The sequence below is a fragment of the Quercus robur genome, chromosome 2, assembly GCF_932294415.1.
Source record: "Quercus robur chromosome 2, dhQueRobu3.1, whole genome shotgun sequence".
In the NCBI taxonomy this organism is placed as follows: Eukaryota; Viridiplantae; Streptophyta; class Magnoliopsida; order Fagales; family Fagaceae; genus Quercus; species Quercus robur.
This window is the reverse complement of record NC_065535.1, coordinates 48,872,905-48,944,993: the sequence shown is the minus strand read 5'-3', so window position 1 is coordinate 48,944,993 and position 72,089 is coordinate 48,872,905. Positions and strand designations below refer to the sequence as shown.

Genomic DNA, 72,089 nt, shown 5'->3' with positions numbered 1-72,089 from the left:
TAGGAAGATTCACTAGGTGAAGTGGTCGGAACTTTGTAAGCCCAAGACACAAGGAGGTATGGGGTTCAAAGATTTGTCTCTATTCAATGATGTGCCCTTGGCCAATCAAACTTGGCGCTTGCTCCATGACAAGTCATCTTTATTCTACCATGTGTTCAAGGCAAAATTCTTCCCTAATACCTTGGTTATGGAGGCCAAAATTCCAGCCAACTCCTTGTATGCTTGGAAGAGTATTATGAAGGGTAGGAACGTGATCAAACGAGGAGCAAAATGGAGGATTGGGTTAGGTAGGTCTATCCATATTTGGGGTGAGAATTGGCTGCCTAACTCATGTCATCCCAAGGTCTTATCACCACGGGTTGAAGGGAAGGGAGTGAGTTTGGTGGCTAATTTGATCGATCCGGACGTTAAGGAGTGGAAGGCGAATGTCATTGATAAATTGTTCTATGACTTTGAAGCAGCCCTTATCAAAAATATGCCTCTCTACAGATCCATACAAGATGACGTCCTAATTTGGCCTTTTAACCCCAATGGAGTCTATTCTGCCAAATTCGGATACAGGTATCTATATGAGTAGCAGCAACATGGCCTGCCTAAGCCTTCAGACAATTCGGTGCTCATGCCTCTTTGGAAGAAAATTTGGGGGCTTCAAGTTCCAAATAAAGTCAAGCACCTGGCTTGGAAAGCTTATAAGGATTCATTGCCAACCAAGACTAATCTGATCCGTAGAAAGGTCATTACTGAGGGCTGCTGTGACATTTGTAAATTGCACCAGGAGGATACGGTTCATGCCTTGTTCTTCTGCCCAGCTTTGCAACCCGTTTGGAGGTCTCGAGCTCAATGGAATCACAGCACGCTTCAAGCGTGCTCCTCTTTCACTGATATTTTTTGAGCTTATTTTTGCAAGTAATTGGGAGCCCAAACTTTTTGCTGCTGTGCTATGGACACTATGGAATAAGAGGAATAATTTGCGCTTGGGCAAGCCTACATTCTCACTCAGTCAGGTGGTTGATTTTGCTCAAGATCGAATCCTAGAGAGAGCTTCTTTTAGCGTTGGTTTTCAACAACCCCGACCCCATCAGGTAGTAGCTTGGCAGGCACCGGTTCAAGATGCTCTAAAGTCAACTTCGATGGCGCAATTTTTACAGAAGAGGGACTTGCTGGCTTAGGAGTTGTGATCCGTAACGACCATGGACTGATCATGGCTTCTCTTACTCAGTAAATACCTTTACCCAGTTCAGTTATAGAGGTGGAATTCTTGGCATGGAAAGCATTAGAGCTTACACTTGAACTTGGCTTCAACAACATCACTCTTAAAGGGGACTGAAGTTTTGATCAAATCTTTAGCGAAAGGCTGCAATTCTCTGGTTCACTGTGGTCATTTAATTGCAGACAATAATATTCTCATGGCTCGGTTTTCATCGCTTAGCTTATCTCATATTAGGAGACATTGTAATAGTTTGGTACATGCCTTATATGGGGGTTTTTCCCGCGCACACTCAGCTCATTGTCCACTTTAGGGAGCCAAGCCCGCACGGATTTGTCCTTGTCCCCGAGTGTGGAAGTTCAAGATTTTCACCTCAGGCCAAGGGCTTTGCCTTGTAGCCATTTTGGCTTGACAACTTTGTCCCACATCGGTTAGAGAAGCGCCCTACGCATGTCTTATAAGCCCTTGGAGCAAGGCATGGTGTACCACTCGTCACACATGTGTGGCCCAACAAACTTGTAGGAACATGGTTTTACAGGGCTCAAACCCAAATAATATTGGGCCATATGCAAAAATAAGCCTATTACAGGCTGACCCGCTTTAAGACTAGGCCTTCCTAAAAGAACCAAATCTCAAACCACTGATCAGATAGAATGTCACCTTAGATCCAAGGATAAACTTATTGTGGACTACATCCAAAGTCAAGATCTATGCTGAGCTGATAGAGACAAAAAAACCTTTCGAGGAAGAATTCTAGAAGGTATGAGATTGTTCGAGGAAGCTTGCTAAAGCTTCCTAATGAATCTACAGTCACCTCCGCATTAATGAAGGTCACTTGCCTAGTACAGTCACATTTAATGGTAAATGACTAGCCTAAACAGTGCAAAAAGCCCCAAAAGTCTCCATTCATGATGAAAATGAGGAAGGAAGAGTCTAATGGGACAGAAAGTTGTCTAGATATGCAGAGATAGCACATCCGGGAGAAGCCAGTAGGGCAAATATAAGGGAGGATAAGGGCAAAACAAAGTGGACAAAGAAAAAACCACCAAGAGAGAAAGAAAAGATTGTAGAAAAAGAGAGAGAACTCTTAGAATACCTGAGGAGGTTTGTTCTTGAGGAAAATTTTGTACCACTATTCTTAAGCTTAAATAACATTCCTTTTTATGTGGTTTTTATGTAAATATTTGCTGTTCTTTTTCTAGTTTCTCATTGTGTATTGTTATTAACCCATAATACAAATTAGTTGTGACCCTAACTAAGGTTCTTTGTTTGGTTTTGGTCTGCAAAATCTACAATAATAAAAATTTAAATTTATATAAACTTTATCTTTAGTAATTTTTTTTAGAATTTTCCACTTTTTTATTTCTTTATGTTAAACTTGCCCTTGTCATATTAGTACTAACATGGATGAATTATAATTCTCTTTTAGTCCCCCTAAAATATAGTGGCCTCTAGAATACACAAATAAAAATAATATAAAAATTACACTTCCTTCATAGTTTTCCCCTTTTGAAAATTAAATTAGTAATTCGGTTTTGTAATTCTTGGAGGTTTGTCAACTATGAATTGTGTCAATATTGTATATTAACTTTTAAAATCAACTTGCCAAGAGCTTTGTAACTGAATTGGCACCTCTCTATGCACTAAGTGCTTGGGAGTGTAGGAGGAAAATGGTTCGAGTTATGAGGTTAGCAACATATTATAACTATTTCAAAAAAAAAAAATTCAAAATCAACTTGTGGGGGGACAAGGATCGAAAGCCGTTAATAAAGAAAATAAGGGCATTTCTAAGGAGGGGAACTTCACAGAAAGGACTTATTCAACTAATAAGGAGATCGGGATGTTGCCATTGGCGAAGATGCCAAGGGCTCCTACTTAACCTTGGAAGGCTGAGAATCAGGAATGAAGGGAGCATGATGCAATCCCTAGGGGAAAAATGGTAACTTGGTATTAAACAAGGAAGAGAAGAAAAAGAAAGGACAAGACAATCATCCCCTCTGCATTAAATGCACTGCAACCACTTAGCTGGCCGCATTAATGAGGAAATGACTATTGTTAGGAATGATTTTGCAGTGTTATGCTTATATTGTATGCTTGTCTTGTATAGTTGTAGTGTTGTAGTGTAATTGTGGTGTCATGAGTTGTATACAAGTTAGTTAGTGGCAGGGCAGTTAGAAGTTAGTTAGAGAATCAGTTGGTGAGTTTTATTGATAGCTAGAGAGCTGAAGGGTTATGCAAGAAGATGTATAAGAGGTGTGTGGCTGTTGTAAAGGAATCAACTAAGAAGTATGTTGTTAATCTTAATCCCAAATTCCTTCTCTCTCCGTTTCTCTTCTCTATCTTCTTGGAGGACCAGCTAACCTCAAATATTGCTAGACACCATTGTTCTTCAATTTCACCCTTAACAATTGGTATCAGAGCCTTGTTCTTGTGTTACCATGACTGAAACATGAGCTGCTGCCATAAATATGGTGAATGAGGCTATTGCTTCTCTTCGTACCACTTCTGATCATCACAACAAGGATATTCAAGAAATCCAAAAGATTCAAGGAATTCACACTAGAACCTTGAATGAAATGAATTAGAATCTTAATGCCATTTTACAGAAGTTAAATTCTCAAGATGGAAATCAACACTTACCTCAGAGAACCATACCAGCAAATCAAAGTTCTTCAACATTATCACTGGTGAAACTTGTGAAACTAGATTTTCCACGTTTCTCAAGTGATGATCCTGCTAGTTGGGTTTACAAAGCCAATCAGTACTTTGGGTATTATCAAACTCCAATTGTAGAGAAACTATTAATTGCTTCCTTCCATATGGAGTTATAGGCCCTAATCTAGTTCCAAGAAGTAGAGGAGGCTGTAGTGTTTTCTGATTGGGAGTCCTTAGTACAAGCTTTACACGTGAGGTTTGGATCAATTGCTTATGATGATCCTATGGAGGTGCTAACAAGGTTGAGGCAGACATCCACAGTTTCTATGTACAAGGCAGAGTTTGAAGCTGTGTCCAATAGAATCAAGTAGGGGTGTTCACTAAACCGCATAAACCACACAAACCGGAAAAAGCCCACCAAAACCGCCCGCAAAATGGCATAACTGCATCACACCGCAAGTAATAGTGCACCGTACCATACCACACCGCATGGTGCAATGTGGTTTGTGGTTTTATAATACGAAAATCGCACAAACTGCAGCGCACCGCATCCTCTCTATATATTAATATTTTTATTTATTTTTAATATTAAATATATTATTATTAGTTTAATAACCCTAGTTTTCAAAAAAATAAAAAAAGTTTAATAACCCTAGCAAGTGTTGACTAGAAAAGCCAACCCAAAATAAAGAGAAATTAGTTCAATAATTAAAAACTTGGCCCAAAAAAAGGGAAAAATTAGTTTTGGCTTGAGTAGGAAAAGCCCAAAATTTGAAAAATATACCGACTTCAAACAACATCTTATACATAGTATCACATATGTAACCGTAAAAATAAGGTGCGGTGCAGTTATGGTTTTGGCTAAACTCTAAACCGCACCACACCGCACCATACCACACATGTGACCGCAAAAACAAGGTGTAGTTCAGTTATGGTTTTAGCCAAACCGTACCACAAAGTGCGGTGCTAAAAATGGCCTAAAACCGCACCGCACCGCACCACGAACACCCCTAGAATCAACGGTCTTTCTCCTTTGCACAAGCTAAGCTGCTTCCTAAGTGGTCTGAAAGATGAAATAAGGTTACCAGTGAGGATGCTCAATCCTCAATCTTTGAATGCAGCCTTTGGATTGGCCAAGATTCAGGAGGAATATGTGCTGAGTTGCAAAAGAAGTGCCAAGTACCAGCAAGAATCAGGTAAGACTTCTATCTTGGGTTTTCCTAAAGGTAATGCAGTGGTAGAATCTAAACCTAGGATACCTATTAAAAGAATAACCCCTACACAGATGGATGAAAGGAGGAAGAGGGGTCTTTGTTACAAATGTGATGAGAAGCAGGGGCTTGGACATAAATGTAAGAATGCTAAATTGTTTCTTTTAGAGGAATTGAATTGGCTCATGGGTTGCAATCTGGGGTGCAGATTACTGAGTTGGAAGAAGAGGTGGATAGTGATGTTGTTAATAAAATGGTTGGGAGCACTCAGTCTAATCAAGAGGAGGAGGTTGAGATTACTTTGTATGCTCTCATAGGAACCCCTACACCTGGTACTATGAGGGTTAAGGGTAAAATTAATGGGATTAGGTTAGTAATATTGATAAATATAGGTAGTACTCATAATTTTATTGATGCATCATTGGTTAATAGTCTACAGTTAAGAGTAGATGTTTCAAAAGTTTTGGAAGTCAAAGTGGCTAATGGTTCTATTGTGAAGACTCAAGGATTCTGTAGTAGTGTGCCAGTGAATGTTCAAGGAGTGGAGTTTTGCATCCAATTTCATGTTCTAGCTTTAGGAGGTTGTGATGCAGTATTGGGAACTCTGTGGCTAAGTAATTTGGGAGAGATACAATGGAACTTTAAGCTCTTAACCATGTGTTTTTGCCATGGGAACCAGTAAGTCTTGTTGCAAGGCTTGAATCCATCTTTAGGGTCCTCTCTTATGGATTGTAAGCAATTTTTTAAGGCCCTAGTGAAGAAGGGTTTGTTGCTACAGATTGTTGGTATAGAAGCAAATGCATTAGATGCTAAGATTCCAGTTGAGGTGGATTCATTGTTGCAGGAGTTTTGGCATGTCTTTGAGACTCCTATAGGGTTGCCTCCTCTTAGGGGTCACGAGCATCCTATTGTTCTTAAGGAGGGTGCTCAACCTGTCTGCCAAAGACCTTATAGGTATCCTTTTTACCAAAAGAATGAGATTGAGAAGATTGTAAAGGAGTTGCTGTTAGTGGGGTCAATCAAGAACAATAGCAGTCCTTTTGCCTCTCTTGTTCTATTGGTAAGAAAAGATGATGGTTCATGGAGAATGTGTATTGATTATAGAGCATTAATCAAAATCACTGTCAAGGACAAATTCCCAATTCCAATCATTGATGAATTGTTGGATGAATTGAATGGAGCTGCTATTTTTTCCAAGCTTGACTTGAGGTCTGGGTATCATCAAATCAGAATGAAGGAAGAAGACATTCGTAAGACAGCTTTTAGAACACATGAGGGCCATTATGAGTTCTTGGTGATGCCCTTTGGTTTAACTAATGCTCCATCAACCTTCCAATCCTTGATGAACCAGGTATTCAAGCTTTTCCTTAGATAGTTTGTACAAGTTTTCTTTGATGACATATTGGTCTATAGCAAGTCTTTGTCTGATCATGTCAACCACCTTAGAAGTGTTTTAGAGATTTTGGCTACTAACAAATTATATGCCAAAAGATTTAAATATATGTTTGCTTGTAAAGAAGTAGAGTATTTGCGGCATGTTATCATTGCTGAAGGTGTACATACTGATCCTAAGAAGGTTCCTGCCATGCAGTAGTGGCCTATTCCTAAGGATATTAAATCCTTTCACTGGTTATTACCATGGTTTTGAAACTTGGACTGTTCAATGAACTGTCAAATGGAGAAGTTCAAGGCTTTTGAGATTGGACCAAGGTTGAGCCGATGTCGGACCGTAATGACGTCATAATTAATTTAATAATTATTTAAAATAAAAATAAACATACTAAATTGGTAAAAAATATAAAAATGACTATAATAGTTCAAATAAATATAAAGATTTATCTTTCAAATGTTTTTATTTTTATTATATACATACATATATATATATATATATATATATATATCATAGCTTTCATAAAGAAAATAAGAAATATTAAATTCTAGGCAAACATAAATAATTTTTGTTACAGTTTAATATTATACTCTTTTTATAGGAGCTTGTCTAAATTATCTTAAATCATTACCACGCCCATTTGAAAACCCAATAATTTGTCATGCCCAAGCCCATTTGACTAGAATCATTTATGAAAATTTTTAAAATAAAACATAAATAAAAACAAAAGCCAGAAGAGTAGCCAGAAAAACCATTAAAATATTTGATTAAATAAAGAACAAAACCCAATAACATTTTCAAAAGAGAGTGGTTAACAGCAAGTATTTAGTGGGTGACAGGAAAGTAAGTTGTCCTTCAGGCAGAGAAAAGTCAGTAGACCAGAAGACTCAAGAGTGCAAAGGCAAAAGAAAAATGCAAGGAGAGAAAAAAAAATGCAGAAAGAGCAATCGGAAAAAGCGCAAAGAGAAAAATTCAGAAATAACAGTCAGCGAAAACCATGATAGAGAGAGTGAGTGAGAGTGAGATGAAGAATAAAAAGAAATGGTGGTGTGATCTGAAGGTCTGAGGTTGCAGAATGAAGATTCAACAATGGCTAAGCCTGTAAGTACCCAAAAAAGAAGAAGAAAAAAAGCTTTGAACTAAGCCCGCGAGAACATTCCATGGTTTTCAAACCCGAGAGGTTCAACTGCGGTTCGCACGATTCATTGACTTTTATGTATATGCCGGTTTTTAGAGATAAAAAAACCGTTTTGATGGACGGTTTCCAGTTAACCCGATCGAACCGTACGGTCCGGTCTGGGTTTCAAAACCATGGTTATTATAGGAAGTTTGTTAAGGGGTATGGACAAATTGTAGCACCCTTGACAGCCTTATTAAAAAAAGATTCATTTTGTTGGTCCAAGGAAGCTGAAATTGCTTTTTAGAAGCTTAAAGATGCTATGGTCCACCCACCTGTGTTGACTTTGCCAAATTTTGACAAACCATTTGTGGTGGAGTGATGCTTCAGGGAGGGGAATAGGTGCTGTTTTAATGTAGCAAGGTAGACCTATAGCCTATCACAGTCAGTCCCTTAAGGGAAAGAATTTGGCATTGTCTACCTATTAGAAAGAACTACTGGCCTTGGTTATTGCTGTCAAGAGATGGAGGGCTTATTTGGTGGGAAGACCCTTCATTGTTAAGATTGATCAGCAGAGCTTGAAATACCTGTTGGAGCAAAAAATTGGAACTCCAGCTTAGCAGAAGTGGTTTGCTAAGTTGTTGGGGTATGCTTTTGTGGTTGAGTACAAGAAAGGTAAGGATAATCTAGTAGCTGATGCACTGTCTAGGAAGGTTGACATTGTGAATTTTTGTTTCTGGTGGTGAATTAGATGTTTCTAGTGGGGTTTTATGCATGGTTTCATTTCCAACTCCAACTTGGTCGATTGATCTTAAGGCTAGTTATGCCACTAATCAGTAGGTGCAAGGTATTTTCTAGGCTTTTCAGTTAGGAAAGGAAGTCCCAAAAGGTTATTCGGTACAGAATGGACTACTCTCATATAAAGGAAGGATTTATTTAGGGACTTGTGATGCTTTGAAGGCTACTGTCTTGCAACAAGTCCATAATAGTCCCTTAGGAGGTCATTCAGGGTTCCTTAAGACCTTGCATAGGGTTAAAAGGGATTTTTATTGGCCTGGCTTGAGGGAGAATGCGAAGAAGTATGTCAAGGAATGTGATACTTGCCAAAGACTCAAATATGAGACTTGTATTGCAACTGGTCTGTTGCAACCATTACCTATACCTGACAAACTTGGGCTTGATGTGAGCATGGATTTTGTTGAGGGCCTTCCCAAGTCACAATCCAAGGATGTGGTTTTTGTGGTAGTGGATAGGCTTAACAAATTTGTTCACTTTGTGTGCTTATCCCATCCTTATATTGTTGCTAAAGTGGCCAATCTTTACCTACATTATGTGTTCAAGTTGCATGGCATGCTAGCCTTAATAGTGAGTGATAAGGACCCTATGTTTACTTCTTATTTTTGGCAAAAGTTTATGAGATTGCGGGGGGTTCAGCTGGCTATGTCATCAAATTACCATCCTCAATCAGATGGTCAAACTTAAGTGGTTAACAAGAACTTAGAACACTACTTAATAGCACTTACAGCTGACAGACCTTACTCTTGGGTAGAATGGTTACCATTGGCATAATTTTGGTTCAATACTAACTTCCACACCTCTACTAAATTGACACCTTTTAAGGCTATATTTGGTTATCCTCCTCCTAGGTTATTATATTACATTCCAGGAACAATTAAGGTTTATAGTGTGGATGTGCATTTGAGAACTAGACAATAGCTCCTAGCATTGTTGAAGCAAAACCTCTTGGCTGCACAGGAAAGGATGAAACTCAATATTGATAAGCATAGAACTGAGAGGGAGTTTACTGAAGGGGATTGGGTTTATTTGAGGTTGCTGCCCTATAAACAGAAGTCTATGAGGCAAAAACATTTGGGTAAATTGTCACCTAGATACTATGGGCCCTTCCAGATTTTACAGAAGGTTGGTAAGGTGTCTTACAAGTTGGACTTGCCACCAAGTTCTAGGCTGCATCCTACATTCCATGTTCTTGTCTTAAGGGCAAATTGGGTTAGCATGTGGCTTCTGTTCCTACACTACCATCTGTGGATTCAGAGGGCATCCTTAATCTAGAACCTATTGTTGTCTTGCAGGAAAGGACTCATCAATTGAGAAGCAAAACCATCACTTAGGTTTGGTACAATGGCAAGGGGAGAGTCTTCAAAATACTACTTGGGAAAACTTGTATTTGCTTCAACAACAATTTCCTCACCTTGTGGGCAAGGTGCTTTAATGGGAGGGATATTGTTAGGAATGATTTTGCAGTGTTATGCTTATATTGTATGCTTGTAGCGTAATTGTAGTATCAGTGCTTGTATAGATGTAGTGTTGTAGTGTAATTGTGGTGTCATAAGTTGTATACAAGTTAATTAGTGGTAGGGCAGTTAGAAGTTGTATACAAGTTAGTTAGTGGCAGGGTTCTAATCACAACCTTCCATATGTAAGATCCAGATGCATCCTTGCTAAGTTATATAAAGTCAAGAAGCACCTGGATCAGAGGGACATAAAAATTAGGAGAGAAAACTGAAAGAGAGAAAAACCATCCTACTATACCTTCTTCCTCGAACTGAACCAGAGGACGAACACTTAGCCAATTTTCAAGCTATTTCCAGTTAAATGTTACCACTTTGCATATAATTTTTGGTTTGATTTTCATCTCTTATTACATAACAAGTACTTAAAGGTTGACTTTGCATCCCATCTCTAAAAATTAATTGTATGAGTGAACAGTAATTGTATTAAAACCAACCTTAATTATCTAACTTACTTTTCGCCCACCACAATTGGCGCAGTCTATGGGAAAGTCTCCTGAGGTACCTGTGTAAATCTCATGGTTATGGCTGGTCTTAGGCGCCGAGGATCACTGGAGTTTGTTGGCTCTCAGCATAGAGATCATTTTGTTAATCTCGAACATAGGAGGGATCGTGATGTGGCTCACACTCATAGCCAGGGAGCACCTTCCTTTCATTTTGAACGAACTGGACAGCATGAGGCTAGTCATCATTCGTATGATGAAGAGGTCCATAACTTAGAGAAGAAGGTGGAGTTGTTACGTTGACGTCTTCATCGCCAAACTCGAATAAGGGAAGATAGGACCCCTTCTCCAGATCAATATTTAAGTACTAGAAGTGATGGGAGTTACCAACCTCGAAGCAGGACTCCACCTAGTGAATCGTTCATGTCATCGTCTCGTCACACTTCAGGATGAAAATACTATTGTAATAAATCCAGAACTCCACCAAGGAAAGGCCAGGGGCATGATGCTATGGGAAAGGCTCTCCTTCAAATATCTCGCTCCCCATTTTCTCAGCGTATTTAGCAAGCCAAACTCCCTCATCGCTTTAACCAGCCTACTTTCACCATCTATAATGGTAAAATCGATCCTATCAAACATGTGAGCCATTTTAACCAGAGGATGGCCATTCACTCAAAGAATAAAGCCTTAATGTGTAAGGTCTTCCCTTTGAGCCTTGGTCTGGTGGCCATGAGGTGGTTTGATAGCTTTGAGGAAGGGTTAATACATTCATTTGAGGAGCTAACAAGGGCCTTCAGGGCAAGATTTGTAACCTGTAGCCGAGTCCTTAGACCCTTTGACTCTTTACTTTCAATGTCTATGAGAAAAAGGGAGACCTTGAAGAATTATTTTGATAGATATTAGGAGATTTATAATGAAATTGATGGAGATTTTGAAGACGTCACTGTACGAATCTTCAAAGTAGGTCTTCCTACACACTCCAACCTATGGAAGTCACTTACCATGAAACCACCTAAGGGTATGCATCAATTGATGGATCGAACTGAAGAACATAAAAGGGTCAAGGATAACTAGAGCTCTAGCAAGGGTAAAGCTAAGGCTTTTACCACTAATCGAAGGGATAGCTTAACAGGCCGGTTTGCATCTTCTCAGCCAAGGAAGGAGTTTTGTAATCAAACATCCCATAATGTCGCTAGTACTCAAGCGGTAGGAGTGACAAATGGGTGGGTTTGGGGTGGGCATAATTGGGTTGGGTATATAAAACTCATTTACCCATTAAAACCCATTTAAATAATTGCTTCTAGCCCAAATCCAACCCAACCAAATTATTATGGGTAAACCCCAACCCACCTAATTACCCAATTATCAAAATTACCAAAATGCCACTAAAGTGAAAATGACCAAAGTACTTTAAAATCTTCAAAAATGACCAAAATACCCCAAAATCTAAAAATTACCAAAATACCCCTAAAAACCCAAAAAATGACCTAAATACCCTTGAAACCTAAAAAATGACCTAAATACCCTCGAAACCAAAAAAAAATGACCAAAATACCCCCGAAACCAAAAAAAGACCAAAATACCCCCGAAACCCAAAAAATTACCAGAATAACCCTGAAACCCAAAAAAATGACCCAAATACCTCTGAAACCCAAAAAATGACCAAAATATCCCCGAAACCTAAAAATTACCAAAATATTCCCGAAACACAAAAAATGACCAAAATACCCCCGAAACCCAAAAAATTACCAAAATACCCCCAAAACCCAAAAAATGACCAAAATACTCTCGAAACCCAAAAAATTACCAAAATACCCCCGAAACCTAAAAATGACCAACATACTCCCAAAACCTAAAAAATTTCCAAAATACTCCTGAAACCCAAAAAATTACCAAAATACCCCCGAAACCCAAAAAATTACCAAAATACCCTTGAAACTCAAAAAATGACCAAAATACTCTCGAAACAAAAAAAAAAATCCAAAAAATGACCAAAATACTCCAAAAACCTTAAAATGACCAAAATATCCCCCCTCCCAAAACCCAAAAAAATGACCAAAATACCCCCAAAACCTAAAAATTACCAAAATAATCACGAAACCTAAAAAATGACCAAAATATCCCCAGAACCTAAAAAATGACCAAAATACCCCTAAAACCTAAAAATTACCAAAATAATCACAAAACCTACAAAATTACCAAATACCCCAGGAATCCAAAAAATGATCAAAATACGCCTGAAACCAAAAAATTACGAAAATACCCCCGAAACATAAAAAATGACCAAAATACCCCCAAAACCCAAAAAAATGACCAAAATACCCCGAAACCTAAAAGATTACCAAAATAATCTCGAAGCCTAAAAATTACCAAAATAATCTCGAAGCCTAAAAATTAACCAAAATAACCCCGAAACCTTAAAAATGGCCAAAATAACCCCGAAGCCTAAAAATTGACCAAAATAACCTAGAAACCAAAAAATGATCAATATACCCTCGAAACCTAAAAAATGATCGAAATACCCTCGAAACCCAAAAATTAACTGAAATACCCCCTGAAACCTAAATATGACCAAAATACCCCGAAACCTATAAAATGAAAAAAAATGCCCCTTAAACCTATAAGTCGATAAAAATACACCATAAACCTAAAAAATTACCCAAATCCCTCCTAAAACTAAAAGATGACCACAATACTCCCTAAACATAAAAAATGACCAAAATACCCCCTAAACCTAAAAATGACTAAGATAACTCAAAAACCTAAAGAATGATTGAAATATCCCCAAAACCTAAAAAGTTATTAAACGACCTCCAAAACCTAGAAAATTACAAAAAAAAAAAAAAAAAAAAAAAAAGCCCCAAAATCTAAAAGTTAACGAAACACCCCTAAAACCTAAAAAATTAATGACATTCCCTCAAAACCCACAAAATGACTCGAGTACTCTAAGAACCTTTAATTTAACGAAAATACCCTCAAAACATCAAAAACCCCAAACCCCTTTTTTGGTAATTTTAGAGGCTTTGGGTGTATTTTGTTCATCTTATAGGATTAGTGGTATGTTGGTCATTTTAGATATTTTGAGGGGTATTTTGGTAGTTTTATAGGTTTAGAGGTATTTTGGTCGTTTTAGGGGTTTCAGAGTATTTTTGGTAATTTTAGAGGTTTCAGGTTGTTTGTGGCCATTTTAGAGGTTTTGGGTTTGTTTGGGTCATTTCAAAGGTTTAGGGGTATTTTCGTCATTTTATAGGTTTGAGGGTATTTTAGTCATTTTTTATGTTTCATAGGTATTCTAGTAATTTTTTAGGTTTAGGGGATTTTTTGGTCATTTATAGTTCTAGGGGGGTATTTTGGTCATTTTTAGGTTTCTAGATTATTTTGATCAATTTTTAGGCTTCGGGGTTATTTTGGCCATTTTTTAGGTTTCGAGGGTATTTTTGTCATTTTTTAGGTTTCAGGGGTATTTTGGTCATTTTTTAGGTTTTGGATTATTTTGGTCATTTTTTAGGCTTCGGGGTTATTTTGCCCATTTTTTAGGTTTCGGGGGTATTTTGGTCATTTTTAGGTTTCGGGAGTATTTTGGACATTTTTTAGGTTTCAGGGGTATTTTGGTCATTTTTAAGGTTTTTAGGGTATTTTGGTAATTTTTAGGTTTTGGAGGTATTTTTGGTAATTTTTAGGTTTTGGGGGGTATTTTGGTCATTTTTGGGTTTCGGAGGTATTTTTGTCAATTTGTAGGTTTTGGGGTTATTTTGGTAATTTTTAGGTTTTGAGGATATTTTGGTCATTTTTAGGTTTCGAGGGTATTTTGGTCATTTTTTGGGTTTTGGGGGTATTTTGGTAATTTTTAGGTTTTGAAGGTATTTTGGTAATTTTCAGGTTTTGGGGGTATTTTGGTCATTTTTTGGGTTTTAGGGGGGTATTTTGGTAATTTTTAGGTTTTGGGGGGTATTTTGGCCGTTTTTTGGGTTTCAAATGATATTTTGGTCATTTTTTGGGTTTTGGAGGGGTATTTTGGTCATTTTGTAAGTTTTGGGGTTATTTTGGTAATTTTTAGGTTTTGGGGGTATTTTGATAATTTTTTGGGGTATTTTGGTTTTTTTTTTTTAAGGTTTTAGGGGTATTTTGGTCATTTTTAGGTTTAGGTGTTATTTTGGTCATTTTTTAGGTTGAGGGGGTATTTTGGTAATTTTAGTGGTTTTCGAGCATTTTAGAGTTGGGTGATTTGTAGAAATGATAGTTGGATCATAATTGGGTCTAACTAGGTACCCAATTAAAACCCAATAAACATTAATGTTAATTGGGTTAATTCCCATTTAACCCAATTAATAATTGGGTGGGTTTGGGTCTCATTTAAGTGGGTGGGTTTGGGTGGGCAAATGGGTTTAGGTTGATTTTGCCACCCCTATGACAAGCGGTGAACTCGGTGTTCAAAGAGCCGATATATCAAGTGCTAGAGAAGATTAAGCACAAGCCCTACTTCAAATGGCCAAATAACATAGGAGGAGACCCAACTAAAAGAAACCAGAATTGTATTGTCAATACCACCAGGATTGAGGTCATACGATCGAGGACTACAGAACTTTGCAAGCCTTCCTTGATTAGTTGATTAAAGCTGGTAAGTTGAAGCAATTTTTGTAGCAGCCAGATAGTCAAGGAAATTGGCTCGTGGCAGGACCATAAAGAAGTGGAGCACCTCGGTCATCCTTGGGAACGATAACTGTTATTTTCGCAACCTTGAGAATAGAGCCTCATCCAGTTAGCGAGGTAATGTTGGTGTCAACACAAGAAGTCTAGGGTTTCGGAGTAGCCAATCATTGGATTTTCCAAGGAAGATAAGTTGGGAACGATTCAGCCACATGATGATGTTCTGGTGGTAACCTTGCAGATAACAGGGTTCAATGTCAAGAGGGTAATGGTTGATCAAGGTAGTGAGGCAGAGATTATGTACCCTGACTTATTTAAAGGTCTTGGACTTAAACTTGAGGATTTGGACTAGTATGGCGCTTTGTTGATCGGGTTTGATGGAAACACTACTATTCCGAAGGGGATGATCCGATTGCCTGTGCAGACTAGGGATAAGGTGGTGGGCATAAATTTCATAGTGGTGGATGCTTTTTCGCCATATATTGCCATCCTAGCCAAGCTATGGCTACATGCCATAGGGGCGGTCTCATCCACGTTGCATGTTAAAGTAAAATGTCCTACCAATGAGGGGGTGGTTGAGCTGGTAGGATGCCAATTTGTGGCTAGACAATGTATGGTAGTAGTGGTTAATTACCAATTTCTTCAGAAGTGGCATCGACTTTCCAGCAACCACAGCCCGGGTCGCCTGCCTCCTCGGATGGTTCAGTATCATGCGAAGAGTTGGAAAGGGTCATCATAGGAGAAGACATAGATAGATACTTTCAAGTTAGGATTCAACTCCCAATAAAAGATAAAAAGAAGCTGGTAGACTTTTTGAAGGATAATTTGGATGTTTTTGCGTGAAGTGCATACAAAGCACCCGAGGTTGATCTCGAGTTTATCTACCACCACTTAAATGTTAACCCCAAGGCTACCTTGAAGAAGAAACTCCCTTGGTGTTTTTCTAAAGAATATGCTGAGGTTGTAAAGGACGAAGTCTGTAAGCTTAAGTAGGCTGGGGCAATTAAAGAAGTCTTCTACCCTGAGTGATTGGCTAATACCGTGGTGGTAAGGAAGAAATTGAAGAAATGGAGAGTGTGCATGGATTTTACTAATCTTAACAAAGTCTGTCCAAAGGATCCGTTTCCTATCCCGAGAATAGATCAGTTAGTTGATGCAACATATGGACATCCTAGGATGAGTTTCCTCGATGCTTTTCAAGGCTACCATCAAATCCCATTGGCGCGACCAGGCCAAGAGAAAATAGCCTTCCTTACTCCGATAGGAAATTACCACTATAGAGTACTGTCATTCAAACTAAAGAATGCTGGGTCTACATATCAAAGAATGGTGACTAGAATGTTTGAGAGCCAGTTGGGAAAGAACATGGAGATGTACTTTGATGATATGATAGTTAAAAGTAAAGACGAGTTCAAGCATCTATCAGACCTTGGCAAAATTTTTGCAATCTTAAGATAGCACAAGTTACGTTTAAATGTTTCTAAGTGCTCTTTTGGTGTAGGGTCTTTAGGCTACATGATCACCCATCGAGGGATTGAGGTTAATCCCGACCATATTAAGGCTTTTCACGATTTGCATCCTCCTCGGAATCCGAAGGAAGTTCAGCGCCTTACCGGGATGACTGTTAGGACATATGTGTTTCACTTGTTAAGAACATATGTCATTCTTTTATGTAATTGGCTAATCCTTTGACAAAACGCACTTTACTTGTATTTGGGTAGATCTAGGATGTGTTTAATACTTCAAGAAACATGTTGTTCAATCTAGTATTAAAGCCATGAAGATTGGACCAAGAAACAAGTGAAGAAAAGTTGTTCACTAAAGCTGGACAGATAGCTCGACACCTACGGACAGATAGTTTGACAACTACTCGACACCTCTAGACAGCTAGGCTATCTATTGAGCTCTTCAGTTAAGAGATATCGCAATCTCAACACCTCTCGATAGCTAGGTGGATCGATCGAGAAAGCTCCTGTCTCCTTGATAGCTCCTCGATAGTTGTATCTGTTGAAGTTTAAAGCTCGACACCTCCCGATCGATCGAGGTTACGGGAATTCAGATTTCCAGATCTGATTTTCGGCCTAAGCTTATGTATTTGTGTAGGGTTTCTTTTCTCACAACCCTAGACCTATATAAGGCTTCTTTTAGAGGTCGTCACATAAAAGAATAAAAGGAGAACATATGCAAAAGGTGACCGATGCCTTATTCTCTCTAAAAGAAGCTACTGCGTCTTTTGCGCCTTAAGGTTTTGTAACCAAGTGTTTCTTGATCTTCATTGTTGATGAAGTGAAGAACTTTGCAGCCAACAATCTTCTTCTAGTTGGTGATTAAGTCGCGTACTGGGATCTGCGCAATTGGTTAGTCACGTACTGGGATTCGTGCATCAAAAAGGGTGGCATTCATATATTGAAGAGTTCAGAGGTTCTGAAGTGGTAGAAGGTTTCTGCTGTAAGTTCATCTATGGGGATTGTAAAGTCTAGGAACAAAGGTTTTATACTAGATCTGAAACTTCTCTTTATTATAGTGGATTACTTTTCGGGAAGGTTTCCCCCCAGGTTTTTTACTGTGAAACTAGTTTGTTTCATTGGTTTTTCTGGGTTATCATATCTTGTCTTATTTATTTTGCTACTGCATGATTTTGACACAATATTGATGGTTGTTTGTTTGTTTTAACAAGTTTATTCATAATAAATCTAATTAATAACTTGGATTTAAAACTTGTTAATTTTATCAACCGGGGTCTAAATTTCCCAACAATGACAGCAGCTTTGAACCAGTTTATATCAAGGTCCACTGAGTGGTGTAGACCATTCTTTCAACTATTGCATAAATGGAAGGATTTTTCGTGGTCCGAGGAATGTGATAAGGATTTTGAAGAGTTGAAAGCGTATTTGGCTCTTCCACTAGTCTTATCTAGGCCAGAGAAAGAGGAGGTTTTGTATGCATATGTGGTTGTTGCCCGGCATGTAGTGAGTTTGGTATTGATACGGGTGGATGAAGGAATTCAGAAACTGATGTACTATGTTAGCAAATCCCTCCAGGAGGCCGAGGTTAAGTATATCTACTTGGAGAAGGCAATTCTTGCTATCATCCATGCCACCAAGAAGCTGCCCCACTACTTCGAAGCCCACACCGTGATCATCCTGACCCAGTTGCCTTTACAAGCATTGCTTCGAAGGTCGGATTATATAGGAAGAGTGGCAAAATAGGTAACTATACTCAATGCATTTGACATGAAGTATCTACCCCGAATGGCTGTGAAAGGCCAAATTTTGGCGAATTTGGTAGCAAAATTTACCAAGAAATTAGGTGACTTAAAGGAGGGAGCAAAGCCCGAGGAAGCAGTGAGAATGGGTTCAATGGAAGTTCAACAGGTATGGCAGCTATTTGTGGATGGCACGACCAACCAGAAGGGATCAAGGATAGGAATTGTGATGATCTCACCGAATGGAATTACTTTAGAAAAGTCTCAGAGGCTTGGCTTTTCAGCAACAAATAACGAGGCAGAATACGAGGCTCTACTGGCGAGGTGATTTTGAAGCTAAAGACCCGAGGATGCTTTGGTACTTGAATTAAGCTAAACGTTTGTCAGGGGACTTTCATTCTTTTACGCTTGAACAGGTTCCTCGAAGTAAAAATTCTCACGTTGATTTGCTTGCAACTTTGGCAACCACAAGTAGGGAGAATTTTCCTAGGATTATACTAGTGGAGGATTATGCGTTACCTGCTTACGATGTATAGGTTCCGGTTGGAGTTCACTTTACACGAGTGGGCCCTAGTTGGATGGATCCACTGTATACGTTCCTCAAGAGTGGAATATTACCTGAAGACAAAACCGAGGCAGAGAGAATTCGTAGGAAGGCGTCGAGGTTTTGGCTATCCGAGGATTAGAAACTATACAAACGCTCATATTCAGGACCGTACCTATTGTGTATTTATCCTAAGGTAGTGGAAATACTGCTGGGAGAGTTGCATTAGGGAATTTATGGTAGACATACAGGGGGTAGGTCACTTGCCCATAGAGCTTTAACACAAGGTTTTGGTAGCTAAGCATGCAAAAGTCCTCCCAAGATTATGTTAAGAAATGCAATTAATGTCAAAGATATGCTCCTAACATCCATCAACCAGGGGGAGTGCTGAACCCATTAAGCAGCCCTTGGCCTCTTGCACAGTGGGAGCTAGATATTGTGGGGCCTTTCCCTAAGGCAACGGGGAATTGAAGATATCTCCTTCTTGCTACTGATTATTTCACCAAGTGAGTCAAAGCTAAACCACTGGCAAACATCCGAGATCAAGATGTCAAAAAATTCGTGTGGGAAAATATTATGAAAAGGTTTGGGGTTCTGAACACTCTTATCTCGAATAATAAGCTTCAATTTGATAGTAAGGCCTTTCGAAGGTACTGTTACGACATAGGGATAAAGAATAGGTATTCCATCCCATCGTACCCATAAAGTAATGGACAAACAGAGGCAACAAACAAAGTCATTGTGGATGGCTTAAAGAAAAGATTGGAAGACGCCAAGGGAAAATAGGTGGACGAGATGCCCCATGTTTGATGGACATATCACATAACTCCTAGAAGATCTACGAGCAAGACCCCGTTTTCCATGATGTACAAATTTGAAGCAGTTATCCCTACAGAAATAGGTTTCCCAATATTAAGGTCCAACCAACTCCTCGGGCGCAGCAATGAATGACTGCTATCCCTTGACCTTAACTTAGCCGAGGAACGAAGGGAAATAGCTGCAATCAGATTAGCGTAGTACTAACAAAAACTTCGGCAAGGATTTGATAAAGGGATAAAAGTTAGGGTGTTCATTCTAGGAGATCTCGTTTTGCGAAGGGTGGTTGGAAGTATAAGAATCCCTCTTGGGGAAAGCTGGGTCCTAATTGGGAAGAGCCTTATCGAGTGACCTCTATAGTTGGAACAAGGGGCTTATCGGCTAGAAAATTTAGAGGGGGTTATAATTCCCCGACCATGGAATGTGAATAATTTACGAAAGTATTATTACTAATTGTTGATATTGCATTTTGTTCACCCTCGATTTATGTGTCAGACCCCGAAAAATCCAAAAATATTATTTTCACTCCATAGGGCCGCGAGAACATCCAAAATGAAGTGGCGCAACCTGTTCAGACACCGGAGCACCCAAAGTGTCTTTCTCGGCTAAAATGACCAAAATGGTCCTAGTCAACCTTGGGTTGACTGAAAGTCAAACAAAGTTAAAATCTCCTCAAAATATCACTTTTCATAGTTTTACATCAAACTCGAGCTTTTTGGAGATTTTTGGCAACTTTGACCAAGTTTAACCTAGAGTTGACTCTTAGCGAGCCCCAAAAACCCTAATTTTGATCCACCCATCAGAACGGATTGAAACCAATGCCATTGTGAAGATTATAAAATTCTCAGTCCAATGACTATTCATGGGTCAAAATAGGAGTTAGAACAGCCAAGATATCATGAAAACCGGGTTAATGCACCGATCGATGCACCGTTAACTTCCGAGAGCCATAACTTTTGATCCGACTGTTGGATTTTCAAGTTCCATACCTTTTTATAAACAGGAAGTCAAGGTCTTTTTAGGGGCATCAAGATCAACCTAATCTGAGACCATTTGAAGGGGGCAGCCCTACAAGGGCTGCCGCCTCGTAAAGCATGCTGAGGCTATAAAAGGCCCCAAGCACCTCCAAAAAAAAAAAAAAGGAGATTTTTCTTGGTTTTGCTCTCTGCCTGGACATTTCTACATACTTCTCCTCTCTTCCAAACACAAAAAACACATCAAAGTCTCTTGATTCCTCCTTCTTCACCAAAAATACAAAGTATTGTTTTTACACCCAATCTTTTTTCTCCTTGGTTCTACACCTTAGATTTGGGGTTTAGGGGTGTGGATGTAGCTTTTTAGCTACTATCCACACACCTAACTTTCTAAATCTTTTTTTAGCATTTATCTTGCTCTTTTTGCCTCGATAAATGATTTATTGCTTTCTTTAGGATGTTCCTTGCTTTATTTGTGCTTCTATCTTAATTCTACGTGTTTTATGCTTTATGCCATGCCTTAGATGCTTAGATCTATCTTTTCCTTGTATTGTTGTTTAGATCTACATGCTTACATGCTTGATATCACATTTTTGGTCATGCCTTGCTTAGATTTACATGTTTACATGCATGTTTCTATGCTTATATGTCTAGATCTATGTTTTCACATGCTTGTATGCTTGGATTTGTGTTCTTACATGCTTTTAAGCTTACATCCACATGCTTAGATATATATTCACATGCCTACATGCATATTTCCATGCTTATATGTGTAGATCGGTGTGTTTACATGCTTAGATCGTTGTTCTCTACATGCTTTATGCCATCATTTATGTGCTTGCATGCTTCACGCCATGTTTATGTGCTTAGGCCTAGACCTTGTTTGTCATGCCATGTGCTATTGTAGCCTTTTTTGATAGGCCAAGAATGTATTGACTCATTGTGATAAATTAACCAATTAATTTAGTCAAGTTAATTAATTAATTCAATTAACATGCAAAAGGCGTGGTAGCACAAAAAAATCACCAATTAACTAAAGTGCAGTGGAAATTACATTGACACAGTGATTTGTTTATTAATGGGGAAAACCTACACGGCAAAAATCCCACCGGGTGATTTTAAGGTCACCACTCCCGAGAATCCATTATTATCAAAACAAGTGGTTACAAGTCAAGGAATCCCAGTACCTTATACCAACCTACAGTTGAACCCTTACCCCAATACCCAATTGGACTTGTTCTATAGTGACAATCTCTCCTTTTCAACGAACGACTCCCAGTACGTGACTAATCAATAGATGCGCGGATCCTAGTACGCGACTTAATCACCAACTTGAGAAAGATGTTAGCTGCAAAGCTCTTCAGTTTATCACACGATGAAGATCATGAAGCTCCTTGGTCACAAAACCCTAAGGTGTACAAACACAACAGCTTTTTCAAGAGAAAGATGAACTAGGGCAAATTCTGTCTCCAGTCACAATTTGCATGAACAACTGTGCTTCACACTTGCGCAACCTTTGACGGCCCTTAAAATAATCCTTATATATGTTTAGGGTTGTGAAAAAAGAAAGCCTAAACACATACTCATGGATTGGAGTGAAATCAGCACTGAAAAATTGGATTTCATAAACCTCAATAGATAAGGTATCTATTGAGCTAGTTGTCAAGCTTTGGGCTTCAGCAGTTTTTTAAACCTTGATAAATGCTAGTTGTCGAGCTTTAAAATCCAGCACTTCTTCACTTGTTTTTTGGATAAACTTGCATGGCTTTAACACTTAAACTTGAAACCTTGTTCCTTGAAGTATTAAACACATCCTAGATATACCCAATTACAAGTAAAGTGCATTTTTTCAAAGGATTAGCCAATTCTAAATTGACATATGTTCCTACCATCAAATTACATATGTCCTAACACTTTTGTTCCTTTTATCGCATTTTCTTGTGTTTTGGTCTAATGGTTAGGACCCGATCTAAACCCTATGGTCTTTGTCATCATCCATACAGTTTGGATCATCCTATTTACATGTCTATGCTTGCTTGCTTCTATGCTTTATGCTTGTGCTAGCCTTTCTTGTTCTAGGCTTGCCATGCTTGACGCCCTCCGTAGGCTTGATCCTTTTTGGTTACATCTGACGCCTATGAGGCCTTGTTTGGATGTAACCATTTGTGAGGCATCTCTAGATGCTTGGTTGCTCCATGCATATCCTTCCCTTTTCTGCTCCGCACGATGCTATGCTTACCATGCGTGTTTGTGCCACCCATTGGCTCTCTATGCATCTTTACACACTTGCTAACATGTCCATACGTGAGTTTTGCTTGCTAGTGTGTCATCCATGCTTCAACACAATGAAGTTATGGACATTTAATCCAAACCTACATTTATCCTTCGTGGACACCACCTTTTGTTTGCTTTCTTGCTTGTTTACCTTCTTGCTTGTTTGCTTGCTTTCTTGTTTCTTTGCTTGCCATGTCTATCATGCTTATCTGCTTTATGCCTCTTTCATATGCTTTTTGCATCTTTTCCTTCCATTGCTTGTATGTTGGTCTCTTGTCTTTGCTTTTGCATGTACACAAATGAAGCGAAGACACATGGAGCTAGGGCACAGTTTCTCAGGCGCAAACAAAAAGGGCAAGGATGCGAGCATGTGGATATAAGCCAAGCGATTATGTTCAATAGGTTTAAGGGTTTAGCCTTTCCCATTGGGTTATGTACTCTTTTAAGCCCCCTTTCCTCCTCACTCCTTTCTCTCTTAGATAAGTTGTATTAGATATATCATGTTGTATATCATTCGTCCTCATCTCTAGAGTATGGTGACCCCTATTTACTTTCCTGCACCTATATTTTAGGCCATGCTCTAGGGACGTAGGCATTTACTTTCCTGCTCTGTGTGCTTGCATTGTGCATGATGTATATATATATATATATATATATACCTGCTCGCCCCTTCTAGTGTGATTATCACAGTCCATGTCATTTAAGGCAAAGTGATGCCTGATTTTCACTGCGAAAGTGAGGTGACATGTTGCCAGATTTTCGCCGTGAAAATCTGGTACTTTGCCTGAATGCCTTAGGAAAGCATAGATTGGGACCACACCCATTCAAAAGCAAAACCTTAAAGCCCCATCCATGCAAAGCCTCGAAAGCCAATGCCAAAATCATGTGTTTTACTGTCAATCTCTGAAAATTAAGGTTTTATCAAAACAAAGGACTATCATTGGACAAGCATTGTGGGGTGCCTAACACTTTCCCCACACGTATCAAAACTTTTGGACTTAAAAATCAAGATTTTTTACCATCCACATTAGATTACGGAAAAAAAAAAAAAAAAAAAAAAAAAAAAAAAAAAAAAACCTTTTTCTTAGCTAGGATCGGTAATAAAATCAACTAGAAATAGATGACTAATCACACCTTAGAAAAACCCAATGATTGGTGGCGACTTCACTTACCTTTGGTAATCACCTAAAATTTTGCCAAGATTCCTGCCACACCTCCAAAGGTAGACAAATACCTTCCTCCACCAAGACAGAGAGCACCCGAAGCTCCGCGCGAACCACACGATCATTGCGAGAGCGTCGCCATGGCGGGTGGTCGAACAAAGGCACGACGGCGGTTTTTTTCGATCGTTTGCGGTCCAAGCGTCGACACTAATGTGAAGTATTGTAAATAATTATTTGATTATATGCAATCAGATGTGTTAATCAACTCTATTTTTGTCGTTTTGATTAAAAGTGTACCTAACTTATCATCATGGGTTAAACAGAACCTCAGCCAGGTTTGATTGCTTGGATCACTTGCCATGGGTAAATTAACACCTAACTTATCATCATGGGTTAAATAGAACCTCGGTTAGGTTCGATTCCTCAGATCACCTGACTTGAGTAAATTAGCGACTAATTTGAGGTTATGAGTCATTTGCTCGAGGAAAATTAATTCATATTTCTTTTAATATGCTCCAATAAAATTTCATTTAAGTGTGGAACTTTGGGTGTTTCAGTTTGAAGATTCTCGTTCTTAGTTACTTATGGCAATGATTAAACCTAGGGAGATTTGATACCCCGAGTAGCAAAATGGTGATTTAAAAAAAAAAAAAAATATATATATATATATATATATATAATAAAATAGGATTTGAAGCTTTTTTATTAACAAGTTAGAATAACCACCAAATTCATTACAAAAAAGATGAGGAAGGGACCATAGTACTTAAGGCCATAATACAAAGAAAATAATAATAATAACAAAATAGGGTTTCAACCTAGCATCTACTGTGTCCCTAGTGCCTCGGGTGTTTTCTATTTTTCTTCCTCTTCTGAGGGTTACCCTTCAACAATAGGTTGTGATGCAAGAGGAGCTGCTTCAGTTGAGGTCGGATCCTTCTCCAAAGAAGATATCTCAGTTGCAACAGTGAAAGTAGGAAGGGCAATCGTGTTGGACTTCAAAGGTGGATTCTCGACCGGGGTAGACTGTGTAGGAGTAGTAGTTTTTGGAGGAGATCAAACAGATGTTTGCACTCTAATGGTTGGGAGGTAAAACACCTTCTTTAGATTCCTTAGTTCTGAAGAAGGATCTACACCGACAGCATTTAAAGCCTCAACCCAAGTCCGAAGATAGGCTTTAGTTTCTTTTTGTCCCAGATCGTACAAAGCTTGCTCAGCCTTATTCATCTTTTCAGCTTTTTACTCCAGCTCTTTGTTTAACTCAAAAATCTTAGTCCGAGCAATAGCGAGCTGACTCTCTACCTCTCTCAAGTGGTGGAGTTGTTCTCGGGCTTGCCTCTCAGAACTCTTTATCGAGGCCTAGACACTTTTTTTGGCCTTGTCGCACTTAGACAGTTTAGAGAGAGTTTCCTTTAATTTTTTGTATGTCTGAGCTTGGGCCTTTTGGGTAGTGTAGCATTTGGATTCTTCATTTTTATTCTCATAGAGGGCTTGATCAACCCATTCCTCAATCACATGTGCTGCCTGGGTGGCCTGGGTACATACAAATGAGAAAAAGGTTACAAGTTAGACATGTACAAAAATAATAATAAAGTAACAGTAATAAACGAAAAGGGAAGAAAGCGTACCAAAGCTAGATCCCTCTTTAGGGACAAGAACATTTCGTGCTTCTTCAAGTTTCGGAGTTCAGCCATATCTCTGGGAAGAAGAAGTGCTTGCCCGACCGAGTTGGCTATGTAACTTGCCCTTCCGTTATCAAAGTTATGAATTGAGGAGTCCGTAGGAAGGGAGGCACCGTCTAGTATGAGTGAAGGGTTCCAGTTCGGAACGCGATATCGGCGTTCGGGTATCATCTCAGAACTATCTCCTCCCTTCCTTTGTTGAGGTCGGCTTATTTTCGACACCTTACTTTGCTCGAGAGGTGTCTCCTCTTAGATCTCTCCCTCCTCGGTAGAACTCTTTCCACCTTTTTTGTCCATTTTTCGCTTTTTGTTGATTGGTTCGATTTATGGAGGAGGAGGAGGAATTGGAGTAGGGGGTCTGGGAACTATTGGGACTTCGGGAGTGGTGGTCCTAGCATGGGATTCCAACAGAGAAAGTAGGGCGGGCATCCTCTTTTCTAGCACCATCGCTTCAGGTACCACGGTTGTCTCTTGGTTCTCACTAACAAGAGTTGTGGTTAACCTCAAACTAGATGATATGTCCTCGATCTCGTCTGGACAATAGAAGACCTCGAAATTTTCATCGTGGACAAGGCTTTCAGTGCTTTCCCCTGATGCATGTTCCTCAACCTCTTCAGATTGTGTTTCAGCTTCTCCGTCTGAAGATAAGACTTCTTCAACTATTGGCTGAGGATCTTTGAAAGTAGGAAGATCTACAGGTTATATGCTGGTAGGGGGAGGTTTTTGAATCAAACCCTCAACAACCACATCAAATAAGGCAAGATGCGAGTCCTTGGCTTTGATCATGTGCTTGGACAATTGGAAGCGATTGGAAATAGGTTTAAAACCGAGGATGACATGAACTGCTCGGAGTTGTTCGTCTCAATGTAGAAGATCTCAAAACTTGGTTTAGTAAATTGAAATATACCAAACTTTGTCTTTTGGTAGTAGCTTTTTTATCTAAAAATGAAAAGAATTTTTGTTACTCATTTGTTTTGGCAAAATCAAAGTAAAAAATAATAATAATAATAAATATATAAAGTATTAGTAGTTTTTTTTTTTCCTAAATAAACATGAGGTCTTAAAGACATCCCTAAACTATCCCACCTAGAGTGCCATCTGTGGTTGGGTAATGAAATCCATCATGCCATTCCCTTGAAAAGATGAGAAAGTCCTCGTCCATGCCTCTGTTCATCTTGGGGAGGCAAGAAATTAATCTAACAGAAGGAACCCTAGTTTTTAGGTAATATCCTACCTCATTATTCTTCTAGCAACTATAGACCTAGTTTATGTCGTGGTGGGTGAGGTTTATACACATTTTTTCATTTATCACGTCCATACTACCTAATATCGTAAACATATTTGGGGCGCACTGAGTAGGGCAAAGTCTAAATAGAGTTAAAAAAAAAATCCCTAGTGACTTTACTCATAGGAATCCTCATTCCTCCTTCAATGAAGGCTATCATAGGAATCATGATGGCTTCAATAGGCCTTTTCTCATGCCATTCGCCTAGACTACAATTCTATATTGATATGTTACTAGGGATCCTATAGTATCTCTTAAACTCCTCTCTGTGTTTGGGAGTGTCGACCAAATTAAAAAATCTACCCATTTGGGATAAGGAAAAGATAAAAGAAGTAAAAAAAATCTACGAATGCGTAAGAAGAAGGAAGAATTTTTTTTTTTTAAATACACTTACAAAATTTGGGATGAAGGACTCCTCGGGCGAGTTATCTGAAGTGAGGAGTGATTTTTTTTTTTTTTTTTTTTTTTTTTAAGAGAAAGAAATGGAGACAGGAGTCCCCTACCTTCCTATATATATAGGGAGTGAAAAGGTGGCGGCAGTTTTCCCATTTCTTGTAGTAAGGAATGGGAACCATACGATATTGATCTCATCATAGAACGTGGGGAACAGCAAGCCACCTACAGCATTTATTAAGGCATCATGGTTTCCGAAGCGTCATGAGCGTGCTTCAGTCAGTTGAAGGGACGTTCTCATGTGGGATATTCTGAAGGCGCGTTGCCAGAAGTAATAGTCCCAAGAAGACAAAACCTCTCCCTCCTAACTTGGGAACGAAAAGTGAGGTTTTGGGGAGCTATTGTGGGGGGACAAGGATTGAAAACCGTTAATAAAGAAAATAAGGGCATTTCCAAGGAAGGGAACTTCATAGAGAGAACTTATTTAACTAATAAGAAGTTTGGGATGTTGCCATTGGTGAAGATGCTGAGGGATCCTACTTAACTTTAGAAGGTCAAGAATCAGGAATGAAGGGAGCACAATGCGATCCCCGAGGGGACAAAGGTAACTTAGTATTGAACAAGGAAGAGAAGAAAAAGGAAGGACAACGCAGCCATCCCCTCCGCATTAAATGCACTGCAACCACTTAGCTGGTCGCATTAATGAGGAAATGACCATGAACAATGTTCCTCACAGCTCATATTTTGGTGTAAAAACCTTCTAGTAAGGTCTTAATGGGACAAGTATCAAGAAAGTCCAACCCTCCAAATGTAAGATCCAAATGCATCCTTGTTAAGTTATATAAAGCCAAGAAGCACCTGGATCAGGGGGACATAAAAATTAGCAGAGAAAACAATAAGAGAGAAAAACCATCCTATTGTATCATCTTCCTCAGACTGAACTTGAGGACGAACACTTAGCCAATTTTCAAGTTATTTCCTGTTGAATGTTTCCACTTCACATATAATTTTTGGTTTGATTTTCATCTCTTGTTACATAATAGGTACTTAAAGGTTGACTTTGCATCCCATTTCTAAAAATTAATTGTGTGAGTGAACAATAACTGGATTAAAACCAACTTTAATTATCTAACTTACTTTTCACCCACCGCACAACTTATTTTTATACTCAACTAAAAATATTAATAAGATTATCTAATAATGGCATTAATGAAGATGATTATGATGTGTTGTCCCAAACTAATCTCATTAATTATGAATTTAAATGAAGAGGAGTTTTAAATATGAAATTAATTTAATTTTGAAAGAATTTTTTTTTTTTTTTGGAGAATACTAAGTATTTTAACACACACACACACTAGGAGAAGGTTTAAAGAAACTGACAATGGTGTATATCCAAAAAACCTAATTTTGAAAGTTGGGGAGGAGTGAAGTTTACAGAATTAGTAGTGTAAGGACCTGATTTAGACTTCTGACCCAACGGGTATATGGACTTAGGCCCAAAACAGCCTAAGACAATAAATTTGTAGAGAATGGGTTGGAAAACTAGGCTTTCGTGAACCAGATAACAGAAAAACAGGTTTTGATGCTAAAAAGAGAAAGATAACAGAAGTTTGTTGAGGAATAATGTTCTCGGATTGGTCCGAGGACACTGATTCTTAAATATTTACTCTTGAAGCTTTATTACAGATCTGTTTATATTTTTTTCTCCCTCTTCTTCATGGAAGGTCTTTCACGTTATATAGCCCTCTCTGGACCATCTTAATCCTACACTTGTTGATCATCTGAGTCCTTACTTGAGTACCTGTCCCATCAGACACCCTCTTTGGCTTCTTGTGAGTTGCGTTCGCCAAGGCAGCATTGTTCAAAGGTCTTCTCGGCATAAATGCGGCCAAAAAAGTAGTTGTAGTGCATTTAATGCGGTGGTAGCAGTTTTCCCATAGATATTTTTGAATCTCTCTCTTTCTTGCACGTTCATGAGATACGTTCTTATCACTGGAGCTTTTGGAGGTTTACCTTAGTTGCTGGAATACGTGCTTGAGTTGTCTTCATCATATCTGAGGATGAGCTTCTCCTCGAATCACCTTCCATTCGTCCCTCATTTATAAATCTTTCACTGGGGACTCCTGATAACTACTTGCTTCTCCTCGGACAATTAATCTTTCCCAGATAAAAGCCCAAGGCCCAACATGTCATTCTGGGCCTTTATCCCTACAAGTAGTTAACAAATCAAACTAAACTTAATAATTGGAGAATCAAATTAGAAAAAATAAAATTGAAAAAACTTATTATGAAAGCATTAAAAATTATTCTATGTAATTTTTTTAGCAATAGATAATTATTTTGGATCATTTTGATAAGAAAAAAAAAATTTAAGTATTCTTTGAGCACAAATAAAATAATAATTTCATCATATTGAATTGAATTATTTTTTTCTGTCAAGTTGTTATTTATTTGTTGAAGTATAGTTTTTCAAAGTTTCATATTTTGTTTTAAGTAAACTTGAATTTTTACCAATTTTAAGCATGTTAAATAAATTTGTTAACATAAAAAAAAAAAATTAAACTAATTCAAAGCATAGTCATAATATATATATATATATATATATATATATATATATATGAAAAAAGAAAAGAAAAAAGCAAGCTAAACAGATCAACTTATGTCAAATAACATGTCATATCATGATGCAACACGTATTAAAAAGAATTTAGTAAGAGCATCCACATTGGTGGAGGCAAAAATTTAGCTATTTAGCACCTACAAAAATCACTTTTATTTATTTTACTTCTTCACTTTACAATACACCCAAAATCAATGGATCTATATTTTCAGCTATTTGATTAATATAATATAAAGAACTCATTAAAAATATATATATATATATATATATATATATATCAACCACAAAAACCTTTCAGCCAGCCACATCCACCTCCACCAGCAACAACCTCCTTATGACAACCACAACCCACGATTAAAAAAAATAATAATAAAAATAAAAATAAAATAAAAAAACCCCCACCAATACAGCCACCAAACCGTCATTTCAACCACAATCCACAGTCACAACCAAACCCACAAAAAAATCAAACACCAAAAAACCCATGCGAAGAAGAACCAAAAAAAAAAAACATATTAGAAACCCACAAACTCAGCAATCCAAAACCTATGAACCCAGAATTCCCACCGTCACTGATCATGGCACTGTTTTACTGCCGCCTTGACCTAGCATAGAGCTTTGATGGGTCAGTGACTAGGCAAATTTGATGGTTATGCACTGGACAAATTTGATGGGTCGGCGGTGAGTGAAGGAAGAGAGGGAAAAATAAAAATAAAAAGGAGAGGGTGAGCTTCTATGGAAGATTTGGATTGGCTGGAGGAAGAGAGGAAAAACAAAAGGGGAGAGGCTAAAGACTAAAGCAGAGGACGTACGAAAGAGTAAAAGAAAAAAAAAAAAAAAAAAAAGGAAACAAAGAAACATTATTTAATTGAAAAGACAAATAAAATATCATTATTTAATTATATCTTTGAGCTACAATGCACAACCAAAAGTAGCTATACACTGTAACAAAGAAGTAAAAATTTTTGGCTATAACTCCACCAATGGAGCCTTACTTTTGCATTTGATGGTGCTAAAAATAGTAATTTAGCTTTTTAGCACCACTAATGTTAATGCCCTAATAATTTTTTTTTTTTTTTTTTGAGAAACACGTTGATGGGAGTGACGAGATTACATCCCTGGACGAAGTCAACACTCATGAGGAGGTCATCCCGAGTGACGAAGAAACCAGTCATCACTGACGAGGACAGGAAGATCATTCAATATAGCCAGCCAGTGACTTGGGCAGTTACGAAACCAGCCAAGCAGATCGTTGGGAGCCTATTAAAAGCCCTATTATTAGGCGGGAAGCGTTACTAAGAAAGGCATTAACATCACAACGGCTAGCAACCAAAATCACATATATAAAGCCCTCACATTGTCAACAGAAGGTACATAGACACACTCTAAAGAAAAGACTTATTATTATCTTGCTCATCCATTTCATTTAACAAAGTGCTTTTCTGTTCTAACTTTGGCATCGGAGCCGTTGTGGCAGGGACCACACTGGTGACCATCTTAAAGGATACATTCGCGCTGACTGGAGGTTCTATCTGCCATCTTGACTGACGAATTCACACTTCATCAGTTTGGCACCATCTGTGGGAACGACATTTTTAGATTCATATTTAAGAACGTAGTTTCCATCAACCCTTTACATTCAGATGGAACCCAATCCAGATTCTCTGGCCTTGGCTCAGCAAGTTCAAGCTCTTGCGGCCACCATTGAAGAACTCACCAAGCAAAACCAGGAAATGAAGCTACGACTCTAGCAGGTCCAACAGGCTTAACAGGAAGAGAACCGGCCCAAAGATAACCCAGAGGGAGAAGGGATAGCCACAAGAGGAGTACCCATCAGAGGCCAACTACTCCGGACGAGCAGAATTTAGATCTCCTTCGAGAAATGAGAAAGGAGATGGACGAACTAAGGAACGCCATTAAGGAGAAGATGGATCGGAGCGTAGATAGGATGGTAAGGGCCACGGATTCACCTTTCACCACGGCGGTACTTGAATGCCCTGTACCGTCAAAGTTTCCCTTACCTCAACTTGAGTCGTTCGATAGACTCAGAGACCCTCAGGATCACCTTAATACCTTCAAGACGACTCTAGGTCTTCAACAGTCACCTGACGAGATACTATGTCATTCCTTTCCCACCACTCTCAAAGGAGCTGCAAGGGAATGGTTCACAAAGTTGCCAACTTCGTCCGTACATAACTTCAAGCAGTTGAGCAATGCCTTTTTGCGTCATTTCATAGGGGGGCAACATCCAAAGAGGCCGACAGACCACTTACTCACCATTAGACAGGGAGAGAAGGAAACACTGAGGTCGTACGTAAAACGGTTCACTTGGGAGACTCTGGAGGTGGACGAGGCTGATGACAAGGTGTAGCTAACGACCTTCAAAGCGGGACTGAGGTCCAGAGATCTCGTGGCCTCCCTCGCAAAGAATCCACCAAAGACAATGGCAGAAATGCTCCTGAAGGCACAGAAGTACATGAATGCTGAGGATGCTTTAGCAGCCATAAAGGATGTAGAGAGGCCAGGAGACAAGGCAAAGAAAGAAGACGATCGTAGGAGTCAAAAGAGAGAGCGCCCAGACCGTCGGAACAATGACGGGAATAGAAGGAAAGATGATAAAGGTCCTCAGACGGTAAGATTTACTCCTTTGGTTATGCCTGTTGACAAGATTTTAACGTAGATCAAGGACGAGACCATTGCACTCATCCCCCAATGTCCGTGACAAGAACAAGTACTACCAATTCCACAAAGATCACGGCCACAACACGGAAGATTGTAGAGACCTAAAGGAGCAGATAGAGGAGTTGATACGGAAAGCGAAATTACATAAATATGTGAAGAAGGGAGAATATAGTAAGTTTAGGGACGGTAATAAGAACCAGTATGGGTCCTCTTCCCGGGATGACGATCGCCCGTCCCAACCTCCGCAGGATGTGATCGGAGAGATAAAGACAATTACAGGAGGGCCATTTTCAGGAGGATCATTTAAATCCCTCAAGAAGGCATACCAGAGGCAGGTAAACAGTGTCCACACCATACCTCCGTCTAAGCAACGATGAACAGACCGGGACATGTCCTTCAATGAAGGAGACGCCAGGGGAGTGAAGCAGCCTCATAATGATCCTTTGGTCATAATGCTGAATATAGAGGGATTCAATACCAAGAGGATCCTCGTGGACAACGGTAGCTCCACAGACATCATCTACCTCCCTGCCTTCCAGCAGCTGAGGCTAGATCCAAGGAGACTGCGCCCATTTGACTCTCCCCTCGTCAGCTTCAGCGGAGACAGGGTATACCCTAAAGGCATAGTGACGTTGACAGTGACGGTGGGGGCCTACCCGGTGCAGTTGACCTGCCAGCTAGACTTCCTAGTGGTGGACTGCCCCTCATCCTACAATGTCATCATTGGCAAGCCCACGCTCAACAAATGGAAAGCGGCCACGTCCACCTACTGTTTGAAGGTAAAATTCCCAACAGATAACGGTGTCGGCGAAGTAAAAGGAGATCAAGTCCTGGCTAGAGAATGTTATCAAGCCGTCCTGGTTACAAAGGAGAACCACACATGGATGATCAAAGAGAAGGACGAAGACAAAATGGAAGCCCTGGAAACAGTGGAACTGGCTGAAGGAGAAGCGAAAAGGACGACAAAGATAGGGACGACGTTAAGCCCTGAGATGAGAACAAGACTTATCCAATTCCTTAAGGAGAATATAGATGTCTTCGCATGGAGCCACGAGGACATGCTGGGCATAGCTCCAGAAGTCATCCAGCATAAGTTAAATGTGGATATGGAGCGGAAACCCGTCCAGCAAAGGCGAAGAGTCTTCGCCCTAGAACGAGATCAAGCAATTACAGACGAAGTTACCAAACTATTGGCGGTAGGGTTCATCTGGGAAGTGTACTATCCTAAATGGCTGGCAAACGTCGTCCTAGTGAAGAAAACAAGTGTAAAATGGAGGATGTGTGTAGACTTCACAGACCTGAACAAGGCGTGCCCAAAGGACAGCTTCCCTCAATCGAGAATAGACCAGCTTGTGGACTCTACAGCCGAGCACAAGTTACTGACATTCATGGATGCTTTCTTGGGCTATAACCAGATAAGGATGGCTAAGGAAGACCAGGAGAAGACTGCCTTCATCACGAGTCAAGGACTCCATTGTTACAAGGTAATGCTTTTTGGATTAAAGAATGCCGGAGCTACATATCAGAGGCTGGTGAACAAAATGTTCGGCTAATAGATCGGAAGGAACATGGAAGTATAAGTGGACGATATGCTCGTCAAGAGTAAGGAAGAGCTCACACATTTGGACGACCTGAAGGAGACGTTTTCTACCCTCAAAAAATACCAGATGAGGTTGAATCCAAGTAAATGTGTTTTTGGGGTAGTTTCAGGGAAATTCCTAAGATTCATGGTGTCCCAAAGAGGAATAGAAGCAAACCCAGAGAAAGTGCGAGCCATAATCAACATGGCGTCACCCAGGACCATCAAGGAAGTTCAGAAACTCACAGGAAGGATAGCAGCTTTAAATAGGTTCGTCTCTAGAGCTACAGATAAGTGCCTGCCCTTTTTCAAGACCTTGAAGCAGGCTTTCGCCTGGACCGACGAATGTGAAGCAGCGTTCTAGGAACTAAAACGTTACCTGAGTAGTCCACCCCTCTTAAGCCCATCCAAAGAAGGGGAAGACCTATACTTATACCTGGCAATGTCAGCTTCGGCAGTAAGTGCAGCCCTGATTAGAGAAGAAGGCGCGAAGCTGCTTCCAGTTTACTACGTCAGCCAAGCCTTCCAAGGGGCTGAGTCCAGGTATCCAAGGATTGAAAAGATCGCGTTTGCGTTAATAGTAGCCTCGCGCAAGCTAAGGCAATACTTTCAGGCAAACCCCATCCTCGTAATGACGGACCAACCGATCAAGAAATCAATGAACAAACCTGAGGCAGCTGGAAGAATGGTTCAGTGGGCAATTGAACTTAGTCAATTTGACATCGAGTACCATCCCAGAACAGCAATCAAAGCGCAAGCTCTGGCGGATTTCATCACAGAGTTCACCCTTTCGGACGAAGACAGCCTTATCGACGGAGTTGAGAGATGGACGATACAAACTGATAGTTCGTCAGCCCAAAGGAGGGGGGGAGTAGGGGTCATCATAACCACCCCCGACGGAGAGATGTTCAAGTATGGGGTTCAACTAAAATTTTCGGCTACCAACAACGAAGCTGAATACGAAGGGATACTGACGGGATTGAGGCTTGGAAAGGCACTTGGAGCTAAGAACCTGTTAATCCAAAATGATTCAAAGCTAGTGATCGGGCAAATCAGAGGGAAGTACGAAGCAAAGGAAGAGAGGATGTAGAAATACCTCAGGCTGACGAAACATTTGACTCAGGAGTTCGATACAGTGGAGTTCGTGCAGATCCCAAGAAGTCAGAATATGGGGGTAGACGAAGTCTTGAAGCTAGCGTCGTCAGAAAAAAGGGAGATTAGCATGGAATTGGCGATGGAGGTCCAGAAACACCCCAGCATTGAAGAGGTCCCAACATTTACCATCCAAAGCACAAATAGCTGGATGACACCCATAGTGTCTTTCCTCCAGGACGGGCACCTCCCTCAGAACACAGAAGAAGCTAAAAAGATCAAGAAGAGGGTGGCCAGGTTCACGATCCTTAATGACGCCTTATACTAGAGAGGCTTCTCCATGCCTTACTTGAATTGTGTCGATGAAGAAGAAGCTAGATACATACTGGAAGAAATCCATGGAGGAGTTTGCGGCGACCACGCCGACCCCAGATCCCTGGTAAACAAGGTAGTATGAACAAGTTATTTCTAGCCGACTATGCAAGTGGACGTTGTTGAAATCGTCAAGAGGTGCGACAAGTGCCAGCGATACGGGAATATACAACGGCTTCCAACAGAGAGACTGACAACGATAGCCTCCCTGTGGCCATTTGCACAATGGGGGATCGACATCGTCGGCCCACTACCCCAAGGTAAAGGTCAGGTAAAATTCCTACTAGTTGCTATTGATTACTTCACAAAATGGGTTGAAGTAGAGGCTCTAGCAACGATCACCGAGGCAAGAATTCGGAGCTTTGTGTGGAAGAATATAATCTGCAGGTTCGGGATTCCCTTGACGATTATATCAGATAATGGGAGGCAGTTTGACAGTCAAGGCTTCAGAGATTTCTGTTTAAACCTTGGAATCAAGAATCAGTTCTCGTCTCCAAGGCATCCCCAGGCAAATGGATAGACAGAAGTAACGAATCAGACGTTGCTCAAGATTATCAAAACCAAGCTGGATGATGCGAAGGGTGCCTGGCCAGAAGAATTACCTAATGTCCTGTGGGCTTATAGAACCACGGCAAGAACCCCAATAGGAGAAACCCCCTTCAGGCTTACCTATGGCACTGAAGCAGTAATCCCGGTCGAAGTAGAAGTAACAAGCGTCAGACGAGGGATGTTCAACGAAGAGTGCAATGACGATGAACTGCGACTCAATCTGGACTGTCTGGACGAAGTAAGAGACAAAGCCTCCAACAAGATGACGAAGTACCAGCTGAAGATGGCTGAATACTACAATAAGAGGGTTAAACTCAGACGACTGGACATAGGAGACCTTGTCCTTCGCAAGACCACCACAGCAACTAAAGACCCTACCCAAGGAAAGCTGGGTCCCACATGGGAAGGGCCTTACCGAGTCATCCACTACTCAAGACAAGGCAATTACCACCTGGAAACTATGGACGGACAAAGACTCCCTCGACCATGGAACATTGAGCATTTAAAGAAGTACCGCCAATAGATGTAACAAACAAATATATTCATTCTTGAAATTAATAAAAGAGTTATTCATCTAATGTCTTTGTGTAAGTAGGTCTAGTCAATAGTACAACATGCAATGACCAAGTAACAAAATTTCGCATTGACAGATGTAAGTTACTAACGATACCTATAATGGTTGAAGGCCACAGAATGGCTGAATAACAAGATTCCGCCTTGACGGATGTAAGTTACTAACGAAGCCACAGGCATGACAAAACCCCTTAAATGGGTATAGGCCAAGTAACAAGATTCCACATTGATAGATGTAAGTTACTAACGAATACATAAACCTAACAAAACCCCTTTAATGGGTATAGGCCAAGTAACAAGATTCCACCTTGACAGATGTAAGTTACTAGAGAAGCCACAGGCATGACGAAGTCCCATGAAAGGGCTAAGTAACAAGATTCTACCTTGACAGATGTAAGTTACTGGCGCAGGAAGAATCTTATGGCGAGCACAAGTATCGACGAATCCACGCAAAAACAAAAGGAAAAAGGGACAAGAACCTTGCAACAAATCAAAATAAAACTCAGGCTGTACTAAAACCTATCTGTAGGATGGTGAGTTGTAGACTAAGTATCAAATCAGTGAGGAAAGGAGGGAAAGGGTAACAGTTGAAAGTTTTGCTAAGGGCGAGATACGGACGAACTCAAAACACCACAAACATGTTAGGTACCAACAAAATACAAACATATAAACAAGTAAGTGCAAATTCATAAAATCAATTAAAGCCCAAAAACAGTGAGCAATTATCCTTGTTCTTTCTAAAGACCCATAAACACTAGGCCAAAAAACATTGTTCCCAAAATAGATGAAAAAAAAAAAAAAAACTGCTATCAAAAAGCCCAAAACATAACGAGCACACACAACAGATAAATTTTTTCACAAGTGTCAGGTCCGGGCGTCAGCGGGAGCTTCACCAGAAGGATCGTCACTGGTAGGAGCGTCACTAGATGGGGCAGTGTCCCCAGGAGTCTTCTCAGGGGCATCACCTTCAGGGGCCGAAGACTGGGCAGCCTCGTCCATCGCCATTTCTTGGTCCACCACTTCAAGGTCTAGGTTCGGCAGGTCAACTCCAGTAGGATGCTTGACAAGGTACCTCCGTAGAAGCTCGAAGCCCTTGAAATACCAACTGAAGAGCACTATAGCGTACTCCTCAGTTTGCTGGAAGGCTTCGACGGACCTAGCAGCAATGGTTTTGAGCTTTTCTTTGGTCGCCTGAAGCTGGTCGTCCTTCTCCAAGTTTAACTGACGCTCAACCCTGAGATCGGTATTCAAGGCCTTGACATTTTCCTTCAAAGTGGTAGCTTCGTCCATTGAATCGATAAGCTTCTTCTTCAACGTGGAGTTCTCCTTCTCCAAAGCCTCCATCCTGGATGCTAGAGACGCCACCTTAGCCTCTTGAGTAAGACACTCTGAAGCAAGGTGAAGACTCTCCCCCAACACCTGATGAAGGAAACTAAGTCTGTCAATAAAAAAAAAAATAGAAGGGGAATAAAGAAAATGCAGAAGTATTTTACCTGGACGATCCTGTGCACGTGCTGACTCACAACTGTGTTGAGTGGCACCCCGGAAAAGACCTTGAGGTCCTCAGCATTCACAACACCGTGTGCCCGCTCCACGGCCATACACTCGTCATCCCAGACGGACGAACCAACTCTCTCCTTTTCCCTCTCCTTACCTGACACTCGTTGCCTTTTGGAGGAAGGGGTAGGGATCTCCTCAATCGAGGTAGCCGGAGAAGCCGTCCTTACATTCTCAACTCCAAAGACAATAGGAGTGGCGTTTGTAGCTGGGAGAACGGACAGACCCTTCCTCGTGATGTGGACCCCCTTCTTCCCAATATTCGCCAAAGGCTCGTCCTTCTTGGACCTCATCTTGGCGTACATGTCCTTATTAAACCTGGTCATCATCTCTGCAAAAAAAAAAAAAAAAAAAAAAAAAAAAAAAAAAAAAAAAAACTTTGAGATCCAAGTACACACGAGAAAATCAACACTTACGAAGTCAAGACTTACTCTTTTTTTCCTCAATGTCGATTTGCGCAAGACGAAGGGAGATGGGTCCAGACCTAAGCAATAGAAGGCAAGCGTCCATGGGTCTACAAGGTCCTCCTAACTTTCGATCGAATTGGCGTATTCTATCGCCTTTTCAACACGACCCTGGTATTTGCTTTTTAACTTGGGACGTCTTTTAACTGCCAAAGAAACGACCAAAGGGGTTAGAGACAACCACATAAGCAAAATGAAGATTAGCAAACGAGGAGAAACATTGACACACCTTAGTTTGGGGCTCCCCATCGACGGAGCAACCTTGGGATATCACCCCAAGCCTCGCTAGAAGGGGTCTTAAAATTGTCCCCGGATACGAAAAAGAAATGGGACTTCCAATACCTGAATGACGAGGCTAAACCCTTGACGATCCTAGTCGTCCTCGCCCAAGGGACTAGCTCATAATATCCATACTCTTTTGACTCTTTTAGACGGTAAAGGTAGACGAGCTCACTCACCTTGATCATATCCTCGTTAGTGGCCAACCATATCTCCATACAGTCGATCACTATCCTCCATGAATTGGGCATAAGTTGCTCGGGAGCAATACCTAAGTAACCTAAAAGCTCCATCACCAACGGATGGATGGGTAGCCTAAGCCCACAAGTGAAAGCAGCCTCGTAGAAGCATACCTCACCAGGGAAGAAGTGGCAAGCCCGATCCTCACTACCGGGCCGACGAACATGAACCCGCTTAGGAAATTGAAATCTATCCTTGAACCTAGCCACAATATCAGCGTCTAGCCCACACTCCTCCCCAAGGGCGTAAAAAGCCCTAACTGGACGAGGGGCAGAGACAGTCGTATCACCCTCCACCGGACCTTCGCTGGACGACAACCCGGTTTCAAGTTCGCTAGATCTCACCTCCGACATCCTCTTCGTTTCACCCTTAAACCAAGCAAGTGACTGGCCTAATATTGGAGATAGCTCCCCTAGAACTATACTCAACCCACAACCTTCTAAAATAAAGTCCCCAACCAAAGGGAAAAAGTCACCGGAAATGCCCAAAGCCGCCCCTAAGTGAGCAAAAAAGAAAGAGACCGAGGGGCAAGCTACCCTAACCTCAGAAGAACTGACCATGAAAAGGGGAATAACATCCTAAAAACCCAAAAATCAAACACAACAAAAACAAAAGCAAAGGGCAAAGGAAAAATCAGGAACTCATAAAAAGATTATGAAGGAAAGGGGAACAGAAGAGGAAGAAAATAAGAGCGTATCTTGAAGAATAAACGACTGAAGCCAGAAAAATTCGAAGAAAAACGTCGCCGAAGCAGGGTCAGAACGGTCGTAGGAATAAACAGGAAAAATAAAACTCAGAGCAAATGATTAAAGTGAAGGAAAAGAGAGTTTAGAAACCAAGACCCAAGGAAACTGAAAAATAGCAGGAAACCTAAGGGTCATGCCATTAATGCCCTCGATTAGCACGCGCCACGTGGCCACATTGCGTGTTGCGCCGCCACTACACATTAAATTCGGAGCAGAACCCCAAGAGTCACAGACAGTTCAGGAAAACTTTTCATCTTCTATGGTCCTCATGACACGTCACAGACGACCACAGAACCTGGGGGGCAACCGATGGGAGTGACGAGATTACATCCTTGGACGAAGTCAACACTCATGACAAGGTCATCTCGAGTGACGAAGAAACCAGTCATCACTGACAAGGACAGGAAGATCATTCAATATAGCCAGCCAGTGACTTGGGCAGTTACGAAACCAGTCAAGTAAACCGTTGGGAGCCTATTAAAAGCCCCATTATTAGGCGAGAGGCGTTACTAAGAAAGACATTAACATCACAACGGCTAGCAACCAAAATCACATATATAAAGCCTTCACATTGTCAACAGAAGGTACATAGACACACTCTAAAGAAAAGACTTATTATTATCTTGCTCATCTATTTCATTTCACAAAGTGCTTTTCTGTTCTAACTTTGGCATCGGAGCCGTTGTGGCAGGCACCACACCAGTGACCATCTTAGAGGATACATTTGCGCTGACTAGAGGTTCCATTGGCCTATCTTGACTGACGAATTCACGCTTCATCACATGTTAATGCTCTAACATAGACATGTTATATGTTGAGTTGTTCTGATAAATTGAGGGTAATTACGATACGTTAAATTGATGTTCTTTGGATTGGGATCGATGAATATATATATATATATATATATATATATATATATTGAAATATCCCAGCTTTGACAAGACTTGGACGACCCTGCTCACATGCATGGTCATCCGTATCAACTGTCAATAAATATATATATATATATATATATAAATATATGTCGAAATATCAACCGTATCAACTATCAATATATATATATATATATATATATATGTTGAAATATCCCAGCTTTGACAAGACTTGGACGACCCTACTCACATGCATGGTCATCCGTATCAACTATCAATATGTATATATGTTGGAATATCCCAGCTTTGACAAGACTTGGACGACCCTGCTCACATGCATGGTCATCATCCGTATCAACTATCAATATATATATATATATATATATATATATGTTGGAATATCCCAGCTGTGACAAGACTTGGACGACCCTGCTCACATGCATTGTCATCCGTATCAACTATCAAGTGCCCCACAATGAAATGTCACTCATTTTTCAATACGCCACTAGCTGGAGAAGATTGAAGATCCTATCAATGTCATCTCTTAACTTGTTTGAAGTTTGAACATATATATATATATATATATATATATATTTTTTTTTTTATTTGCATGTATCAAGTGTCCGCACAAATCTCCCATAAATTATTAGCACTAGCATCCAATTGCTATGTTACAACCTAAAAGTATAAAAAAACCTACTGCACGGATGGGCATGTTTAAATATTTTTGCAATCTTGATACAGTAGGTTCTTATTTATAAGAATTTACTGTAACAGGTTGTAAAGAATTTTTTAATATATAAACATTCTCTCTTCTCCCTATTATTTGAGTAAGATTTTATATTATTTTATTGTTTGTTATATTATTTTAATAGATTGTTTGTAAAAATAAAAATTAAGATATATGATTTATTGTAAAGTGAGTTGATATAATAAATAAAATAGATTTTTAGATGTTAAAATACCAACTTTTATACCATCCTCAATATTAGTGCACAATTGAAGACAGTGATAAACTTAGGATTTTGAATTAAGAGACAAGACATTTATAACTGAAATACATACATACATACATACATATATATATATATATATATATATATACACACACTCATAGAATTATGTAACTATGTACGTCTCATCAAATTTTTTTTTTATAGTAATTACTAATTAGATAAATGTTATTACATGCTTATGTCAGATTTTTCCCCCCTAAACTTATAAAATGATTAAATCCATATATTGACCATTTTTGACATAAAAAATCCTAAATTTTAACTTGAAAACAATATAAAATTATGAATATTATATTATTTCTGTAGGGATTAGGTTCGCGCACTTCTTTCGTGGTAGAAGTGGATACAAGCCCAACTAGCCCAATACAATAAATTTGTAGAGAGTAGGTTGAAGAGCTGGGTTTTAGCGAGGAATGCAACGACCGGACATGGTCATGAATGGGTTGAGTAACAGATACGTAGGCTAAAAAGGGAAACTTCATCCTCGGGCTTCTGGTCCGAGGAGCTTAATGTTCTTATTATTTCTTTTATGCTAGGTTACAATGGTCCTAGAGACGATACATAATGCTGCTCACCTCTCTCTCCCTCTCCTTCTTTTTTCTTTCTCCCTTCTCTTGATTGATCATCCCCTTTTATGGAGGAACTTTTACATTATATAGGCCTTCTCGGTCGATCCTGACCTTCCATATGTTGATCAGGCAAATAACTACTTGAGTGCTTGTCCCATCAGCCGCCTTCCCCCATCTTCAGCTAGTTGCAGTAACCGAAACCACACTGTTCGGGGGTCCTGTCCCCATTAATGTGGCTAGAACGTTTGTTGGCGCATTCAATGCGGAGGTGACGGTTTTTCCTTGAGCCGCTCCTACACTGTACCCCCGTGCGCGTCCTACTGTACTCGCCCTTTCTTCTGAGAGCGCCCTAGGGGATGCATTTGATGGCATGCCGTTCTTTCCTTCTAGGTTTTGGGATGCCGAGGACAGGATCGTCCTCGACTACATCTCTAGGCCATTTGGACTTTCGTTGCATGTCCTCGGTAACGTCTCTCCTCGGCGCGGGTCTTAGGCCCTAATGTAAAGTGGGTCGGGATCACAAATTCTCTGACCTCATAATAGCCCCTCAAAATCCTGCTGTCCGGCTCCTTGGACGGAGAGGAGGGTTTTGATGACATCAGGCCTCTATCATGGCTTATCAATCTTTGTCATCTATCAGTATCAGAGCCTCTTCGTCTACCCGAGACACATTCCTGGCGCCTTGGTATGTGAAGCGCGTCTTCATTAAATGCGGGTGGCTCTGTGCTCCCTACGTTCAACGGTACGATGGTAAATCCAACGGTGGAGATTTCCTTACCTTTATGGGTGAGAAAATCCGCATGGTTACTTTTAATGGGAGGTATAAATAATCTTTAGAACTGATTTGTCTCTTCACTTTCGCAGTTAAGAGTTCTGGCGCACATATCCTGGGTTCAGTCAAACTTCCATCCAAACTCAAGCCTCTCTCCAGCATAAAAAGCCCGTCCGAGGAACTTTTCCTCCTTTCTGTAAGTTTTCTGCTCTCACTAACTCGTGTTTTCTCTCTTCTGGGTTTATCTTTCTATTGTTCCTCTCTTTCTCCCGTCATCCCTTGAGTCTATTTAGCAGTTTCTAGAGATGGGTAAATTTAAAAAGTTGGTTGAGACCGAAGAGGCGATGGAAAAGTTCATTGCCGACTATAGGATACCTCCCAATGTGGGTTTGAGGTATTGTAAGGAGGGGGAGTGGCATCTTAAGAGAAGAACGGGTGAGGTGGTGATTCCCCTTCTCGCCTTTACAGAAAGGGGTGTGAGAATCTCCATGGGGTCGGTAATGAGGGGTTACCTTAGGCATTTCCGATTAGCTCCCACCTAGTGTGCTGCTAATGTGTTTAGGATCTTGGGTTGTGTGGATGCCTTAAACAAAAAAATGGGGCTAAGACTAACCTATCATGACGTAAACTGGTGCTACAACCTCCAACATTTGAGGGGTAAATCCTACTACATGAAGACAAGAGACGATACGGTTCGGCTAATCCAGTGCCACCCCAAGTCCAGCAAAGGATTGAATAAGGACTTTCTTATTGTATCCGGGGAGTGGCACGATGGCCTTCCTTGCCCAACTGTGGAGGGAGAACCAGGTGGGGTGTAGAGAGTAGGAGGGGGCCAATCTTTTGCGCCGTCTTAATTTGTGTGGTTCGGTTACTAACTATGAACATGCCTTCTTTTTGCAAATCCACACGCTTTTCACCGACACTTTCATTTGACCAACCAGGAGGATTTGGAGACCGTTCTCAAGGCGGCGGTTTTTGTAAACGAAGAGGATAATCAAGTTAGAGCCGCTCACAAAATCTTAGGGTACGATCCCATCCAGAAGTCATTTGCCGCCCCGAAGCACGTGATCAGAGCTAACGATCCTCGGCTTCAGAAAATCACTATAGCTGAGCACGGGTTTTTGATCTCTAAAGGATCTCCTGTCCCGGAGGGCATCTCGTTGGCGGGCTCCTCTCCGTCCCACCAAGCAGCGGAGGACGAGGGTGATTTGGGTCTATCCGAAGAGGGCTTCGGTATATTTGACCAGGCTGTCCCATTCGAGGATCCTTCCGGTGACCTGGGTGACCCTGACTTGTCCGAGGCAAAACTGTTGTCAGTAGGAACATCTTCTCGGGCAGAGATGGGTTTTAAGAGAAAGCCCCCGACCAGCTTGTTCGACCTGCTTGAGGGCCAGCCGGGGAAGGGTGTACAGGGAAGGTCGCAATCCAGTGTTCCGACTCCCCCTCCATAGCCCCAGCCTGTCCAGACCAGGTCTTCTCCTTCCCGGTCGCAGTCGCAGTTTCCCCGACCCAAACTTCCTGCCCCTCCCCAATTTACTCTGCCTCCTCGGCCTGAGCCCACCGACCCAAAGAGGAAGAGGAGTTCCAAGGGTAAGGAGCCAATGGACGGGGGCAAATCCCACTCCTCTCGAAAGGAGGACGAAGCCCCGCGAGCTCAAAAACAGTTAAAGATTGGGCATCAAGGCCAGGGGAAAGGGGTCGATGCCTAATCTGCGCCCAATGCTTGGCTTCCTGCCCCAATACTCCACGGGGAGCCTCTGATGGAAGATGCATCCATGATGAGCTTCCGAGACGGCGAAGGCACTTATGTGGCCAACGCGTTGGAGAGGACCCTGCTGCTCCCCGCTGACATGAACGAGTTGAAGAGTATGAGGATGCAGGAGGTTTTCCTCAGCATGAAGAGGTACCTGGGTATGGTAAGGCTTCTAATACCCATGACTCCGTTGACTTCTGCTCCTAGATTTTCATTCATAATGTGTTTGTTTCAATTGGCAGGCCGTCCAGGCCACCTATAGGCTGGAGGATGAGGCCAAGGGGCAGAGTAAGTTCATAGAACTTGAGCGTAATAAGCGTATAAAGGCTGCGCGAACCCTTAAAAATTCCGAGGCTGACCTCGCGAAGGCCAGGGAGGACTTAAAGGAGATGACCAAGGCTAGGGATAGTGCTGAGGCAGGCCTGGACGGTGCCCAAAAACAGGCCGAGGACTAGACTAGGCGCTTGCTTGCTGCCGAGGAACAATTGCAAATCGCCAAGGAGCAGATCGGTGATTTAAAGAAGAAACTGACCAAGGCAGAGGGGGCTAAGGGAGTCGCGGAATGGACCAGGGACGAAGCTGTGAGGGCCAAGATAGAGGCTGAGTTCGCCAAGACGGAGGCTGAGACCTCCAAGGACAAAGCCGAGGAGGAGGCTTACGACGCGGGGGTGGCTGAAACCCAGGCCATCCTTAAAGCTCAAATCCCCGGTCTATGTAGGTTATATTGCTCCCAGGTTTGGAATGAAGCCCTCAAACGAGCTGGGATGGAGGTTTCGTCCGACTTGTGGAAGGCGGAGAAGGTGTACTATCCTCCGGCCATCCGTGAGACCGCCTCCGCCAGCTTCGAGGCTGTGAGCGCTCCACAGGAGGCTGAGGCTGCTCAGCCGGAAGTTCCTCAGTCCGTTCTAACTCCTGACGAGCCGACTAAGGGAGGAGAGCTTCATGGGGCGACAAAAACACCTGGAGGTCTGAATCCTGAGGTGCCCCAGGAGGCTGCTAAGTCCACAGTTAGTGTTCAGGTCTCTGATGCCAAGGAACCAGCCCTCTTGGCTCGGCCCCTTCAGGCCATTCCCCTTGCTGATGTCTCCGAGGGCCTTGCTCAACCTCCCCAGGAAGGGGACGTCTCCCAGGGTTTTAAGGCCAATCCTGCTCGGCCTCCCCAGGAAGGGGATGTCTCTCGAGGTCCCGAGGCTAATCCTGCTCAGCCTCCCCAAGAAGTGGCCAAAACAAAATTGAAGAAGTAGGAGCCCTGGCCAACTTTTGTATTTGTTTTTAGTTTAGTTGTTAATTAGTTTCCCTTTTGTTTTGAGGACCTTGGAATTTGCTTGTAATTAAACTCTTTGACCATATGTATGAAATTCTTTTCTTCCTTTTTCTTTTAAATTATATGTTTGTTGCCTTTGCTGATATTTACTATTGCTGTGAATCTCATGGTTTTTGAATTGGTTATCTTAACATGTATGAATGGTTGTGCATATGATATATTTGGAATTACATCCCAGAATTCTAACTTACCCGCGCCCATGGGACGCTAAGTTTGCGTCTACACATACTTCTAGGGAGCTAAGTGCATTACCCGAGGTGCTGAGCGTGTCTTTAGGCCATGTCTGGTACTTAGACTTTCTTGGAGCTTAGACGGTTGCTAGGATGCGAGACATACAATTGTAATAGACTTAAAATTTGAATTGGGGAAATGTTGCTATTAATAATAATACATTCTCAGGTTATTTACATTCCATGGACGAGGTACAGCCCTTTCATCTAAGTCTTCTAGGTAAAAAGCTCCTATTCCTGCGACTAAAGTAATTCGGTATGGCCCTTCCCAATTGGGCCCCAGCTTTCCCCAAGACGGATTCTTCGCTGCACCCACAACTTTCCTCAGCACCAAGTCTCCCGGTGCTAGCGGCCTGAGCTTCACGTTGGCATCATAACCCTGTTTGAGCTTCTGGTGGTAATAGGCTAAATGGATCGTTGCCTTTTCTCTTCGTTCATCGATTAGGTCCAGGTTCTTCCCCAGTAGTTCATCGTTACTGTCTGGGGTGAAGGATTTTGTCCTCAGTGTTGGGAAGTTTGCCTCTAGGGGGATAACAGCCTTGGCCCCATAGGTCAAGGCAAAAGGTGTCTCCCCTGTGGACCGTCGTGGAGTAGTCCGATAAGTCCATAAGACGTGCGGCAGCTCTTCTACCTATCTTCCTTTAGCGTCGTCTAGTCTCCTCTTAAGCCCATTAACTATGACCTTGTTGACGGCCTCGGCTTGACCGTTCCCTTGAGGATAAGCTGGAGTTGAGTATCTGTTAGTGATCCCCAGCTCGCAGCAATATTTTCTAAAGGCCTTACTATCAAACTGGAGTCCATTATCTGAAATGAGGATGCGAGGGACCCCGAATCATGTGACGATGTTTCTCTAGATGAATTTCTTAGCATCCACATCCTTGATGTTGGCCAGGGGTTCGACTTTGACCCACTTGGTGAAGTAATCTGTGCTGACCAGTAAATACCTCTTATTTCCCGCTGCCTTCGGGAAAGGTCCCACAATATCCAGGCCCCACTAGGTGAACGACCATGGGCTGGATAGAGGGTTGAGGATCCCGCCCAGTTGATGAATATTTGGGGCGAACCTTTGGCACTGGTCACACTTCTTAACGTACTCCAAGGCTTCCCTCTGCATCCCCGGCCACCAATATCCTTGAGTAATGGCCCGGTGGGATAGGGATCTTCCTCCTGTGTGACTCCCGCAGATCCCTTCGTGCAGCTCCTCGAGTAGTAGCTTTGATGCCTCGGGGTGGACACACAGTAAATATGGTCCGGAGTATGAACGTTTGTACAGTTTGTGGTCCTCGGACAACCAGAACCGGGGAGCTCTTCTCCGTATATTTTTTCGCCTCCAACTTTTCCTCGGGCAAGATGTTGCCTTTGAGGTACCTCACCATAGGGTCCATCCAGCTGGGGCACGCCCTAACTTCGTGAACAGGGACCATGCCTTTCGCTCCCTCATTCATTCTATCCAGATGCTCGACAAGAATAATTCGAGGCAGATCCCCTGCCGAGGATGTGGCAAGCGTGGCCAGTGAGTCTGCATGAGTGTTTCCACTTCTGGAGACGTGCGATAGGCTAAAGAGATCGAAGCCCGACTGCAGGCGTTTGACCCGACTTAGGTACTCCTGCATCCTCGCATCTCTGGCCTCTAATTCCCCCTTTACCTGGCCCACTACCAGTCTTGAGTCCGAGATCATCTCCACGGCCTTTCCCCCCATGTTCTGTACCATGGTGATTCCTTGTAGCAGGGCCTCGTACTCGGCTTCGTTGTTCGTGGCCGGGAACCCAAGTCTGAGGGACTTCTCTATTGCGGTTTACTCAGGAGATATTAGGACTAGCCCCACGCCGAATCCCCTTTGATTTGCTGCGCCATCAACGTACACCTTCCAACGTGGGGGTCCTAGTGCGGAAATTACTCCAACCGATTTTTCATTCATGTTCTACTCCTTTGCCACTATTCCCACTGGTGGTTCAGCAAATTCGGCCATTAAGTCAGCCAGGACTTGGCCCTTTATAGAGGTCCGAGGCATGTACCTAATGTTGAAAGCCCCCAGAATCGTGTTCCATATGGCAATCCTTCCAGTGTAATCCACAGTCCGCAGTACAGACTTCAAGGGTAGTTGGGTTAGGACAACCACCATGTGAGCTTGGAAGTAATAGGGAAGCTTCCGCGTGGCGTGGACTACAGCCAGTATGGCCTTCTCCAAGGGTAGGTATCTGACCTCAGCTTCATGCAGTGACTTACTCACGTAATAGACCGACTTTTAGATGCCCTTGTCATCCCATATTAGTACCAAGCTCACAGCATGGGGGGCCACAGCAATATATGCATACAGAACTTCGTCGGCCTCGAGGCTGGACATGATAGGTGGTCGGGATAGGTACTTCTTGAGTTGTTGGAAGGCCACAACACAGTCCTCGGACCACTCAAACCCCTTCCACTTGTTGATCAAGAGATAAAACGGTCTACATCTGTCCGCCAATCTGGAAATGAATCGGTTGAGGGCTGGGATCATCCCTGTGAGCTTTTGGACCTCCTTTGCGTTTCGTGGTGGCTTTAGGTCGTTTATAGCCTTGATCTGGTCGGGGTTAACCTCGATTCCCCTATGAGTAACCATGTAGCCCAAAAATTTGCCTGATCCCACGCCAAACAAGCATTTGGAAGCATTTAGGCGCAGTTTATGCTTCCTTAAGATGCCAAAGGTGCTACCGAGGTCCCCTAAATGTTCAGACACCGCTTTACTCTTCACCACCATGTCATCGACGTAGATTTCGATGTTCTTGCCCAATTGTGGCTCGAACATTCTCGTCATTATCCGTTGATAAGTGGACCCTGCGTTCTTCAGACCAAACGACATTACCTGTAGTGGTAGTTCCCAGTGGGTGTCACGAAAGCCGTTTTCTCCTGATCCTCCAGTGCCAGCGGTATTTGATGATAGCCTTGGAAGGCGTCTAAGAAGCTCACCCGAGGATGGCCTGCTGTCGCATCGACTAGTTGGTCTATCCGAGGCATTGGGAAGGGGTCCTTAGGGCACGCCTTATTTAGGTCTGTGAAGTCCACGTAAACTCTCCACTTCCCACTTTTCTTCTTGACCACCATAGTGTTGGCCAACCATTTGGGGTGAAAAACTTCTTTGATAGCCCCTGCACGCTTAAGCTTCGCCATCTCGTCACTAATCGCATCAGCGTGCTCTCTAGATGGGCGACGAGGCGGCTGCTTCTTGGGAATGATGGACGGGTTGACATTGAGATGGTGATAGATGAAGGCCGGGTCGATCCCGGGAGCATCATAGGCGTCCCAGGCAAACACATCGATGTTTCTTTTGAGGAACTCAATTAATTCCTCCTACTCCTGAAGAGGCAGTTGAGCCCCTACCTAAAAGAACTTCTCCGGATCGCCGCCAATAACCACTTCTTCCAAGTCTTCGCATTTCGCCTCGTTGGCGGCCGTGTCAGGGGGTGAGGTCGAGACCTTTGATTGCTATAAGCTCCTTTCAGCAGAGGTCGAGGACTCCGCATCAAGCCGATGGGAGACAACAGCCACCACACAATGCCTTGCCATGGACTGGCTCCCACGGATTTCGTGGACTTGGTCCCCTGATGGGAATTTCAACTTCTGATGCAAGGAGGAGGCGACAGCTCCCAGTGTGTGGAGTCAGGGTCTGCCGACGATGGCCGTATGGGAGAGTAGGTGTCCACCACGATAAAGTTTACTTCCACCGTCTCTGGGCCGGTCTGGATGGGTAGCCTAATCATGCCCTTTGGGACAACGAGCTTCCCATCGAAGGTCATCAAAGGGGAGCTATAGGGCGTTAGATCCTCCGATTTTAATCCCAACCCCTTGTAGAGGTCGGGGTACATGACCTCGACAGTGCTGCCACCATCCACCATCACCCTTTTCACATCGTAACCCCTGATTCTGAGAGTGAACACCAACGCGTCGTCATGGGGCTGGATGGTACCGTCTATATCTTCTTCTGAAAAGCTTAAGGCCAGGTGAAAATTCCTTCTGGCCCTTTTCAGCTCTGGTTGGGACTCCCTAGCAGGCAGCTGGGACACAGATAATACTCAAGAAGGGCGCGCGCCTATTCTTCCTGGAGCGGCCAGGATTACACTGATCGTACCTACGGGCAGCTTTAGGGCAGCGTCTCTCTGGGGCTCCTGATGGGTCTGACCTTGATGACCACTGGAATGATGTAGGAGGTGCTTCAGCTTTCCTTCTCAGACGAGCTGGTCCAGGTGGTTCCAAAGGTTCCTGCAATCCTCCGTGGTATGCCCGTGGTCCTGGTGGTATTGGCAATATAAGTTCTGATTGGGCTTCGTGGACTCTCCGTCCATCTTATTTGGCCATCTAAAGTATGGCTCACCCTTGATCTTCTCCAACACCCGGTGTACTGGTTCTCGGAATATAGCATTAACAGTTTGTGTGTTGGTTGCTCCGGATTGCCCTATGAAATCTCTCCTCAGACGGTTGCTGTTGTATCGGTCCGACCTGAAATCCCTCATCTCCTGGGGGATAACCTTATCTTTTCCTTTACCCTGTAGCTGGTCTTTCTCTACTGGTTTATATTTGTCAATTTGGTCCATCAACTGGTGCACACTGGTGGCAGGTTTGCCTGTCAATGACTTCCTCAAGCCGTGCTCGGCCAGGAGGCTACTTTTGAAGGTGCTGATGGCGACTTCATCAAAATTGCCTTCCAGTTCGTTAAACATTTCCCAATAACGGTCCGAGTAGGCTTTTAGAGTTTCTCCATCATTCATGGACAACGATAATAACACACTTAGGGGCCGAGGGGCTCTGCTGTTCGTAACGAAACGGGAGCCAAAGGCTTGGGTTAGCTGCCTATATGAATCTATGGAATTCTTCTTTAGGCCATTGAACCATTTCATCGCCACGGGTCCCAAGCTGGATGGGAAAACCTTGAACATTAGCGCCTCGTCCCTAGAATGGACAGTCATCCTTCGGTTAAACTGGCTCACGTGCTCCACTGGGTCTGTTTTGCTGTTATAAAGGGTGAAGGTCGGCTGTTGGAATCGTCGAGGAAGCGTAGCCCCTTCTATGCGGCGCGTGAAGGGGGGTTTGAAGAGCTGGTCCAATGCCTTGCTCATGGCGTCGTTTCCTGAGCCCCTGGGAGATGGGCTTTTACATTCGCGCCTCTGGAAATGCTCTTCTTCGTGGGAGAAGGTCTCACTTGGAGGAGTTCTCGATCTTTGCCTATAGTCGTCATCACTTTCGTCATCGAAGGGTATGTCATGCCTGGAATGGGATGGCCTTCGTTGTGCGTGGTATAACTTCATCTTCAAGTCTTCTATCTCTTGCTGCATGGCCCGCTTATCATTTGGTCTCTGGGATGCATAGCTCTTAACTTGTTCTGGTTGCGTGACCCGGTTGTTGTCTCATCCCTGGAGCATATGGTTGCCCACACAAGAATGGCTTTTGTTGGTTTAAGTGGTGTTCACACTTCCCTCCCGAAACCTTCCATCTTCTTCATTTCGAGTACGCTCAGGGTTGGAGAAATTACCTTATTGTTGGGGTTTGGCTGGTTCGGGCTGATGGGAGCCTGTTTGATGAGGGCTTGATACTACCATGCCTGACTGTTGTCCTTACTAACACACAAGCTCTCCACACAAACGACGCCAATTGTAGGGACTGGGTTCGCGCACTTCTTTCGTGGTAGAAGTGGATACAAGCCTAACTAGCCCAATACAATAAATTTGTAGAAAGTAGGTTGAAGAGCTGGGTTTTAGCGAGGAATGTAACGACCGGACATGGTCATGAATGGGTTGAGTAACGGATACATAGGCTAAAAAGGGAAACTTCGTCCTCGGGCCTCTGGTCCGAGGAGCTTAATGTTCTTATTATTTCCTTTACGCTAGGTTACGATGGTCTTAGAGACGATACATAATGCTGCTCACCTCTCTCTCCCTCTCCTTCTTTTTTCTTTCTCCCTTCTCTTGATTGATCATCCCCTTTCATGGAGGAATTTTTACATTATATAACCCTTCTCGGTCAATCCTGACCTTCCATCTGTTGATCAGGCAGGTAACTACTTAAGTGCTTATCCCATCAGCCGCCTTCCCCCATTTTCAGTTAGTTGCAGTAACCGAAGCCACACTGTTCAGGGGTCCTGTCCCCATTAATGTGGCCAAAACGTTTGTTGGCACATTCAATGCGGAGGTGACAGCTTTTCCTTGAACCCCTCCTACACTGTACCCCCGTGCACGTCCTACTGTACTCGCCCTTTCTTCTGAGAGCGCCCTGGGGGCTGCCTTTGATGGCATGTCGTTCTTTCCTTCTAGGTTTTGGGATGCCAAGGACAGAATCGTCCTCGGCTACATCTCTAGGCCATTTGGACTTTCGTTGCATGTCCTCGGCAATGTCTCTCCTCAGCACGGGCCTTGGGCCCTAATGTAAAGTGGGTCGGGATCACAAATTCTCTGGCCCCACAATTTCCAAATAATATTACAATATAATCATTTTTTAAATATAATATATTATTACATAAATAATTTGAGATCTTAAAATTTTTAAAAGATAACAATATTTTTTCTCCTTCAATTAAGACATTGGTTTCTTTATTTTTATTTCTTTTTCACATCCTTTTTGTTATAACCTTTTAAATCTTTAAAACCATCGATGTGGAATGGGAAAAGTTTCCTTTATATATATATATATATATATATTGTGCGGGGTAGGAACACAACTACCCTGTGGACTTTGGGCTAAAAAGGAAAAGACAGAAGAGACACTCTTGAAGTAAGGACTCGACCCAAATCCAAACATAGAAAACCCAAGATTGGTTGAGGAGATAATTCGAGAAACAAGTTTGTCCCAAGATATGATAACCTAACCGAGAAGCAATCAACGGATTCACCAAGGACTCAGCTTCAGTTCTTATCCTCGAGGAACACGAAGAAGAGGACGCAAAGCCCAACATAGCAGTCACATCTGAATTAATTGGTTGTTCTACCTAATATCATCCTTATTAAATGCGGAATGACTAGCCCGAAAAATAGAAACACCCCAAAAGTCTGCTTTCATGATCAAGAAATGACAGGGAGATGTCTAATGAGACAAGTATCTCCCCCAATCCAGCTAAAAGATACACAGTTGAAAAGGAAGAAAAGGGGAGGATAAAATGAGGAAATAGCCAACAAGAGGGGAGATCTAGAAAATTTGGGAAAGAAGAGAGAGAGAGAGAGAGGTAATATTCTTGAAGTTTGGATGATGAGAATTATGTATTAGAAAGGGGAAAATGAAAAGAAAAAATAGTAGAGAGGTAATATGTTTAGGTTATATTAACTAAATTTATGATGAGATCTAATATTCATATAAAAGGCTTCTAGTTCTTGAAATATTTTTTGATATTTTGTAAAAAAATAAAGGTGACAACATGTCCAAGGAGGATGGCCAACTCGATTTGACTATGCAAAACCAATTATGCATACACTATCCAAAGGTCCAAATGGGAAGAACCCGAGCTCAACTAGCATCTCCTATGTAGTATCTTTAGGATTTAGGAAGAAGATGATTCCAAGCAATAGCTAAGCTGAACAATTGATTGAAGGATCCCTCCGTTCAAGGTTTGAAAAGGTCATTGCCCCTACAAAATGGTGACTGAGTACAAGGGAATAAATGCTAAATGACTCATCTGAAAACTTGGAATTAGACACACGCCTACCTATTGCTTTTAGACTTGACCACAATTTGGGTGATTTGACGAAGATCCACTATCTCGTCCAACCATTCCTAGGAATCTAGTCCTTTCTCCCTTATAAATACAGGGTCTTGAGTAACAAAAAGAAGAGAATAAGACATAGAGAGAGGGATTGAAGAATTTAAAAAAAAAAAAAAAAAAAAAAAAAAAAAAAAAAAAAAAAAACCACGATTGGGAGAACATAAAACACAAGTGTAAGGGATAGAATCATGAATGTAGTGATGGTTGTGAATCCTGAGAAGAAAGAAATAACTATCAAAGGTGACCGGTGTAACCTAGCCAAGGACCCTCCAACAGTTAAGTCAATTTTCTCTCTAGGACACAAGGATGGGAAACAGTGGATGGTTAGAACTTACCTTGGGTGAATGCGATTTGTTTCTTTTATAGAGAGTTAGAAGTAGGTCTACTTGTTTAGATCTGCTATCAACATGGATGATATGAGCGGTTAACGGAGAAAATGGAGTACATGGAGCAAAGTTTGAGGAGTCTCTTCCACGTAGTAAGAGCAATGTGTCATGGTATTATTATGTGGAACTTTCAGAGAATTCTTCATAGGATTTATCTAAGTATAATTCAGTCATCTATGCATATATATATATATATATATATATATATATATATATACTTGTCCATATATCTAGTCATCCATGAAGGAATTTTGGACTGGATCACTTCGTTGTTTAAGGACAAGTGTTGTTCACCTATTCTTAGATTGTTTTCTTTGGACATGGTTTGGTCATGGATGACATCCAAGGACGGGTTAAACTTCATTGATCCCCATCAGTTGCCCTTTTGTCCTTGTGTTGTATGTCATTGTTGTTTTGATTTGTGATGATTTGATTTTGATTTGATGATGAATTTTTTTTTTAGACCTTGCCCTAAATGTTGACACATGGTGCAATCTCGAGGTTCATTCATAATGTCATTTCGTTCTTCGAGGGAAGTGCCACGTGGCTTCGTTTGGTTGGTTGCATCTTTTCAGTGACTGGGTTTGTCGCCTATAAATAGTGGAATTCCTCTCCTACGCTCTCACATTTCCTATATTTTCTCCTCTGACCTTTGTCGTCCAGCGCCTCATCTAGGAGTTTCTGTCTTTAGTCATCCTCGTTTAGAGCTAGGTATCCTCTTTTTCTTGTCTTTTAGGTTTTTCTTCAGCTTTTAAAATGTCTGAAATCATAGTTTCTTCGTCTAGCAATAGCAATGATAGGGAGATAGACGAGTACCATGATAGTAGCCCTAGTGGTAGTAGCACTGATAGTAGTAGTAACAGTAGTAGTGGGGGAAACACCACGGACAAGCAATACATGTCCGAGGTTCCTAGAGTTCCTTTAAACATTTTTCAAGAGGAGATGAGGACAAGGATGGCTTCTGGGTCACTTGCTAGCACATCCACTAGTGCCCCCTTGTTTCTTTCTTCAAGTGAAGAAAAGACTCTATATAGCTGTGCAGTAGGCATTCCTTCTAAAGCTGAAGAGAAAAAACTTACTTCCCTTAGGAGTTGGTACTAGATCCCAGACGACCTTAATCCTCGATTGGCTGTCCATAGTGAATGGTGTAGTCATCCTTGTTTTGGGGTAGGTATCTATAAGGCTTACCTTCTAGGAGGACTTAGGTTGGCTCTTAATGCTTTTTCCATAGGAATTAACCAACTTAATCCCAATGCATGGAGGCTTATCGTCTCTATGCAAGTTTTGTGGAAGGAAGTATTTGATGGGAACCGTCCTCTCACTGTGAACGAGTTCCTATACTGTTACAAGCCCTTTGAAATTAGTCAGTCCCTAGGTTTTTACCAATTCTCAGCTAGAGGTTCAAACTGTAGATTGATGAAGTCCTTCCCCACGTCTGATAGGAAGTGGAAGACGGAGTTCTTCTTCGTCTTCGGGTTTTAGGCAGGAAACCTTATTGAGGTAGACAGAGATCCATTTCCTCCCTATACTGGTGAGATGGGGAATCTTCGTCTAGAGGGTATGTCCCTTTTTCAATACTTATTTCATTTTTTTTCGCTGTACTCGTCTAACCTCTCTCTTTTTTTTCTTTTTTTTTCTTTTTTTTTTTTTTTTTTTTTTTTTTTTTTTTTTTTTTTTAATTGTAAGACAACCTATCTTGTCCAAATTCCATTTAGATCGCTTCTAGTGAGCTCGTTTTTTTGCGGATAGGAAGTTTCACTGCCTAGTGACACTTCGCCATCTTGCGAGTTGGGGACTTGGCCCTAAACCCATTGAAGAGGTGCTTGCCCATGAGCTTACGAATAGAAGATGTAAGTTTTCTCCTTTGCATTTTTATTACTTGTTTTTGTCCAAACCCTAACATTTTTATTCTTTACAGGAATGGCAACCATGAAAGAAAATAAGGGGAAGGGATTGGCAGACGAGGAAACTATGCAAGAAGGGACTCATTCCCAACCTCCTCCAATAGTGAGGGATAAAAGGAAGACCTTGTCTAAGACGATTGACATGGGGAGTCTTCCTAGCCATCGAGGTCATAAAAAGGTGAAGCATAAGTCGTCCAAATCTAGGGCCATCAAACCTAGTTTGGTCGTCCCTCCTGCTCCTGCCAAACTACCTTTAGTGTAAATCCTGGATGAGAAGCCATCCAATCCTAAAGTTACCTAGTCCAAAACTTCCAAAAGTGCTCCCATGAATCTTCTTGAGAACGAAGATCTTCCCTGGAAAAGGTACCAACAAGCTGTGACTGAAGAGGACGTTGTTGTGTGTTATGACATGTCTGTGAAGGAATTTGATCATTCCACTGTTCATAATCTCTTTAAGGTATTCTCTTTGTCTTGAATCATCTATGAATTGATATATTCGTCTACTTATCTCACATCCAATTCTTTTTATACAGGCTATGTCAAAGTTTATGGCAGCGTCCAGACAAGCTTATGAGTTGGACCATGAAAGGGTTAGACTGTAGGCAACGATTCGTGAAATGCAGGTGGAGTCTAGTCGTCAGGTTGAAGTAAGGGTTAAACTTGAGGAAGAAGTGAAGGAGTTAAAGAACCTCGTCGAAGAGATTAAAGCAGACATTGTTGAGAAGGACAATCATCTTGATCATCCGCAGAAGAGAAGCGACGAGCTCTATACCCTTCTTAGGGAGGCCAAAGAAGTAGCTTTCAAAGAGTTCAAGGCATCCAGTGAGTACACTGACCTCTTGGACAAGAACTACGTTGCGGGATTTGAAGATTTCCATATGGACGCACTTGAGCTTTTCCTTGAGATAGACTTCAGCCTTATTAAGCTTTGTGTTGCTGCTGAGAGCTCTCTTCTTCAAACGAGCTTTGAAGACATTAATGTTGAAGACGATGCTTCTACTCAGTTTGCTAATGATGACCTAAAGTTTGGTGGCGATTCCCCAGTGGTTTATCCCCTTGAAATGATTTCTATTCCTTGCTTTTTTTCTCTTTTTATTTTTTTATTTTTTTATTTTTTTTATTTATAATTTTTAGAAAGGGTTTGTTGTTTTGGACCACTTTAAGTTTATCCAAGTACATTTGGCTCGTTCATGTTTAAAGACGAGTCTTGATACAATTGTCTTGTTTAGGCTTAACTTTCTTAAGGGTTTTTGGACGATAGTCATCTACCCTTTTTATTTATGAATGCACTTTTATCCATATTGTTATTGCCAAATTTAATTCCAAGTGTTTCTCGTCCATGTTTAGGACTTCATTTTGTAATGTATATTTTCCTCGTCCTTAGACTTATTCTTGGAACTTTCTTTGGTTATTATTTTTATCCATAGCTTGGATTATTTGGTAGGTTGGACGTGTTGCCCATAAAAAGTGTAGCATGCATGCTTTTCTTTGTCCTTAATTTTTTGGACGAGTGTACTGGGAGGTTTGTTCCCTTTGCACTTATTATTATTGCCTTAGGTTTTATGGAAATTTGCCTTTTCCTCATTTAAGGATGGCTCATGGAAATATATCTCTGTGCCCAGTGATTTTAAACGTCTTTAATTTGATATGGACATTAATTTCACACTACACTTAAATTAGAGAATTCAAGTAACTTTATATATAATAACTGTACATAACATTGTCCATAAACATCAAAGAACTTAGTACATAGCAATTCAAAGACATCGTCTATGCTAGTACTTAGTCCTTTTTCAGGGAATTCAAATTACTTTATATACAAGGACTTTGTTCATGACATCGTCCATAGCACATGCCAGAAGCTAGTACTTTTTAGGGAATTCAAATGCTAGAAAACATTAGATACTGTTGAAAAACATAAGTGCTAAAAGATAACAGATAAACTACTAGAAATCACTAGCAATCTTTACACTCGTCCATGCTAACCTTCTCGATGAGTCTTCTTTACTGGTAGTACTTCCTTAAGTGCTCCACATTGCACGGGTACTCCAGCTTTTGTCCATTTAAGGCTTCCAAGTAGTATGAACCTCGTTTTTTGGAATTGATGACTCTATATGGTGCTTCCCAATTAGGCCTTAACTTTCCATGAGCAGGATCCTTTATAGCTAGGGACACTTTCTTTAAGACGAGATCTCCGATGTTGAACTGTCTTGGCCTTACCAGTGCATCACGATGCTTGGACATCAAGTATTTGTAACGAGCCACCCTTTATTCTGCATCCATCCTCACCTCATCCATAAGGTCAAGGCTTAGACGAAGTTGCTTTTAATTCTCTTCATTGTTGTAGTGAGCCATCCTGTAGCTAGTTGGACCAACCTTCGCAGGTATGACCGCAGACATGGCAAAACGAGTCAGAATTTTCTGACTCAACCTGACCCGAAAAATACTTGATCCAAACCCGATTTTTTTTACCCGAAGAAAAAATGGGTTGACCCATGACCCAACCCATGGTTTTTGCGGGTTAACCCGACCCGACCCAAACTCGAACCATTTTTTTAAAACTTTTTTTTTTTTTTTTTTAATTTTGGTAAAAAAAAGAGTAAAATTAAGACAATATTGGTTTAATTATTTATTGTGAGGTTTAAGGAAAAAATTGATACATTTAGTTGTAGGCATGTGTGAGAAACATTTACAAGTGTGAAAATAGTGAAGTCAAAGTATCAAATTAGCATAAATTATGAATGCTTAGACCTATTTTTTAACAATTTATGTCCAAAATAAACGGCTTTTCAAAATAAATTATGATATTTCCCAGAGTATGTGTTGCTTAACAATGATATGATATTCATAAAAAAGACTATGTATAACTAAGTAAGCAATCAAACTTTAATGTATATCTCAAATTGAAATAGTGTCGACTACAATTGATAATAGATTATAAAATTAATTTTCAATATTGTAAATTTCTTATATGTTTTTATTCTTTATCAAATGAGTTATCCAATAAGTCATTTGTAATTTTGTTTTATGTTTTGGGATGTTGATATTGTGTAGAAATAAAACTTGTGTATTTGTTTTACTTATCTTTGTGTTATTTTGTTTTAGATAGTAATGTTAGGATTTGTATAATTTTAAAATTATTGAATAAGTATTAATAAGTTTAACTGAGTTCATTCTTGATATAAGTTGTGAATTAAAAATAATGCATTTTACATCAAGTAATTTGTTGCATAACTTTGCAAATGACAAATACATGTTGTTTTCTTTATATATTAAAAAAAAAAAAAAAAAAAAAAAATTTCATTTGAAAAATACGGGTCAACCCGACCCAACCGGCAACCCGATTGACCTAAACCTGTTTTTAACCTGCTTAAAATGACTCGTTTTTTACCCGTGACCCATTTGACCCGTAACCCAATTGACCCGACTTGAACCCAACCCGACCTGCCTGTTTTGCCATGTTTAATGACCGCATCCCTTCCATATGCCAACTTAAAAGGAGTCTCTCCAGTTGGAGTCCTTACTGTCATCATGTATGCCCAAAGGACGCTAGGTAGTTCGTCCAACCATATCCCCTTTACCCCCTCAAGCCGGGTCTTGACGATCTTTAGCAATGATCAGTTTGCAACTTCAACTTGTCCATTGTCCTGTGGGTGGGAGGGTGAGGAATAATGGTTTCTAATCCCCGGTTACTCATAAAAGTCTCTGAAAGGTGTATTGTCAAATTAGCGTCCGTTGTTTGACCCTAGGAATTCCGAAATGGTATATTATGTTCTTCCAGACGAAGTTTCTAACATTTTGCTTAGTGATTTTCGCCACGGGCTCCACTTCCACTCATTTGGTAAAGTAATTAATCTCTACTACGAAAAACTTCATCTGTCTCATCCCCATGGGAAAGGTACCAAGGATGTCAAGTCCCCACTGGACAAAGGGCTAAGGGGCCACCATTGGAGTAAGATACTCTGATGGTTGCCAAGGTATGTTGTTGTACCTTTAACACTTATCACATACTTTAACCTAAGCTTTAGCATCCGCTTGCATAGACGGCCAGTAATATCCTTCTCGAACCATCTTGTAGACGAGGGATCTAGCCCCTGAATGGTTTCCATAAGCCCCTTCATGGATGTCTACCAAGACATAGAGAGACTCGTCTAGATTTAAACACCTTAAGTAGGGTTGAGAAAAACCTCTCTTGTATAACACCTTGTCCATAAGGACAAACCTCGTTACCCTTACTCTTAGCTTCCTTGCTTCTTCCTTATCCTCTAGGAGGAGTCCGTCTTTAAGATAAGAGACGATTGGAGTGGTCCAGTTGGATACTCCGTCTATCTGATGTACTTCTGGAATGTCAATACTTGGGATGTACTGGATTTTGATTTGATCACTCATCATTTCATTTGCAGATGTCGTCTTAGCTAGGACATCAGCTTCCATCTTATCCTCCCTTGGTATCTACTGAAATTGAGCTATTGTGAAGCCTTTAATGCACTACTTAACTTTACCCAAGTACTTCTTCATCTGTTCCTCTTTAGCTTCACATGTTCCATTTATTTAGCCCATTATTAACTGCGAATCTCCCTAGACGAGGATAGAGTCTGCTCCAAGTGATCTAGCTAACTCCAAGCCCTGAAGCAGGGCTTCATATTCAGCTTCATTATTAGTTGTCTAGAACTATAGACGGACTGCATACTCTAGATGATCCCCTTCTGGTGGGCGTAAAACTATTCCAATTCCTCCTGCATGCTATGTGGATGAGCCATCTACATAGACGACCCACTACTTTGCCTCCTGTTCATCATCTTATTTGCTACTAGCAGGAGTGAATTTGGCAATAAAATCTACTAGGACCTGAGCTTTTATTGCTTCTCTTGGTTTGTATTGCATATCAAACTCACTAAGTTCTATTGCCCATTGGATTAGTCGTCCAACAGCCTCTAACTTGTTCATGGCCTTTTTTAGCGGGTGATTTATCAAGACATTGATTACATGAGCTTGAAAATAAGGCCTGAGCTTCTTTGCTGCTGTCACCAATGAAAATGCAAGCTTTTCCATGGGTGGATATCATTCTTCTACTCCCCTTAAAGCTTTGCTAGTGTAGTAGACGGGTGTACCTTCCCCTCCCCTCTGATCAAGGTTGAACTTACTGCATGAGGGGATACTGCTAGGTAGAGATACAATTCTACTCCAGGTTTAGACGGGCTTAATAGCAGAGTTGAAGCAAGATAAGCCTTCAAGTCTTCAAATTCTTGTTGACACTTGTCCGTCCATTCAAATGCTTTTCTTAACACTCTGAAAAATGGTAATCATTTGTCAGTAGATTTTGAAACAAACCTGTTAAGGGCAGCTACTCATCTAGTAAGGCTCTGGACGTCTTTGACATTCTTTAGGGGCTCCATGTTCAGAATTGCTTGGATTTTATTAGGGTTTGCTTCAATCCCTCTCTAGGAAACCATGAAACCAAGAAATTTTCCTGACACAACTCCGAAGGCATATTTGCTTGGATTCAACTTCATCTTGTATCACCTAAGTGTATCAAATGTTTCTTGAAGGTCGTCCAAATGCTACATCTCCTTCGCACTCTTTACCAATATGTCATCCACATATACTTCAACATTTTGCCCAATTTGTGGACGAAACATATGGTTAACTAGCTGTTGGTAGGTAGGCCTTGCATTTTTCAGACCAAATGGCATCACCTTATAACAAAACAAACCTTGGCTTGTGATGAAGGATGTTTTCACCTGATCTGCCTCGTCCATCTTAATCTGGTTATACCCTGAGAACGCATCCATGAAACTTAGCAACTAGTGTCCAACTGTTGAATCCACCAACTGATCAATGTGTGGAAGAGGGTAGCTATCTTTTGGACATGCTTTGTTTAAATCTTTGAAATCCACGCACATCCTCCATTTGAACTCCGTGGTGACTAACTTATGGACTTCCTCTTTGATGGCATTATCTCGTTTTAGGGAAACACTCTCTTCTTCTGACGAATAGGCTTGTAGGACGAGGACACGTTTAGACGATGAGTAATCACACTTAGGTCAATCCCAGGCATGTCTTCATGGCTTCAAGAAAAAACATTTGTACTCTACTTAAGGAACCCAATGAGTTCCTACTTCGTCTTCTCCCCCATACTTGTTCCAATCTTGGTAAACTTCTCTGGGTTGGACTCGTCCAATGGTACATCTTCCAATATCTCAATTGGCTCCGCCAATGTTATTCTTTCTTTGATGCTCATTGTTTGCATTTACTCGTCCATGGCCATCATTGCTAAGTAACATTGTCTAGTTGCTAATTGATCTCCTTGTACTTCTCCAATGCCATACTCCGTTGGAAACTTAACAGACAAATGGTAAGTGGACGTTGCAGATCTTCAACTGTTCAAAGTTGGTCGTCCAATAATAGCATTGTATGAAGATGAACAATTTACAACAAGAAAATTCACTTCTTTATTGATTTGTTGTGGGTAAGAGCCAACCATAACTGGTAGAGAGATAGTGCCTATTGATAAAACCCTCATTCCTTCAAACCCAATCAATGGCACATTTACTGGACGAAGTAATTCTTTGTTAATCCTCATCTACTGAAAGGCTGGATAGTAGAGGATGTCTGCTGAACTCCCATTATCTGTTAACACCCTTCTAGTTGTATAATTTGCAATCGTCAAAGTAATGACAATCGCATCATCATGAGGATGGTGCAGTCGTTTTGCATCTTCGTTCATAAAGTAATGGCGGGCTCATCTTCTCTTATCATCCTTGGTGGTTGTCCAAATATTTGAACATTTTGGACTTCCCTTAGGTAGGTCTTCTTGCCTTTAGACGAGCTTCCTGTTGATGTACCTCCTACAATGATCCTTATTTCTTTAAGCGGTGGGCGTGCTGGTTCCTCTACTTTGCCTTTCATTTGCTGCCTCTAATCCTTGTGGTCTCGCCCAAGAAAATTCTTTAACTTTCCCTGCTTAATAAAAGCCTCAATCTGTTGCTTCAAGTCATAGCATTTGTTCGTATCATGTCCATAGTCATGGTGAAAACGACAGTACTTGCTTTTGTTCCACTTATTAAGATCTCCTTTCATCCTCTCGGGCCACTTAAAGGGTGGATCGTCTTTGATCTGCATTAATACTTGATCAAGCGGAGTATTCAAGGGAGTATAGTTAGAGTATTGTCTAGAAGACAACCCTGCTTTCTTGCTGTCGCGATCCCTTTTATCCCCTATTTTGGCTTTCTTTAGACGAGGACCTTGCTCTAGATGGTTTATATAACCATTCTCTAGTCATTCACCTTTCTTATTCTTCTTGGCAATAATTGTGTCTTCTGCATTCATGAAACTTTGGGCTGAATGTATCAACTCAACCATCGTCTGAGGCTCCTGGTTATACAGCTTATGAATAAACTGGTCTAAACTAACTCCATTGTAGAAAGCTGCCAAGAGGATCTTGTCATCCATCTTGTCCACCAACAGAGCTTCTCTATTAAAACGGCTGATAAAAGTACACAGGCTTTCATTTTCTCCTTGTTCTATTTTCAATAGGCTGCATGAGGAACGCTTTTGCCTTTGTCCCCCAACAAAGTTGTTGACGAACAACTTACTTAAATCCTAAAACGAAGTTATGGTATTTGGTAGCAGCTTACTGAACCATACTTTGGCTGGGCTTTCCAAAGTGGTAGGAAAGGCTTTGCACATGATTTCATCTAGAACATATTGGAGATGCATGGTTGTTTTGAATGTGGTAATATGATCGCAAGGGTCACACGTCCCATCATATGAGTCCAGGGTAGGCATCTTGAACTTGGAAGGCAAGGGATGACTTGTGATGGACGCAATAAAGGGGGAATCAATCCTGTAGATGAGATCATCCACATGGTTTGCTCTCCTCATGGAATCCTTCATCTCTTCTATGGCTCTTTTCATCTGATCCATCTGTCTCTCCAGATGTGGTACTCTACGAGTAACAATGCCTCTGGATTGGTCTCCTTCAGCATTATTATCAACCCCTTCGTTCTCTAAATTTTGATCCCGTTCTCCACCATGCTACTAATGACATTGTCTATTAACTCCTCTAGTTAACTCCTGGTTCTGTTGTGTCAGTTCTGCCATCATTGTTACCATGGACTGTAACTGTTGCTGGACAGTCATAGGGGGTGGTGGCGCACGATTTGGGTGATTGGAGGCATTTCCATTCTCCTAGTGTCCTGGACTGGTAGCCATTGACCTAGTTCAAACCATGTAGCATTTTTGTCTTGGAAAGAGCAAAGAAGTTAACACTTAGAAACTTTTTTCTTTAGCATTTGTTCCCATAAACAGTGTCAACTGATGATATGCAAAAATCAGTAGGCTGGAATGCTTCGGGCTATAGTGATGGCTGTGAATTCTAAAAAGAAAGAAAGAACTATCAAAGGTGATCGGTGTGACCCGGCCAAAGACCCTCCGATGGCTAAGTCAGTTTTCTCTCTTAGACACAAGGATGGGAAATAGTGGATGGTTAGAACTTACCTTGGGTGAATGGGATTTGTTCCTTTTATAGAGAGTTAGTAGTGGGTCTACTTGTTTGGATCCACTATCATCATGGATGATATGGGCAGTTAACAAAGAAAATGGAGTATATGGAGTGAAGTCTGAGGAGTCTCTTCCACGTAGTAAGAGCAATGTGTCGTGGTATGATTATGTGGAACTTTTGGAGAATTTTTCATAGGATTTATCTAAGTATAATTTATTCGTCTATGCATATTTATATATACTTATTATATATCTAGTCGTCCATGAAGGAATTTCGAACTAAATCACTTTGTTGTTAAAGGACGAGTGCTGTTCACCTATTCTTAGATTGTTTTCTTTGGCTATGATCTAGTCACGGACGACATCCAAGGACGGGTTAAGCTTCATTGATCCCCATCAAAATCTATTTTCATTTTTGACCCACAAAATTTTAAAAATTCAAGTCATTTTAATAGCAACATGAATGCCTATATGTTTCTATGTGCATATGGTGACGAACATTGAAGTGATTTAAATATCAAAATAAGAATTTTTTTATCTTCTTATTATATGTGAGTTCAAGAAAATAAAATACCTTCTTATATATACATGAGAACCAAATTAGTGCTGACCCAAGCCAGTTTAAGGCCTAAGATTTTTTTTTTTTTTTTTTTTACAAGGGCCTTTACATATATATATATATATATATATATATATATATATATCTATATATATCACCTAAATTATATTTAGTTTATTTTTATATTATGATTTTTTCAAATCTATTATTAATTCTTACTTTTAGTGTAACTAATTCATCTAGGGTGAGCTAGTGATAGTGTGATACTACAAATTTTACTATAGAAGTTTTACAAACTAGCATGTCACTAATAATAATAATAAAAAATTTATTCATACATTCATTTATTATATTGTTTAAGTGGCATCAATCACAATCTTGGCACATCAATTTGTAAGTTTTTGTTGTTGTAAAACCTGTAATAGCTTTAATTTAACATTTTTTATTCACTTAATGGTGATTGAGTTGGATTTCTATTAATTTATAATGTTTTTGGGAGAAAATGCTAAAGTTATTACAAATTTTACAATGAAAAGTTTACAAACTAATTATGCAACAATGAGGTGATACTTCAACTAAATAATAAATGAGTATTGAATTACTTCTTGTGATTGATAACATGTTAGTGTATAGAACCTATGTAGTATACTAGTATAACTCTAATTTTTTTTTTTTTTTTTTTTTTTTTGCGTTCCTTAAAGTTGAAAAATGTATACATAACTCACATATTTTTTGAATTTTTTTTGTTAAAAAAACCTCATTTTTTTATTTTTTGGAGATAAAAAGTGTTTGTTTGTTTGTCTCATGAAATTGAGGATTTTCATTTTTAATGACTAATCAACAAAGTGGTTGTGAGTTTTAGTTAACTTAACTGATAAAGTCTTTGATGGTTGAATAAAAGATTTGGGGTTCAATCCCCACTTACACCAAAAACCAATTGGTTTTTTGGTCTAATGATAATGAGCTATCATCATGAGCGGATGCCATAAATTGAAACTTAAAAAAAAAAATAAAAGAAATTAAAAAAAAAAAAAAAAAAAAACAACAACAACAACAACAACAACACTAGCGACAACCCCCCCCCCCCCCCCCCCCCCCCCCCCCCAAAAAAAAAAAAGGGAGAGTATATTAGCTAGTTCCCTTGAGAGGCATAGCCATATTAATGATTTTTAAAAATAAAATTAAAATGAGGATAAGTTCTTCAAGCACTTTTACTATTTATTTCAAATGTGTATTGAAAGCTCGAATTTGTGTGAAAGCACAAGAGCTATTTAGAACCCTAAATACAAATTACAGCTTGGTTGATTTTACTCTAAACTAAGTGCATAATAGAGTAAAAGCAAGCGAACAAACAATATAATTACTCTAAGCCATATTCATCAAATCATAGCACTAAAATGAAAGCTAAAAGAGTAGAGAAGAAGAATGCAAACACAAGATAACACGCCGATGTGTTATCGAAGAGGAAACCAAGGAACTTGGCGAAAAATCTCTCCGCCGCCTTCCTAGCGGTAAATCGATCCACTAAAGAATGAGTTGGAGTACACGAATAACAAAAGACCCTCCAAGCCTAGTCTACCCCATGTACTTGAGCCCTCCAAGCTCCTGCTACCAACTGACTTAACGAAGCCTTGTCTTGTCTAACTCTCCGGATCATGCAATTTAGCCCGATTGCATCCACCAAACAAATGGCTTCTTCCAATGCTTCCCAATAGTCCAAAACCTCACTTTACACTCAGGATGGGTGTGGTAAGTGTTTGGGCTATCAACCTCTTAAGGATTTGGATATGGAGAGGTAGGAGTCGAGGAAAACTACAATGAGTTATGTAAAGGATTGTGGGTATGACAATCTCTCACTCTCAAGGGTAATGGCTAGGGTTTTCTCTTTGAAAAGCAATCCACTCAATATATGGGTAATGTGAGTATATATAGTGTGGGTAAAGACCTGGTGTATCAGATATGACAAAATGGCAAAACAGAATGTTTCGTGAGTATCTCGCGAGAAGGCCTTACCTGCAAAACACTTGTGAAAACCAGCTGTCACCATCTGTCATGACTCTTCGCATTCCAGTCATGTGCTGAGCATATGCTTCACTTTGCAGGAAGTCTTCTTGCGAGCTACCTGCAAAAGCTCCTTTGATCTTCAATGAGTCTTGGGTCTTCACACTCTCTCTCACGCATAACATATATAAAGAAATCCCACATAAAATATAGGGTACATAAGATTGAACAAAATTACAATCAAATTTGGCACGAAATTAAGGCCAACACAAAATAGTTGAAAATCACAACTTTACAATCTCCCCCTTTGGCTATTCCGTGACAAAACCCCTAAAACAAACTCTAGACTTAAACGTGAGTTTCGGAACAGTGGTAAAACTCACTCACACCTAATCTAAAAGCTGTGAAGCACTTGCACGTATACACCTGTAACTTGAAACACTCGCACACAAACAAAACTTTCATTAAGCTTATGACGTTGAATACACGGCATGTATATGAGCAAGTAAAGTGCGATCAAGATAATAAACAATATATAAACAATTAAGCATATCTTGATCAAACAAGAGTAGTCATAAAAGAATGACTACAATGAACATTTAGCTAGTAAATGATCATTCGGACACGTAATGCAATTAAGAGCAACGCAAAAATCAATTGCAAGTCCAACACCAACCAATGCAAAATACAAGAAGTATTTGCATCAAGGATACAAGATCCAACAAGGGCACAAGTGTGTAGTACTGAAGATAATGCAACAAAATCTAAAAGTACTTAAAAACGCTACAAAGCAAGAATACAAAAACAAAGTACTGAACATAAACTGAAAGTTTTACTAGAGTACTTTAAAAGCTTTAAATGAAAGTAATGTAAATATCCAAGAGTTATAAAGACTATAAAGGTAAACTAACAAATTGTAAACTCGACTAGCTAGAAAAAATAATAAGCTGTAAACTAGAATAGCCAAACAATGGTTAGACTATCCAAAAGTATGTGTCAGCTTTCTCCTTTTGAGCTCACCAAACTCCCTTTTTCAATATACACACTTCCCTTCTTGTGATGCTCTCCCCCTTACTATATGCTATCGTCCAAACTATACAGTGAGTTGCTCTCTCCCTTTTTGGCACTAATAGCTAAGGCTCTCCTCTAGCTTGCATTGAATCTCATCTAACTGTGTATCAATGGTTTTTAGATTCATTTAAACTTGGTTGTGGTGGAGTAGATAACATTAGCAAGTCCTGAAATACGCTCATGCACACCCTTAACCAAGATAGTTAACTTGTCGGCATGAGAGCTAAATTGTCCTGGCTGAGTGTTAGTAGACTACAGCTCAGGAATGTGAGGAGATGCAGTCTCGATATGCCTAGGGATAGTGTGAGCAGCTGAGCAATGACCGGAAGGAGTGGCATGTGGGAAAGATTCACTCTTTGGTGTTTTGGATTGATTTTGCTTTTCTAGTTCAGCAAAAGAGTGACTTTTGCTCATTTGAAGAGACACCATGGATATTGGGCGTTGACGAACTAGGATAGTTCCATCTTTTGGCGGACGAACACCTTTAAGTACTATGATTTTCATGATAAGACTGTAGAAAGGAAGACACATCTGTGCTACTGTTCGTCCTGCTATTTTCCCCATAGTCTGGAAAATGTGAGCGCAACTATCAATCGGAGCTCCTGTGATGAGATCACATAAGAACTTTGCTCATTCAAGATTGATGAATCCAATGTTGGTCGGTGGATAAAGACTGGAGAACATGATCAATGTGAGAGTTTTTAGTTCAGGTCCAAATGTTGCAGTTCCAATGGACATGCCTTTGGTTGAGACCTCATGATTAGCTCTAAGAATTTGAAGAATATTCGTCACTGGACGAAGTCTGTCATCATATGGAGAAATGTCCACATTTTTCGGTCGATTGATGCAAAGGATCTTTGCAAGGTAATCCGAAGTGATGATAAAATCCTTTCCTCGAACCCAACACTTTAGTTCAACTCCAGTGAATCTAGCATTTGAGTATAACTCCTTAACCAATTCATCAACTGGATCCTCGAAGTTTCCGAATAGATTTGCCCAATCTTTATCTACAAAAATCCTAGGGATAAAAGTGGATCCTAGGGTGTCAAATCGTACAATCCGTTCCACCACAGTAGGCGCATTCTTAAAAATTCTAGAGAAAGTCTGAGAATCCAGGGGAGTCTTGAATCTCTTGTTGTTAGAGTCATCGGACGAATGTCAGGTCCTCTTTGATACAGGGGATGACGTAAGGTCAATCACATGGTCTTTACCATGAGAGGAATGGCTATACATCTGCAAAAGAACAGTCACACAACAAAGAAACAGTTGCAACAGCACAAAGACAGGAACACAAACTTGATTAGTACCAAGTTAGTCCATAAAATAAACACAAAGTCCTAAAAGGAACATAAACAATGTCACACAGTCATGTTATAAGTGCTAAAACATGTAACATCATTGAAATGTAAAAACATGACAAGTGTGCAAGTGTGTGCATCAAGTGTGCATGTGGTGTGCATATGTGATGCATGTGCAAGACATGACTAAGCACATTTGGGTCAAAGTGTGTAAAACACACACACCCAATGATCAAAACATGATAAACAAGTCCAATCATGGTAATCCCCAAAGTTTGGTATCCATTGGAGTCCAAAACAACACCAAAATGCCATTTGGGCATTTTATCAAACACTTGATGTGCATCTATAAAACTAACATGTGAGCAATGCATGAACATGAGTGAATCTTGCCTAAATACATGTTAAATTGCCACAATTGGCCAACACAAACACAAACAAATCAAATGGGAAAAAGCCCAATCAAGAAATTGAGAAAATTTTCACAAAATTTAAAGTTTCCCAACCCTTTTTCAAAAATAACCCAATTCAAATAAAACCTAAAATTTTCTAATCAATCTAAGGAAATAAAGAGCAAAGATTGAATAAACATACCTTAGAAATGATTGCACTTGAAATTTGTTGGGTTTTTGAGTAAAATTAAGTTTTGGATTGTTTGAGGCTTGAGGGGGGCGAAGTGAGGGAAAACAAATGAGTTTGAAAAACTGTCTACATCAACCTTTTAAAACTGAAAACACGCGTTTTTCGCAAGTTAGCTTCTCGCGAAAAATGCCTTTAAAGCACAAAGCTTTTTCGCGGGAAGACTTTACTCATGAAATAGTAGTGAGACAGTTGTGAAAGTTTCTATCTGAATTTTGTGTTTTCATATTTTGCCTTAACCCATTATCGCAGGAAGAGCTTAGTCACGAGCTTCTCGCGAAAATGCCTCTAAAGGAGTTTTTGATGAAAATCATGAAAAATGCAATTTGAACAAAAACTCAAAACATGAATGCATAAAAACATTTTCAAAAACATATAAAATACTCAAAAATATTTTTGGGTTTGATCGACAAGCAATTGAGTATACACATCACATTTGAACATGTACAATCACACAAATGAAATAAGCATTCATTGAGCAAAAGTCTTGTGTGTTGTGTGTGTATATCAAATGTGGAATAGTTCTTAGTCCAAATTGAAGCTTCAATGATCAATTCAATCAAATCATACAAAACTATTACTAAGTCACGTGGTCTATCTCAATTATAGAAATGAACATATATGACCTCCGACAAGAAAATGATTACATATCTTTGAAACTTTTCATTTGGTTTCTTTAAAATTTATAACATTTGATCATTTTTTTATCTTTACATCTCTTTTTGAGATTGATGCCTGAAATTTTTGACATTTCATTTTTGTGAGTAAGCCTTTGGCTTTTTGGGCACCATACATTTCAATACAAGTCGCTTTCCCTTTTTCCTAGTCAAATACTAGTATGTGTGACGGTTTTTGCAGCTCATTATCTCTTTTCGAGATTTGACATGTGTTGAACTATAAAGCAAAAACATAAAAAAGTGTAGGAAGATATATAGGCATAAGTCTATGCATGTATCAAAACTATCAAGACTATTGACCAATCATTCATGACAAGCTTAAAGATCGATTTACAACAGTCATACATAGATGTCAAGATTTTTCCCACAAAGATAGATGTGCATACATAACAAGCTAAGCTCATAAATGCACTATGCCATTAGTACGAAGGTACTAGGCCAAACTCACATATGATAAACACAATACAAGTAATCAAACTTTTTAGAGAATTTTCAATTTTTATGGGTTTTTGAATTTTTTCAACACACTCAAAAATAGAACATGTAAAGTAAGATCAACAAAAACAACAAGTACAAAACAAACTTGAAAAGAAACATGCTAAAATGTGAAACATAAGCAAACAACCAATCAAAGTCACAACATATAGGAAGAATTGATGCATGGACATGGTCTAATGCTTATTCATATGTACCCTTCTTCACTCACATGGCACGTGTGTTTGGG

The 72,089-nt window shown here is 40.6% G+C and overlaps 1 protein-coding gene across 1 annotated transcript; it reads left to right on the top strand.

Moving 5' to 3' along the window:
* Window positions 1-33,009: 33,009 nt before the first annotated feature.
* On the top strand, window positions 33,010-34,173 carry LOC126699826 (uncharacterized). The gene is made up of 2 exons (XM_050397805.1): window positions 33,010-33,885; window positions 34,036-34,173. Exons 1-2 carry the CDS (start codon window positions 33,010-33,012, stop codon window positions 34,171-34,173), a joined length of 1,014 nt encoding a protein of 337 aa, XP_050253762.1.
* Window positions 34,174-72,089: the final 37,916 nt, after the last annotated feature.

Coding starts and splice junctions, on each gene's coding strand:
- LOC126699826 (XM_050397805.1), top strand. CDS start 33,010: ATGTCCTTCAATGAAGGAGACGCCAGGGGAGTGAAGCAGCCTCATAAT. Junction 33,886..34,035: donor TCCTAGTGAAGAAAACAAGT/GTAAAATGGAGG, acceptor GGCTATAACCAG/ATAAGGATGGCTAAGGAAGA.